The 63,200-nt window shown below is 45.3% G+C and overlaps 1 protein-coding gene across 1 annotated transcript; it reads right to left on the bottom strand.

Annotated features, from left to right (window-relative positions):
* Positions 1-26,902: 26,902 nt before the first annotated feature.
* LOC137433711 (uncharacterized) lies at positions 26,903-55,868 on the bottom strand. Its single transcript, XM_078768689.1, has 3 exons — positions 53,893-55,868; positions 29,576-31,123; positions 26,903-27,051 (listed from the first exon to the last, which is right to left on the bottom strand). Exons 2-3 carry the CDS (start codon positions 31,047-31,049, stop codon positions 26,903-26,905), a joined length of 1,623 nt encoding a protein of 540 aa, XP_078624815.1. The 5' UTR covers positions 31,050-31,123; positions 53,893-55,868.
* Positions 55,869-63,200: the final 7,332 nt, after the last annotated feature.

The following is a 63,200-nucleotide window of genomic DNA, read 5'->3' as shown; positions in this document are numbered from 1 at the left end:
ATAACCAAATCCAGAAGAGAAGATGCTCCGTTGACTGAGATCCGGGTCGGGAAATTGACAGATTGTGTCAGTCCCAGTGAGTCGCAGAAGTCCTTTGCTGAAGAGCCATGGCTGGTGAGAGAGGTACCCACACCCAGCCAACTGGCATGGTGACAATTGAAATCACCACATATGAGGAAGAGAGAGTTGGGATGGGTAGATAGAAGTTGGTCCATATTGTCAGACAGTGAGATGTAGATGGAGTCATCGCTGATTGGTGGACGGTACAACACACATATGAACAAAAGGTGGGAGCGAAGGGGAAGCCGTAGCCAAAGGTATTCCTGGGGGTGAGGTGGAGAGATGGCAGTGGAGGGCGAGTGAGGAAGAGAGTTTTTTTTTTTTTTTTTTTTTTTGTATACAATATCGAGGCTCGTGAAAGAGCGAACATTAATCACACAGAAAGACAAACCGACACATAAAACATATAACATAGGGAGCGGTAGACAAGATGGGGAGAGAGGGGGAAGGACACAAACACAACATTTGAGAGCAGGGACCGAGAGACATGGAGACATCGAGAGATCGAGAGATCTGAGAGAGGGCGAGGGCTTTGGGGGGGGGGGCGTGGGAAGGGGGCAGTGGGAGAGGTATAAAACATATGGACACTGCCAGGACTTCCAGGAAAGAAGTTGGAATTTCAAACAAGGTGGATCTGGGGTGAATTAGCGGGGGTAGAAAAGATCAAGGTTTTGGATGGGGGAAGATAAGAGATGGTGGTGAACAGCTGTTTTAAAGACCTGGAGGGAGGAGTGGGATTGAAGGGAGTGAGGGAGTTTGTTCCAGAGGCGGGAGAAAAGAGGAATGAAAGAGTGAAGGTGAGCGGAGAGCCGAGATTTCGGCAGTTTAACCATCAGAGGGTTGCTGGCAGATCTTGTGCGACCTGTAGGAATATTTGGGGGACAGAGCACAGAGAGAGCTGGGGGTGCAAGGCCGGAGAGGAGTCGGTAGAAGACAGAAAGACCACCTACCTGCCTGTGGTGAGTGAGTGAAAGGCCCTCAGAGATAGCTTCATCGCGGGAGATTCCAATAATTCTGAAAGCTTTGGTTTCAACAGCGTGAAGCCGAGCTAGGTGTGAGGCAGGAGCACCGGCCCATAGGGGAGAACAGTATTCCATTGAGCTGCGGATGAAAGCCTTGTATGTGGTGAGGAGCTCAGGTGTGCCGAGGAAGGACTTCGCACGACGGAGGATGCCCAGTCGGCGACTGGCTTTGGAGGCCAGCTTGGAAATGTGGTTTTCCCAAGAAAGATCATGGCAGATAGTGAGACCCAAAATCTTCAGCGACAGAACTTCTTGGAGAGGATTGTTGAGAAAGTAGATGGGAGGGTTGTCCAGTCGATCTTTTCGGAGAGACATAGTAAGAGTGTGAGATTTGTCAGGATTGAAAGACATGTTCAAGACATGTTCAAGGACACTGGAGGAGGGATGGAGTTTTTTATAAAGATAGCAACCCCACCTCCAGGACGAGGCTCAGGTCTATCATACCGGAGGAGGGAGTAACCTGGGAGAGATACCAAGGCATCAGAGACATCATGAAGGAGGAAAGTTTCTGTTAAGCAGATCACATCTGGTTTGTCAGAAGCAACCTGTATGGAGAGGTCAGTCAAGTTTGAGCGAAGGCCCTGGATGTTTGAGGTCCATACCGTTAATGAAGAGGAAGGGGGAGCATCGGGTCCAGAACAGGGGGGGGGGGGGAGGGGTAGGGTAAGATGTGGAAGAGGAGGAAGAGGTAGGGAGAGCTGTTGAAGGTGTGTCAGAGATTTCAGAATAGCTTGGAGAAAGGGAAGAATGGGGCAGACAAAAGGTTTGATGGAGATTGGGTGAGGCACAGTGAGGTGTTATTTGAGGAGGGGGAAGAGCAAGGCAGGAGGTTTGGGGAGATGAAGGTGAAAGTTGGAAGGAGGAAGAAGCAGGGAGGATGCTTTGAGGAGGAGGGGTGAGAGGGGAGTCTAGGAGGGGAGGAGCGAGGGAGAGTCTCAGAGGGGAGGGGTGTGGGGGGAGTTTAGGAGGGAGGGGAGGGAAGGGGCAAGGGGGGAGATTTGAAAGGGATGGGTGATGGGGAGGATTTGGAGGGGAGGGGTGAGATTGGATTTTGAAAAGTGTACGATTCATGGGAAACGAACATTTTTTGCAAAATGAGTTTGAGACCTTCGAGTCAAAAATACGTTTGAGGACACTGGAGGAGGGATGGAGTTCTGGATAGTTTATGGAATGTAGAAAGGAGGAACTGTAAGAGATGGTATTGTTGCGAATATGGAATTTGGCCTCCATATCCGCTTGTAAATATTCCCCTATTTCCCCAATACTCCCCAACTATCCCCAATCCCCCATTCCCGAGTCCCATTGTCTGTAAACAACACTCTGTAGAACCGACCTTCCCCTTTTTCCCCCATTAAATGTCGTGCCCAGGTCCACCGCATCTCACGTAGACAACTTTCGGACATCTTGCTAGTTATTCTTAGTCTATGTCAGTTAAGGACTCTTTTCCATTAATTCTGACTCTTCGTTGCACCAGAATGTGATTATATGGCACCAGTAGTGAGTTTAGGACCTTCCCATACCTCCTCCCATCTTCTTCCCCAAACAACAACAACTACAACAACAGAGGGGCGCGGCGCGGCGTGCGGGGAGTGTGCGTCCTCACACCGGCTCGGTTAGCCGCCATGACCATGCGCTCCACGGGGTTACCACGAAGGGGCTCCTTGTCAGCCCCTCGTCAAGGGCGGAGCCGGTAACCCCCCCCCCCCCCCGCACGCACCCAATGAGAAGCGACGTGCCGATTCCATCTGGGGCGGAGCTAACGAGCCGAGGGCGTGTCACTCCCCGCCGGATATACGCGGCGACTTACCGGATGTGAGGTCAGATGCGCCTGAACTACGGAGAGCAGAGGACGCCACCCCCAGCGCGACGATACCTCCCCGCATCTTTGGACCGGACCGGACCGGACCGGGTCGATTCTGCCCTGAGCCCATGTGCACCTGGAGCCATCGATTCTGCCTTTCCTTGCCATCAATCCCCGTGTGAGTCAGCCTTTTGTCCCGTTTATCTGTCGTCTGTTGGGGTTAATATAAGAGTGTGTCTAAGTGCCTATCTTACTATGCTGTACCTCTCGTCTCTGTAGTCTAACCTTCCACCATAATATAACCTCCTCCGGGGGTCTTGAGAACCGTATCCCTGGTGTCGTGTCCTTTGAATCCCAGCCGTTGTGTCCTTTTCCTTCATTGACCTAGCGTAGCGCGACTCGGCAACGTTCGAGTATAATCGGGTAACTTGTGCAGGCGCGGTCATACCAAACCGCTCGGTGAACCAACATCCACCACCGCGTCTGTAACAATTGGTGTCGAGGAGTGGAATTCGGACCCGGGACTAAATTTATTAGGCCCAAATTTTGGAACACCAATTCCTGGGTAACAATACTAGGGTAACAATTGGTGTTGGGGAGGTAGAATCGATCCGGAGCGCGTTTCCCGCGCTCGACGAAATTATGACGGCGAAATTTGATTTTGTTATACGGAAATAAAAACCCGAATTTTGAAAGTCGCGCTATGGCAGACCAAGTCGGCTGGGGTCCGGTAGTGGAGAGTGAGGCAGGGTCGGTCCAGGACCAAATTGAGGGACATGAGGGACAGGAGGAGAGCGAAGCAGTGAGGGCGGCAGGGTCGCAAAATAGCGTTGTCGTGCACGAGGTGGCCACGGCGTCCACGCCCGTGACCGTAGTGGCGCCGCAGGTGGATTTGAACCTTTTTTTAATACAAATAAAGGCCCTTATGGCCCAGAATAGTGAGCAAATGAGGGCTAATAGTGAGCGATTGGATGAGCAATTGGGGGTAATAGGGAACCGGATGGATGCTCAGGGTGAGCAATTGGGGGTAATGGGGAACCGGATAGAGGCTCAGAGTGAGCAAATGGGGGTAATGAGGGACGAAGCGAGGGGTACCGGTGAGGGGTTAGACAACGGGATAAAAGAGGTGAAAAATGGGTTAATGGGGGTAGAAAACAGAATGGCCGCTCAAGAGAATGAAATGGAAGGGATGCAAAAGGGGTTAGAGGGGGTAGAAAATAGAATGGCTGCCCAGGAGAATCAGATAGAGGGAGTGAAAAATGGGTTAGAGGGGTTAGAAAACAGGATGGAAGGCAAATTGAGGGACATGAGGGACCAAGCGGAAAGGGAAGTTAACCAAATGGGGCAGCAGATAGAGGGGGTCAGAATGGGGGTAGAAACCAAACTGGATGCTCACAGGGAGGAAATGGAGCAGATGAGGGTGGCATCTGGGCAGGAGATGCAAGTGATGGGAGAGGAGATCAGAAGAGGAGTGAGTGAGGAGGTCGGAGGAGTGCGCGAAGAGGTGAGGCACTGTAAGGAGCGCATGGAGAAGGAGGTGAGAAAGGGGACTGTAAAATTGCAAGGGGGTATAGAGGAGTTGACGCTGGGAGTAGAACAACTGACAGTGGGACAAAAGGAGTTGGGGGACCAGGTAAAGAAGAACACAGCGGTAATAGAGGGATTAAAATCGACACAGAAGGAGATGAAAAAGGACGTAGGGGTAATTAAAAAAGAGTGTCAGACGGTACATGAGGACCTGACGAGGAAAATGGACAAGGTGATAGAGGTAATGGAGACGAAGGACCGGCAGGTGAGGACGCACATGGAAACGGTCAAGGTAGCCTTAGAGGACGAGCTTGAGGAGACGTACCGGGGAATAAAAGAGGTGAAGCAGAAATTAGAAGAAGTGGAAGAAGGGGTGAGCGAAATTAAGAAGCGACGGAGAGAGGATAAGAAAGAGATAAAAGAGGAAGTAAAATAATTGGTCCAAAATCTGTGTTCGGATCGTGATGATGTGCTCATTAACCGGATGAGGGATTCGCAGGTGATGGAGGAGAAGCGAAGAGAAAGAGGACCCGGTGTAAGTGGTGACCAATATGGTCGGGCGTATGATGCGCCAGGGGATTTAAGGAGCTTGGGGGTCGAGATAGACCCAGGTGTTCGTGAGAGGCCGTGGGTGAAGTGTGCGACAGGTCTGGTGTGCGAAAAAGGAGGTGTGCAAGAAAGTCCGACTCTGGGGTGTGTGAGGAAAAAGTGCGTGCCAAGGAGTGAGGGTGCTGGCGAGAGTGAGTCGGTCGTAGCGCGTGTGCGAGGGGGCACATGGAAGCGCGGTGTGGTGAGTGTTACAGAGGGTGTAACGGGAGAGTGTGTGCGAGAAAGGTGTGTGACGGACAAGTGCATGGGGAAAGAGTGTGCTGTCAAGAGTAAGGGTGAGTGCGTGGTCAAGAGTGGTGGTGAGAGTAGTGAGAGTGACAAGGAGCGTGAGTTGGTTGTGACAGGTGAGCGAGGATGCACACCTGGAATGGTAGAGCGTGAGTGGGAATGCACGCTGGAGTTGGTGGTGAGGCACTTGGTTGGGTGTGCGAATGAGAGCACACCTGTGATTGTCACAGAGGAGGTGACCGAGGAGGGGGCGCGAAGAGGTGTGTTAGTGAGGTGTGCGACCAACGAATGTGTGCCAAAGTGTTCGGTGGTCAGGTGTGTGACCAAGGCTGTGAGTGGAATGAGGGTACCTGGATGTGTAAGGAAAGGTACGAGGAGCATGGGAACGGCTGGATGTGTGAGCAAGGAACGGGCTGCGGGGTGTAAGCGCCCAGGTGAAGCATCGACGGTAACCGGGTTAGAGGTTAGGTCGACTTTTAGCCGAATCGGGCCCTCGGTGCGTGCTGGGCCTCGCTTTGAGCGGCCACGTCCGTGCTCCACTAGGCGGAGCGGGCAGCCCGATAGAAAGGGTCGTCATGGCGACCACTTTTTGTTGAGGCATTCCGGCAGGTCGAGATCGGGACATTGGATGGCTCCACGCCGAGATGGTGCGTGGGATCTCGGCCCGGGTAAACCTCCTTCCCTGCACCGAATGCGGGACGTATCCAGCCGCCGGCACAAAACAACCAGCATCCATTGCTTGGCTTTACGAAGCCGGGCTTTGGACAGGAATTGGCGCACCGAGAGGCATTATTGAGTAGACTGGGTGATGAGGTTAGTGTTTTGGACCCAAAATTAGAGAAAAACAAAATTTGATGATTGGCAAGGGATTGGCAGTAGTGATTGGCAGATGAGTAGGATTGGCAAATTTTTAATTTGTTGAAATTTGATGTGCAAAATTGGTAGTGAGCGATGGGCCCGGTGGGTAAGGGGGGCATCCCTGCCACCCTTCCCATGTGTGGGGCAAAGGAGCAATAGCTTATGGGGTGTATGGCAGTGAAAACTAGCCCGGGTGGGTTAGGTTATATTGATAGGGCCCTAGAAGATGACATTAGGTGACGTTAAGGTTAGTTAGTGACTGCTACCTGTAGTGGGGACGCAGGTAGATTAGTGTGGATGATAATGACGAGGGAGCGCAATAGTTTAAAGGAACGACTGGGAAGCGCAAGTTTCAGAAGGGAGTAGTTAGCTGAGATGATGCCGTGTGTGTGTGAGGATGGAACAGGTGTGATTGCACAGGTGTGCAACTGGACAGGTGTGTGGAGCAGTGTGTGAGTAGTGAGTGTGTGGATCAGCGCGAATGCGCTTGGGGAGAGAAGGGTGCAGGTGGCACCAGGTGTGAGAGCACAGGTGTGCAAGTACAGGTGTGTGGAGAGAGTTGGAGTAAGTGGTACGGAGTGGTGTGCATGGTGCGAAGGTGTGGATGGGGGAAGAGTGGACCCCTTTCACGAGTACCCGGGGCGGGTAGTGTAAGTGTTAGGTAGAGGGTATAGGTAAATTGTGGTTGGATATTGGCATCTGTGGTGCGGTTGCAGAATGGTGTTGTGAATGGGTGCATTAGTGTCGTGGAAATGGCTGGGCATGTAGCCTGTTAGTGTGTGTAGTTGGTTGGGCACTCCACCACTGTGAGGATGTCGGCCAGGTGAGGCCGCAGGTGGGCTCTGGGAGCCGGTAGTTGTGAGTGGGTGACTGAGGATCCCGGGTGTGGATCGGGTAGCCCAGTGCCAGAGAGGGCACCGAGTGGGGAGAGCGCCAGAGGGCCTTCCCCAGGTAGTTAGGTTAGGGTAAGGAGCAGGTAAGCTCGGAGGCAACTGCAGTGGTGGAGGTGTGCAGGTGGGTAGACCCGCTGGGAGAGGTACACGCCACAGCCCAGAAATTGTGCGAGGGCACCGGGAGATGAATCGGGGGAGTGAGACCCCAAATTGAAAAGCACCACAGTTTGGCCAATGGGAATTGGTTTTTAGAACCCATAGTGTAAGAGGGCCAATGGTTTGGCCGGAGAAAGACCCCGGGTAGTGTAAAGTTGTTAAAGTCATTTAGGAAATAGTTAGGATTGATGAACCTGTCGCACCAAACGCAGCCACTTACCCCTGGTGATGATGATGACTCCACACCTGTGTTTTCTTTGTTGTGTTGCAGGAAGTAAGGATTGCTGTTGGATTTGTGAGACGCTTCACGACGTGGATGAGACATTGGGGTGATTCCATCTCTCCCTCCTTAGGAGGGACTGATGATGAATTGGTGATAGCAAATTTTGATGTTGAGTTGGAGATGGCAAATTTGATTGGTTAGGAGGGAGAGAAGACGAATTTGGTTTATGGGAGGAACGGGGAAGACAGTAGGGACGTTTGTTGATTTGTAAAGTAGATGTTTATGGGTAGTGTTGTGTTTTGTGGATACAGTAAGGGGTAAGGGAGGGGCCATGTAGGTTACCTGGTGGGGGGGGGGGCGTACGGTAGGAACGTACCTGTCTCACCTGGTTCCCATGTGCCCCCAGTGTGCATTACCTTACATTGCGTGCACTTTTGCGCCCTTACCACCTTACTCACTTGTCTTCTTCTTTTGTCTCCCACCTCCGAGGATCTGGCTTTGGGGTAGAGAGAGAGGAGAGAGAGGTGCTGGCTACGCAGTTGTGGGCCTGCACTTTCGCTGCTTGCTGCCGGGATCGATACACCATATGGACCGCAATGTTTGTGGCCACCCACAATGGACCGCAGTTCTTTGCGGCCAAGCACCACCCGTGGAAGGACCTATGGGTCAACGTGGCACCTATGCCAAACAGGTGAACCACTCTTAGTTGGCCCCTGACGGCCACAATACAGAAATGGACGCGGTTGGCGCCTTTCTTTATTTTTGAAAGAAGTAAGAAGGCCAAGTGCACCACACGAAGGCAAGACCAGCGGCAGAACATCGGCCGGCTGCGACACCACACAATGATTTATAGACACTTTATTGGTGCACCGGATGGTGCTGACTGTACATGAGGGGGTGGTGCTTTTCGTGCTGGGAAAGGGTGCTCTGCACGTTATTAAAGGCCGTAGGCCACAGAGCACTCGTGGGTTGGTGTATCGATGCTGGCATGCGTGCTCTCTCTATGCATAACATCTGCATGTGTTCCTCCAAAAACAGGTCCTGGATCGTAGTGTAAATATCAGCGTAGTCTTGTAAATAATGCTCCCTACCGGCTGTATGTTTAGTTTGCGAATTCTTTCCGCAATTTGGTTATCCTGTGGGTGTGTTTCTGAGAGGAGAAGGGTGCAACGTCGCAGGGGGACATATTTACTCATTTGTGAATATCTGTAAAACTGTCGCACTCAGGGTAGAGTTAATAGTAGAGGGAACTACATCTGAGTGCCACACTAAAATAGGTAAAAATTTATCGGATCGGGACGCCCCGAGGGTAGAGAAGGGTGCAATGTTGCGAATATGGAATTTGGCCTCCATATCCGCTTGTAAATATTCCCCTATTTCCCCAATACTCCCCAACTATCCCCAATCCCCCATTCCCTAGTCCCATTGTCTGTAAACAACACTCTGTAGAACCGACCTTCCCCTTTTTCCCCCATTAAATGTCGTGCCCAGGTCCACCGCATCTCACGTAGACAACTTTCGGACATCTTGCTAGTTATTCTTAGTCTATGTCAGTTAAGGACTCGTTTCCATTAATTCTGACTCTTCGTTGCACCAGAATGTGATTATATGGCACCAGTAGTGAGTTTAGGACCTTCCCATACCTCCTCCCATCTTCTTCCCCAAACAACAACAACTACAACAACAGAGGGGCGCGGCGCGGCGTGCGGGGAGTGTGCGTCCTCACACCGGCTCGGTTAGCCGCCATGACCATGCGCTCCACGGGGTTACCACGAAGGGGCTCCTTGTCAGCCCCTCGTCAAGGGCGGAGCCGGTAACCCCCCCGCACGCACCCAATGAGAAGCGACGTGCCGATTCCATCTGGGGCGGAGCTAACGAGCCGAGGGCGTGTCACTCCCCGCCAGATATACGCGGCGACTTACCGGATGTGAGGTCAGATGCGCCTGAACTACGGAGAGCAGAGGACGCCACCCCCAGCGCGACGATACCTCCCCGCATCTTTGGACCGGACCGGACCGGGTCGATTCTGCCCTGAGCCCAGGTGCACCTGGAGCCATCGATTCTGCCTTTCCTTGCCATCAATCCCCGTGTGAGTCAGCCTTTTGTCCCGTTTATCTGTCGTCTGTTGGGGTTAATATAAGAGTGTGTCTAAGTGCCTATCTTACTATGCTGTACCTCTCGTCTCTGTAGTCTAACCTTCCGCCATAATATAACCTCCTCCGGGGGTCTTGAGAACCGTATCCCTGGTGTCGTGTCCTTTGAATCCCAGCCGTTGTGTCCTTTTCCTTCATTGACCTAGCGTAGCGCGACTCGGCAACGTTCGAGTATAATCGGGTAACTTGTGCAGGCACGGTCATACCAAACCGCTCGGTGAACCAACATCCACCACCGCGTCTGTAACAGTATTATATATATTTTTTGGAATGAATAGATTTGGTGAGCAAGACGAAAGCATCCTTTTGTAGGAAAAGAAGAAAAGGGTGTTATAATATATGAGAGAAAATAGTTGTTCAAGGGAGAGATTATACATTTCTAACCGCGTGATTGCGAACGAAGAACGAACGAACAAAAAGAACAACAAATAAACGAATAAGACCTGGGAAGGAAATATTTTTTTGGGTTTTTTTTTGTTTGTTTTTGTGAGTACAGATATTAAACAAGGAGGTACAGGGTGAACGACTGGTACGAAACAGAGAACGAAAATAATTTCAGCGCATTCGACGAATCGCTGAGAGAAAAACAAACCACAAGGTCTGAGACGGTATTGTAGTCTAAGCCTACGAGTACTAGGCCACATCTTTCAATTCAACCAATTATGGCTGGAATACCACTTCTCTGATGACCTCGTCGTTATCACCCTATATATCACCCTATATACCAATGTACAAAAGAGCACGCACAGCTGTAAGGATGAAGGACGGGAACAGTGGTGAGTTTGAGGTGAAGGTGGGAGTGCATCAGGGGTCGGTACTAAGTCCACTACTATTTGTAGCTGTGATGGAGGTGCTGGCTCAGACCGTAAAGGAGGGTTTACCGTGGGAGTTGTTGTATGCAGATAATCTGGTGTTGATTGTGGAAAGTATGGATGGACTGAAGGAAAAGATGAACAAGTGGAAGGAATGTATGGAGACAAAAGGTCTGAAGGTGAATATCGGAAAGACAAAGGTGATGGCAAGTGGTAAAGCATGTGGCGACGTGGAAAGAACTGGGAAGTGGCCGTGTGCTGCGTGTAGGAAGGGTGTCGGAGTGAACTCCATTCAATGTACAATGTGTGCTGAGTGGGTTCATCAAAAATGTAGTGGTCTGAGAGGGTCATTAACCAGTGTGGCAGCTACTTTCAAATGTAAGGTGTGCACAGAGGGAGCTGCAGATGGAGGAAATGTTGAGTTGGATCTTGGAGACGGCATGAAGCTGGAAGGTGTGAAAACATTTTGCTACCTCGGAGACATGCTGAATGGAGAAGGTGGATCAGACTCGGCAACGGTTGCTCGAGTGAGATGTGCATGGAAGAAGTTTCGGGAACTGAGTGGCGTGCTGATGAGGAGGAGAGTGTCGCTGAAGCTGAAGGGAAATGTGTATGCTGCATGTGTGAGAAGTGTTATGATTTATGGGAGCGAGACATGGGTAATGAACGTAGAGCAGCAACGAAGGCTGGAAAGGGTGGAAATGCGAATGGTTCAATGGATGTGCAGAGTATCGTTGAGAGAGAGGAAGACAAATGATGAATTGCGAAAGATGATGGGAATATTGCCTGTGATTGATGCTGTGAAGAGGAACAGGTTGAGATGGTTTGGTCATGTATTGAGGAAGGATGAAAGTGACTGGTTGAGAAGAGTGATGGAAGTTAATGTCGAAGGAAGTAGAGGACGGGGAAGACCGAGAAAGACTTGGCTAAAGATGGTGGAAGACGAAATGCGGGCAAGGGGGTTAACAAGGAGAGATGCAGAAAATAGGGCTCACTCCCTCAAATAGGGCTCATCGTCCGTCGTGCGAAGTCCTTCCTTGGCACACCTGAGCTCCTCACCACATACAAGGCTTTCATCCGCAGCTCAATAGAATACTGTTCCCCCCTCTGGGCTGGTGCTCCTGCCTCACACCTTGCTCGGCTTCACGCTGTTGAGGCCAAAGCTTTCAGAATCATTGGAATCTCCTGCGATGTAGTCAACACCGAGGGCCTTTCACTCACTCACCGCAGGCAGGTTGGTGGTCTTTCTGTCTTCTACCGACTCCTCTCCGGCTTTGCTCCCCCAGCTCTCTCTGTGCTCTGTCCCCCCAATATTCCTTCAGGTCGCACAAGATCTGCCTGCAGCCCTCTTATGGTTAAACTGCCAAAATCTAGGCTCTCTGCTCACCTTCACTCTTTCATTCCCCTTTTCTCCTGCCTCTGGAACAAACTCCCCCACTCCCTTCAATCCCACTCCTCCCTCCAGGTCTTTAAAACAGCTGTTCACCACCATCTCTTATCTTCCCCCATCGAAAACCTTGATCTTTTCTACCCCCGGTAATTCACCCCAGAGTCCTTGCAGTGTTCATATGTTTTATTCCTCTCCCACCTCCCCCCAAGTCCTCCCGATGTCCCTGCTCTCAAATGTTGTGTTTGTGTCCTTCCCGCTCTTCCCCCTCTCTTTTGTGTCCTTCCCCCTCTCTCCCCATCTTGTCTGCCGCTCCTTGTTTTTTGTGTTTTGTGTGTCGGTTTGTCTTTTTGTGTGATTAATGTTAGCTCTTTCATGGGCCTCGATCTTGTATACAAAAAAATTTTTAAAAAATTAAAAATAAATTGTGGTAAGAAATGTTTGGACCATGTGATCATGAAGGTTAGATTTCTCCCTGTAATAACTATTTCTCCATGGGTAAGTTGTATTGCAAATCGTGCACCGAGGAGGCAGTGAGTGTTAATCTTAAGACAGTATAGAGTAAGGTTGCACCTGCTTTTAGGTGAGGCCAGGTGAGGACTTGGGTACAAATATCAAAGGCACACTGGAAAGTGCATTGCACTACAGGAGAAGCGACACCATCACAGACTGTATGGCTAGTGCACCGCAAGCCATGGTGTCGAGGTTGGCTGCAGAGTTCTGGAGAGGAAAGGAAGTCTTCTTTATTGGAGCCACCCCGCAGGGTGGGATGGCCTGGAAGATGGCACACCCACAGAAGCGTCAGCCAATGACAGGACCCGCCACCCACAAAAGCAGTCCCAGAGTTGACGAGGGCCATGACCGCACTGAGCAGATCAGTTGGAGTCAAATCTGAAAGGGAGAGACATCCTTTCCTTTGCTTGTCTGCCATATTTTGTCACCATTTATTCTCCCCTCTTCCTCCCTGAGCTGTGCTTTTTCCGCCTTTTTGTATACAGGGTCAAGGCTCATCGAATAGTTATAAGAGAACGGATAAGGATGTAACAGGACAAAAGGAACAGCAAAAAGAGAAAGTGGAAATGTCAACAGCAGGGCCGAAGGACAAAATAGACACACGGACAAAAAGGGATGTGGGTAGGGATGAGGGGTAGGGAGAATGCAAGGAGTGGATACAGAAGCAAATTCCCAGGAAGGAAATCTGGGGGGGGAAAAAATATGGAAGGGGGGGGGGGCGTGAATGATAGAAAAGATCATGTTTTCGGACTGAGTGAGATGGTGGTGAACAGCTGTGTTGAAGACCTGGAGGAAAGGGTAACATTGAAGAAAATTAAGCGACTCAGCCGGAATTTACCAGTTATATCAATTTAACGCAAGGCATGTAATGGTTTGGCACAGAAAATTGGACAAAAACACGAATTGCAATACAGGAATGAAAATTAAACAGTAAAACACATGTATCTGGTCTGGGAAACTTAGCCTTGGTGAACTGGAGGGAGGAATTCACAAACCAGCAACACATGTGGAGCAACCGGGAACAAGAAACAAACGTCAGTGTGCATGACCACAGTGACCTTCACGCCACTAGTTTCATGCCTGCTCAAGACCTTGCCTGCCCCCTTTGTTGTGTGAATCCAGTATTTGGCGCTATAATGTGTCATGTCATTTATTGTGCAATAGTTGTTGTTGGTGTTGTTTTTCTTTGTATGCAGAGTCAATGGGACTCGTAATCTGTCACAAGCAGTCTTGGTAGACCAAATCTCCATAATATTCCCAAAGGGTGGGTAAAGCCCCGGCATTCTCCACACAACAAATTCCATTCTGAGCTGCTCAGAGCTCATTCTTGTGTACAACGGCTTCATCTCATGCATCAATTAATGCAAATCCCATCTCTGTACACCTGCAATTGCTCCCCCACCTTGCTTCCCGGGAAATTATAGCATCCACGGTTCCCTGGGTTACTGGCAATATCTTGTCAAGGCAGAATCCCAAAAGGTCTGCTGCTCACCCATTGCAAGTGGTTTAGTTAACTCACTTACACCTCATTTCAGGCCTCCCTCTTCCTGTCCACGTATGTGGAGAGGAGGGGGGGGGGGGGGATTTGGGGGGGAGGCATTAGAGATTACCTTGATGTAGTTAGAAATGTATAGGGAAGTAGGGTCCACCCCTTTTTTTGTTCGCTTACCCATCTGTGATTGAGTATTGAGTGAAGAACCACCTTTAGAGGCCATTTTTGGCCTTTTTTGAGCACCGTGGTCCCCTTTTTTGAAGCAATGTTTTAGGGCCGGATGCCCTTCCTGCCGCCAACCCTGTTAGTCGCCTTAAACGACAAACAGGAAATTACCAGTGAACTGGTACTCAATTTGCCGACCTCGGAAGGATGACAGGCTGAGTCAACCCCCCTGGCGTTAATTCAGCGATCGGCCGGGATTTGAACCCAGGATCCTGGGATCCTAAGCCGGCACCCTAGCCGCTAGCCCAACACCGCTAGCCGCTAGCCCAATAAAAGCAATGAAGAGTGGAAAAGCAGGAGGGCCGACGGGAGTTGTGGGAGATATGTTGAAGGCAGCAGGAAGTTGGGGTGTGAAGAGAATGACAGAGATCTGTAATCTGGTGGTGAAAGAAGGCCGCATTCCAGTGGATTGGGAACTGAGTACCCTCGTCCCTCTATACAAGGGGAAAGGTGACCCTCTGGAGTGTGGCTCGTACCGAGCGATAAAGTTATTGGAGCATGGAATGAAGGTATTGGAAAGGGTGTTGGAGAGGAGGATAAGGAAGAAAGTGAAGATCGACGAAATGCAGTTTGGATTTATGCCAGGAAGAGGAACGACAGATGCGACAGTACATTGTGAGGCAGTTGCAGGAGAAGTACATGGATAAGAGGAAGAAGTTGTTTTTTGGGTTTGTTGATCTGGAGAAAGCATTCGATAGGGTTCCACGCAAAGTATTGACATGGGCATTGTAGTGAAATTATACCAAGGTGAACCCAGGGGGTGCTCGCCACGAAAAGGGGCCGTCTATAAGACCCAGGACACGCGGGGCGTGCGGACACTTCGGCGGGACTCACTGTGACATTATCCAGTAGTTGAATGGTATGTACGCCCCAAGCGCTGCGCTGCGTCAACCATTGTTATATCGAAGCGACCTTTGCTGTGCTTGAATGCTCTGATTTAATGCCTATTGTTTGCATGTATTGTTACAGGAAATATTGCCGATCTAAATGATATTAAAGCCTACACAGAGGAAAGTCGTGTCTGCGCTTGATTTTCACGACATTTAATATCATTTATTTCGCCATGGCTGACCACAAGATGATCGTGGTTCCGATTCTCGGTGCCGACCCTCTGGCTGAAGGATCTGCATCGGAGTTTGCTCACTGGCTCAACACGCTGCAGAATTACTTCGCTGCTCACGAGACGGAGCCAACCGCTGAGATACGGCTGTCCGTCTTACAGTCCAAGGTCCATCACACTGTGTACAAGACCATTTCTCGATTTGAGACGTATGATACGGCCCTGGACGAGCTGAAGCGCCTTTACATAAAGAAACGGAGCGCTGTGCACGGCTGGCATCAACTCTCTCAGCGACGGCAGCAACCGTCTGAATCGATCGATCGCTATGCGCAGGAGTTGCGCTATTTATTGGCAGATTGCGTGCAGGACGTCCGGACTCATGAGCAAGTGCAGGACGATTTGCTCCGAGATGCATTCATATCCGGAATTAGTTCTGGAGTCTTGCGGCTGCGTCTCTTGGAGGTCGCGGAGCTGACATTTACAGAGGCACTACGGCTGGCGCGCGTTTATGCAGATGCTCGACAACAATTGACCGCCTATGATCACCCACGAGTCGTGGCGGGGACCTCGCAACTCGCGCGACCCGAGAGGGCCATCGCCGAGGATACGGAGGAGGACCCGACCACCACGACGGCCGAGTCCCTGGGTGCTCCGGAAGCGGACTCCGCATCCGGCCTCACTGCAGCTGCCGCTGCCCGGCCACGGCTTGCCCGGTATGCAAAATGTTATTTTTGTGGCAATCGGCAGCATCCCCGGACTGAATGCCCGGCCCGAGAGGCGACTTGTCACCTCTGCTCCACTAAAGGCCATTTTGCAAAAGTCTGCAGAAAGGCCGCCCGGGGCACGCATTCCCGAGCGACCTTGAATGTGCTCATCGCCGAACCAACGGATCGAGCACCGGACGGGGCGCCTTGCACAGCTTTGATGAGCCGCTCTCCTCCTCGCGGGCCTCTGGCTTCTCGCCCGACCTTGGTGAGATACGTCGGGCCGCCGAAACAAATGGCGCAAACGCGACCGGTCACAGAGCATCTAACCTTGACTGGCTTGCAAACGCCTCCTTCAAACAAGCGACATGCACCCACTTTGGAATTGCCTCTCGAGGTGCGGCAAACGCAGCACGTGACTCGAGCGCCATCTGATGACAGCTTTTGCGAATTACATGCTTCCCTTCTGGCATGTCCAGCTGCTGATGGCAGAATTCTTTCTCACGTGGCTCGAGCGCCATCTGGCGGTAGCTCTTGCGAATTACATGCACCCGCTTTGGCATATGACTCTGCAGATGGCAGAGAACTTTCTCCCGTGGCTCGAGCGCCGTCTGGAGGCTGCTCTCACGACTACTCCACACCCACTCTGGCAAATGAAACTACCGAAGAGCCAACTGACTTCAATGCTCCTGCTGAGGCCCGAAGGATTGCAGCCGGCGTGGGTTCCACCCGCGAGGTGCGATCTTCTCGCCCGGCCGGAACTATACCTGCCGGGTCTGCCGGCCTAGCGCAGGCCTTCATTCCGCTCACGGTCGCGGGCATTGTTGCGCAAGCTTTAATTGATACGGGATCCACGGATAGTTTTATTGATCAGCGTCTCGTGCGTCAACATGGGTGGCCGGTTCTCGGGACAACCCGCCGGATCTTCATGGCATCTCAGGGACTTCGGTTGAGCACAAAAGGGGCGTGTCGATTGAAACTTGTGATAAATGGACGCACGTTCCCGGACGTGTATCTCATGGTATTACCGGCCTTATGCGCTGACGTTCTGTTAGGACTTGATTTCCTTAAGCGGCATGGTCGTTTAGAGATGGACTTCGGAGGGCCGGACACGCTCGCTGTGTGTGCCCTCGCTCAAATGGACATGGAGCCACTCTCACTGTTCCCCAACCTGACCACTGATTGTACCCCTGTGGCCATCAAATCGCGGCGCTACTCTCGCGCGGACGCGCAATTCATTGCGGAAGAAACGGCCCTGCTCTTGAAGGACGGTATCATAGAACACAGTAGGTCTCCGTGGAGGGCCCAAGTCTTAGTGGTGCGGAGTGAGGCTCACCGCAGGCGAATGGTAATCGACTATTCGCAAACGATTAATCGCTTTACACAGCTGGATGCCTACCCATTACCGGGGATGGACGCCCTGGTACGCCAGGTGGCCCTGTATTCCGTTTATAGCACTCTCGATCTACGTAGTGCGTATCATCAAGTCCCCATCTCTAGGGCTGATCGCGTCTTTACAGCCTTTGAATCGGATCAGCGGTTGTACCAGTTCACGAGACTTCCTTTTGGGGTAACGAACGGCGTCGCTTGTTTTCAGAGAGCTATGGATGACCTCGTTGCGAAGGAGCATTTGACGGATGTCTTTGTCTATCTGGACAATCTTACGGTTTGTGGGTACGACCAGGCGCATCACGACGCTAATCTAAAATGCTTCCTCGAGGTTGCGCGGAAATATCGCTTAACCATGAATGAGGCGAAGTGTCAATACTCTCTACGCACGGTAGACCTTCTGGGGTACACCGTGACCCATGGCTCCGTCTCTCCAGATAAGGAGCGTCTGCGCCCTTTGCTCGATATGGCTCCGCCTAGCGATCGGGCTTCGCTGAAACGCGCTCTAGGGCTGTTCGCCCACTACTCGAAGTGGGTGCAAAATTTCTCTGCTAAGCTCCGCCCCCTCGTGGCCTGCGACACTTTCCCCATGGGCCCGGCCGCCCTGGCGGCCTTCGAGGGCCTTAAAGTCGACATTGCTGGCGCCGCTGTCGCAACGATTGACGAGAGTGCCTCTTTCGTTTTGGAGAGTGATGCCTCGGACCATGCGATAGCGGCGACCCTCTCCCAAGGGGGCCGCCCTGTGGCTTTCTTCTCGCGGACTCTCACCTCCGCCGAGCGGAGGCATTCGTCCGTCGAAAAGGAAGCGTACGCGATCGTCGAATCTATTCGGCGATGGCGGCCGTATCTGCTTGGGCGGAGTTTCCAAATTATCATGGACCAACAGAGTGTTGCGTTTATGTACGACACCTTACATGCTCAGCGCATTAAGAATGAGAAAATCACCCGCTGGCGTATCGAACTCGCCGACTTCTGCTACACCATCAAATACCGCCCGGGGAAGGATAACCTGGTCGCTGACGCCTTATCGAGGCCGGCCACTTGCGCGGGGGTCGTAACTTTGGAGGGGCTGCACACTTTGCACAGCACTATGTGTCATCCCGGGGTAACGCGCTTCGCGCATTTTGTGCGCGCGGGCAATCTGCCGTACTCGATGGAGGACATCCGCCGCATCTGCCGTGATTGCGCGGTCTGTGCGGAACTCAAACCGCATTTTTATAGCCCTCCCCTGGGGACACTCGTTAGGGCTACTAGACCGTGGGAGCGCTTGGCGATGGACTTCAAAGGGCCGCTGCCAATGTCGAGCAACTCTCGCTATCTGCTCACTATCGTCGATGAGTATTCCCGATTCCCCTTTGCTTACACGTGCGGGGATATGTCGGCTGCCACGGTTATTCGGTGCCTTCAGAATTTGTTTTCTATGTTCGGGTATCCGGCCTACGTGCATACCGATCGGGGTGCGGTGTTCCTGTCCCAGGAAGTGAAGGGCTACTTGCTCCAAAATAATGTCGCTTCGAGCTACACCACCCCGTACCGGCCCCAAGCTAACGGACAGATCGAACGTTTTAATGGGATTATATGGCGGGCCGTCATGCTAAGCCTTCGGACCCTCGGCCGAGGCCTCGATAAATGGGCGTGGTCGCTGCCTGCCGCTCTAAACTCGATCCGGGCTCTCCTATGTACTGCCACCAACCAGACTCCTCACGAACGACTGTTCCACCACCCTAGAAGCTCCGGCAGTATCCAGTCTTTACCCAGCTGGCTCGCTGAACCGGGGCCCGCCTATCTCAAACGAGCGGTTCGCACTAGCAAGTACGACCCCCTTGTTGACAAGGTGCAGGTCCTCCAGGCTAATCCCGAGCATGCCCGCGTGTTAACGGCGGATGGCCGCGAGTCTACTGTCTCCGTTCGCCATCTCGCCCCATGTGGGGACGACGACAGGGATATCGACGAACCCGTCTACGAGTCTATGGACTCTATCGAAGCTTCCCCTATGGAACTACCACTGTTACTCCCGTCGTCCCCCGCTCCCGTGCCCGAAGGCGCAGGGGCGCCCCCTCCAACTCCGACCTCCGGCGGCTATTCCGATGCGGGGGACTCCGGGCTTGGGGACGCCGTGCCCGGTAGATTCCGAACACGAACTGGCAGGGAGGTTCGCCGCCCCGACCGCTACGGGTGGTCCGACTGACGTGGATTGACGTGACCCTTTCATTTATTGCTGATGCTTGCCTGCGAACTGCCGAGCGGTAGTCTTGTTTTAACGACGGGGAGAATGTAGTGAAATTATACCAAGGTGAACCCAGGGGGTGCTCGCCACGAAAAGGGGCCGTCTATAAGACCCAGGACACGCGGGGCGTGCGGACACTTCGGCGGGACTCACTGTGACATTATCCAGTAGTTGAATGGTATGTACGCCCCAAGCACTGCGCTGCGTCAACCATTGTTATATCGAAGCTACCTTTGCTGTGCTTGAATGCTCTGATTTAATGCCTATTGTTTGCATGTATTGTTACAGGAAATATTGCCGATCTAAATGATATTAAAGCCTACACAGAGGAAAGTCGTGTCTGCGCTTGATTTTCACGACAGGCATTGAGGAAGTTAGGAGTGGAGGAATGGTTGATCAGAGTAGTGATGGCAATGTACAAAAGAGCGCACACAGCTGTAAGGACGAAGGACGGGAACAGTGGTGAGTTTGAGGTGAAGGTGGGAGTGCATCAGTGGTCGGTACTAAGTCCACTACTATTTGTAGCTGTGATGGAGGTGCTGGCTCAGAACGTAAAGGAGGGTTTACCGTGGGAGTTGTTGTATGCAGATGATCTGGTGTTGATTGCGGAAAGTATGGATGGACTGAAGGAAAAGATGAACAAGTGGAAGGAATGTATGGAGACAAAAGGTCTGAAGGTGAATATCGGAAAGACGAAGGTGATGGCAAGTGGTAAAGCATGTGGTGAGGTGGAAAGAACTGGGAAGTGGCCGTGTGCTGTGTGCAGGAAGGGTGTCGGAGTGAACTCCATTCAATGTACAATGTGCGCTGAGTGGGTTCATCAAAAATGTAGTGGTCTGAGAGGGTCATTTACCAGTGTGGCAGCTACATTCAAATGTAAGGTGTGCACAGAGGGAGCTGCAGATGGAGGAAATGTTGAGTTGGATCTTGGAGACGGCGTGAAGCTGGAAGGTGTGAAAACATTTTGCTACCTCGGAGACATGCTGAATGGAGAAGGTGGATCAGACTCGGCAATGGTTGCTCGAGTGAGATGTGCATGGAAGAAGTTTCGGGAACTGAGTGGCGCGCTGATGAGGAGGAGAGTGTCGCTGAAGCTGAAGGGAAAGGTGTATGCTGCATGTGTGAGAAATGTTATGATTTATGGCAGCGAGCAGCGAGACATGGCTGGAAAGGGTGGAAATGCGAATGGTTCGATGGATGTGCGGAGTATCGTTGAGAGAGAGGAAGACAAATGATGAATTGCGAAAGATGATGGGAATATTGCCTGTGATTGATGCTGTGAAGAGGAACAGGTTGAGATTGTTTGGTCATGTGTTGAGGAAGGATGAAAGTGACTGGTTGAGAAGAGTGATGGAAGTTAATGTAGAAGGAAGTAGAGGACGGGGAAGACCGAGAAAGACTTGACTAAAGATGGTGGAAGAAGAAATGCGGGCAAGGGCGTTAACAAGAAGAGATGCAGAAAATAGGGCAAAATGGAGAAGATTGTCATGGGGACCGCAAGGCTAACCCCCACTCTAGCAGGGAAAATGGCCTTAAAATGCATGTTGTTGTTGTTGTTGTTGTTGTTGTTGTGTTGTTCGTCATCATTGGACTGGCAGGATAGCCTGGAGGTACGCACACTCATGTCTCAGCTGTCCAACGTGGGTTTGAATCTCGGCACAGCTTCTATCTGTCATCTGGTGCTTCACAAACAGGAGGATTCATCAATGTGTGCGTCGGCCCTTGGATTGACGTTAAACCGGACGTCCCATCTGCTGGTATTGGGTGGTGGACATGAAAGGTCCAACGGTGTTCTTCGTGTGGAGTAGAAAAGCGAACGGCAGCACTCTGAACAAATTCTAAATTCCTGTCCTGACTAACACGGGAAAGACAATGACAAAACACCTGGTGTAATCCTGACTGAGAGGCTGCTTTTGGCAGCACTGAATCTGCTTTTGGGCAGAAAACCGGTTAGTTAATCATACTACAAACTAACACCTTGTTACATTTGCTGTCAATAATTCTTCAAATATCTTCAGAAGTATCTAATCAAATTTCAATTTGGACATCATGAAACATTATTTCCTCCAATAGAGTCGTGAAAATCCACTTTTTTGCTCTTTTCACACAACTAAAAGTTGAACTTCATGTCAACAGGCAACAAACTTTTCTTTTCACATGAAAATTAATTCAAATTGCTCCTTTTTGTTCAGCAAGAGCAATTCTAACAAAGGAAAATTTGGTGTGGGACTTTCGAAATGACGTCTTCATGCTGAGGCCTTTTTTAGTGACCAGTTTCTGCTCGTCCCGGCACTTCCACCTTGCCATTGCAAGCACAATATCTAAATGAGATTGTATTTTTAACATAACTTCATATATTTATATATGTATAAAACACACACACACACTTTTTACCAGTAGACACACACACACACATACACACACTTTTTACCAATGGACGCACACACACACACACACTTTTTACCAGTGGACACACACACACACACACACACACACACACACACACACACACACACACTATGTTTTAAAACTAATTAAAACTAATTTGCGATTCTTTCGCTTTGCGATGCGATTTGCGATTGCGTTAAACTCGCTCGGGCGTTAAACTATGTTTTTAAACTAATTTGCGATTCATTCGCTTTCCTGCGCATTTGTGCACGCGATGGCGATTTCTTTACCAAACTCCGCAAGCCGTTAGCTTTGGACCAAACCATTTCATGTAAATAGAGGGGGGGGGGGGGGGGATTGTCACCGTACTCGCAAGCCGTTCGCTTTGGACCAAACCATTTCATGTAAATAGAGGGGGGGGGATTGTCACCGTACTCGCAAGCCGTTCGCTTTGGACCAAACCATTTCATGTAAATAGAGGGGGGGGGGATTGTCACCGTACTCGCAAGCCGTTCGCTTTGGACCAAACCATTGCATGTAAATAGAGGGGGGGGGTATACTTTTAGATATATATATAGTACGGGCATGCCCTAGTTTGTACAATTTCAATCCTGACACATATGCAAAAGCAGCCGAAGCTGTCATGACAGAAAGTGATGAACCAGTTGATGAGGATGAAGAAGATGATGATGACTACGATACCGGTAGCAAGCCATCAGGTAACAGCCTCTCCACACAGCGTTGCAGAAAGATACAATCTGTCTTCCAAGTCATGCACTATATCCATCACTGCGGTAGAAAGAGAACTCCAATGCATATTATGAATGCGGAATCAGTTCTTGGTCTTGGGCGTGGTGGCAAAATTGTAACTACAGTTCTAAACCACGGAGGACTAGCAATCAGCTACCCGGAGCTGCGTAGGTACCAACATGACCTTGCCACGTTTACAGCACAGCACAACAACGATCGCGTTTCACTGCCGTCACACTTTGATCCTGGGCAATTCACCTCCGGTGCAATTGACAACTGGGACCATGAGGGGGCAAATGTATCTGAACATGACACTGTGACTGTTCTCTACCAAGACAAACCCCCGTCGTCGACCAGAAAACCAAAGATTTCTGACACGCAGGTCACACATGGTCCACAGTCATTCAGTTTAATATTAAAATGCCAGGTACTGTCCGACTTTCACAAGCCTGCACGCCGTGCTGACATCCCAGCAACTTACAAAGTGGCCGAACTGCCTTACACTTCCTCGGAAGCCGATGCAGCAAAACTGAAGGATATTTCTTGGTCCCTCGCACGCTTGAACGTCATGCATGATGAAGTGTCCATCTACCCCGAGTCACAAACAATGCCATCTTGGAGTGCTAGCAACTCTGTTTGGACGGAGGAGGCCATCCCATTAAAGAATCTTGCATTTGTGCCTGTTCTGCCGCATCCAGTTACAGAGTACGCGACAGTTTATACGGCTATGAAGAACTTTATGGACATTGGTTCTCAGCTGACTCAAAATGAGATACCAATGTATTGTGATGAAGGTGTTTATTGCATCGTCCGTGATATACAACTGCTGAGACCAGAGGAATTCAGGACCCTGGTTCCATGCCTGGGAACGTTTCACTTAGTGAAAACTGTTTTGAAATGTATTGGCAAACTCCTGGATGGAAGTGGCGCGGACATCACATGGTTGCAGGCTGGTGTTTTTGGTCCAACTGTCATCGAGAATTCTGTTCTACATGGAGGTCACTACAGCCGCTGTCTTGAGGGTATGCAGCTCCTTGCTGAAGCCTTTGAACGCCTCCAGTACAAAGAATTCTTCTCCGAGAAAGGCATCGACCAATATACACATGAGCTTGCCATCCTGACGAACCTCCAGTCTAGTGTCAAGGAGAAATGCATCACAGATAGTCAGAAGTATATGGTTCAGTTTGCTGATGCATCAAAAACGTTGGTCGAAGATTTGAACAGATTCATCCAAACACGGTCTGATACCAATGAAAACTTCAAGTTCTGGACTCAGTTCTTGCAAATGATGGATATTGTCCGTGATCTGTTGAGAGCTGATCGTGAAGGGATTTGGGAACTGCATCTTGACGCTGTCCAGCGTGCATTGAACCTGTTTGCGGCATTCGATTCGACCAACTACTTGCGATGGTGTTCTCTCTACCTTGAAGACATGCGACGTCTACCTGAGACTGCACCATCAGTTCATGAACAATTTGCCAAAGGCAATTTTTCAATCAGAGAGATACCTGGCCGATTCACCGCTGTTGGAGGAGACCAGAAATTAGAGCAAAGCATTAACCTTTCATCTAAGTGCAGCGATAGAGTCATTGGACATGCAATGCAAAAACAGTATGTCGCCCAGTGGGACCTAATATACCATGAAATGATGGCAGTGAAGAACCTACATCGGCAATACAGTGATGTGATTGACAGGACACATGAGACTTACAGCCACCACGAATCATCTCAAGCCACAACGAACCGCAAAGAAGGACATATTCAGGAGATGATGAGATTCATTGAAGAGAAGGGGTCCCCTCTGTCTCTAGACGCTTCCAAAACACTACAAAACTTTGTGACAAAAGAGGTTATGTCCGATGATATAAAAACTGACATGCTCAATGCCTTTTCAAAAGGAAAAGAGAAGTACCTGAAATTCAGAAAGGAAAGGTTTGTCACCAAGACTGAACGAATAAGCAGTACCATTCACCACACAAACTTGAAGACGATGAAAACTCTTCGAAAGAAGCCACAGAAGACTACCAAGACGACAGTGAAGGAGATGAACATCGCTGAGAGAAACATAGAAATAGCTCGGGAGCGTGGCCTCACCACTGATGATCTCTTAAAGTACGATGTTGTTCCCTCCCCAGTGTTGTTTGATGATGCAGGAATGATGACTAAACCAGCAAAGAGCCAGCTACTGAAGGAGTTGGAGACGCACCTAAAACCGGAAGAATTTACATATAGTCATAGACGCATCATTACATATAGATATAGACGCATCATTTGTAGTTGACATCATGGCCACAATCCGAAAGGTTAATGTTACGAAACTCTCCAAATTCAATGACCTTCTATCAAATTTCATGTCATTTTCGGCCATATATCATCGGTTTGGGCAGACTGACTATGTCTTTGACATGTATTCTGATGATCCATCAATGAAGGACAGCGAGAGGAAAAGGCGAAGTGACACTCTACCCATCGAATATACTTCAATAGAGCCATCAACACCACTACCTAAGGATATGAACACATTCTGGCCTTCCATCAACAACAAACTTCTCCTTGAAAAACTGATCTGCAGCCATGTTCGTTCAAATATTGCAAATACCGGTCAGTACCCAACTGTACTCGGACAGGTGACCAGAGAGAACGAGGATTGGAAATGTATGAAAATGCACAACGGCGATGAGAGCGCACTGGTACACCTTCAATCCACATTTGAAGAGGCGGATCTTCGCATACTCCTTCGTGTTTTGGACGCGCTCAAAGAAGGACACAAAATATGTGTTGTCATCTCCAATGATACTGATGTAGTTGTTGCCTTGCTCCACCACATGCCTGTCTTTCTCCAACATGACCTAGAGGAGCTGTGGGTACGAGCTGGAGTTGGAGATAGCACTCGGTATGTGCCCCTTCATACCTTGTTCGAGCGCATCGGATGTCAACTCTGTGCTGTTCTTCCTGCCGTACACAGTCTTACAGGATGTGATATCACTAGCAAAGTTGGGACCAAGAAAGCCACCTTGAATGCCGAGCCAGAAAGGTTATTGAAGCACTTTGGAGGGTTGCCGACCCTTTCTCAGCCTTTGATCAAGAATGCAGAATCCTACTTGGTCAAAGTACTGAAACCAAAAAGCGATGCGAATAAATTTTCGAACTTGCGTGCGGAGATCTTCCATCATGTCAAAGGGAGTTCTCATCACAACCTGCCACCAACCAGCCAAGGTCTCCTGCCACACATGAAGCGTAGCTTTTTCAATGCCTACAATATCATGCATGCTTTGGAGCTTCATCAAGATTCTGAAAATGTGATCGCACTTAAGCCAGAGGATTGTGGTTATACGCATGACAAGGAACAGCTGATACCTGAGACAACGTGGAAAACTCTAGAATCACATTGGACAGTTGTCTGTTCATGCACTAAGTGTGCCAGGTCAACATGCCCCTGTAGGACCGCCATAATCAAATGTGTAAATTTTTGTCATTGCAAAAAGGCTTCCCCTGATGCCTGCAAGAATCCTGTCGCTTGATAAAGAGTACATGTATTGAAGTTGCACGGCTGGTAAATGGTGGTAATTGACAGCACGCGCTTCCTTGTTATGACAGTTATATTGGGTTTGTGGACATGTTATGATTTTAATTCATGAATCCATCCTTAAGCTATGTAAGTGTAATAGTTTTGCTTAAGCTGAATTTTGAGCGAAATTTAGTCAACATCATTGCCAGGAGGTGTTTGGCGGCCATTTTGAAATTATGCAAATTAGGTGTATTCAAAAGGGGTTGATTATGGTTCCAATGAATAGCTTGCTATCAAAAACCCATACATAGACACCAAAATCAGCCGAATATCACACTTACTTCTAAAGTTAGACCAATTTAACCAATTTTGGTTTATACCGCTTTTTGGGGTAGGGGTAACCTTTGTTAACATTTGACCCCACTGTCACTATACAATATAATGAATCATAAATATGATGCATGGAATTATTAAAGGGCTTCATAAGGAAGCTTCTGACAAATTTTGGTTGCTTTATCGACATAATTGGGTGTATGAGAGGTGATCGGATTTTGAGCGCCTTTCAAACTGAAAGTGATTTTTGGAGAAAAAGAAGCTAAATGACGTGTTTTTTTTTCCTAAAAAAGACAGTTTATAGTATTGAACCATGCTAAAAATGTGTTAGTTATGTCTAAACATGATAAATAAATGTTACATTTGAATCTAAAGCTGCCTACTCTTGAATTATTCCATGAAAACTGAATTTTGCTATTTCGGCTAATTGGCCTCAAGTCATAATCACGTATTGGGGTGTGCAGAAAAAACGTACTTGATCTGGGAGTGTTACCCAGATTTTTTCCAAGGGTCTCAACATATAGAACAGGAAAATCAAAAGTTTTGCCGTAGAAGAGAGATGTACACAAGCATCCCCCCAGAGCCTATACAATGCTGTTCACCCCAGAAGATGAAGCGACGCTTGCTGCTCGAATCCTCTTCACATCCTCCTCTATCTGCTTCACTTCATCCGAATAAGCCTGAATGTTCACGTTCACCTGCTTTTGATCACGTCCTTCCTGTTCTCCTGAATCTAGGGAAATAATCATACAATGTTAAACCACCTTTAGGTTCATAAAGGGTTCAAGGTTCATACATCTTGCTTTTTTTGTTGATTAACATTGTATGAAATAATCATACAATGTTAATCAACAAAAAGCAAGATGTATGAACCTTGCACCTTATTGTACTCTCAAATGTCATCTACCTGGCGAATAACACAACATCTAGGTAGACAATGAACATCTTGCTCTACAAAGTGTGCACAACTTAAATTTAAATGGTCACATGACACATGTGATGCAACACACCACTCCTTTTAAGCTGTCTTTTGTCATCTGTTCTGAGGATGTCGGCAGAGCTGCCCTCATCAGTAGTGGTTTCAACCTCGTGCACCATTGGCTTCTGGACATGAAAAATCAACCAGAAGCGTGCACTGGCATTAAATATTGACAAGAGAAAGCAGGGCGGGCAGAATACCCACTTCCTGGCTGCCATTAGTAATATGGCCGAGCATTTATGGATTGTTCATTTGCCATGGCCATTCTCCTGGGATTATGTTCATTTACAGAACATTACAGATCAACTCCTGAATAGTGTGTTGGACTCGAGTCCACAGTCTCTGGGATGAAAAGCCAGTGGGAACAATACGGCACCATAACCCATCAAACGTTACATCAATAACGCAGACAAGCTCACCAAGCAAGAAGACTTCAGAAAGAGGATAAAAACGTTGTTTTCAGTAAAATCTTCTCAAAATAAAACAACTTTTCATTTTGAGTATTTAAAAATAAGCCACAAGAACTACCAATCCATATTAACCACGAAACAACAATTTTTTATGCAATTTGCAATCAGAATAACAATCAATCTCAGATGTTGAAAATTTTTCCACAAAAATAATATTCCATTACACACACACACACACACACACACACACACACACACACACACACACACACACACACACCGGAACTTAAGATGGATTAAATTGAGATTTGTTTTGTTGTTGATCTGCACATAATACCCCATAATGTCAAAGTCGATTTTTTTTTTTGACAATTTTTTGCAAAATAATTAAAAATGAAAAGCAGAAATGTCTCGAGTCAATAAGTATTCATCCCCTTTGCTATGACATTCCAAATTGAGCTCAGGTGCATCTAATTTCCTTTGATCATCCTTCAGACATCTCTACAACTTCAAATTGGAGTCCGCACAATTAAATTGATTTTACATGATTTAGAAAGAAACACCTGTCCATATAAGGTCTCACAGTTGACAGTGAATGTCAGAGCATAAACTCTACCAGGAAGTCCAAGGAACTGTTCGTATAACTCAGATATAGAATTGTGAGGAGGCAGAGATCTGGGGAAGGGGATAAAACAATTTATATTGTTGAAAGTTTCCAAGAGCACAGTGAGCTCCATCGTTAGGAAATGGAAAGAATATCGAACTACGCAGACACTTCCTAGAGCTGGCCGTCCGACCAAACTGAGCAACCGGGCAAGAAGGACTTTGATCAGGGAGGCGACCAACAACCCAATGGCCACACTGACAGAACTACAGAGTTCCTTGGCTGAGATGGGAGAACTTGCTGGAAGGACAACAGTCTCTGCAGAACTTCACAAATCTAGGCTTTATTGGAGAGTGGCAAGATGCAAGTCACTCCTGAGAAAAGGCACATGAAAGGACGCCTGGAGCTTACAAAAAGGCAAGTGAAAAACTCAGACCATCAGGCAAAATATTCCGTTGCCTGACGAGAAGAAAATTGAGCTCTTTGGCCTGAATGCAAAGCGCTATGTCTGGCAGAAAACGAGCAGAACGCATCTAACACCATCCCTACTGTGAAGCATCATACTATGGAGATGCTTTTCAGTGATGAGGATTGGGAGACTCGTAAGTATATAAGGATTGATGTACGGAGCCAAATACAGACATATATTTGAGAAGAACCTGCTTCGGAGTGCAAAATAACCTGGACTGCGGTGAAGATTTTATGTTCCAACAGGACGATGACCCCCAGCATTCAGCCAAAGCAACACTGGAATGGTTTCTGAACAAGAATGTGAAAGTCCTTGAGTGGCCCAGACAAAGCCCAGACATGAATCCCATTGAGAATCTGTGGAAAAGACTTGAAGATTGCTGTTCACTGATGCTCTCTTTTAGACTCGACAGAGCTTGAGCAAATCTGCAAGGAAGAATGAGAGAAACTCCATATATCCAGATGTGCAAAGCTGATATAGACAAACCCAGGAAGACTTGGAGCTGTAATCGCTGCCAAAGGCGCTTCTACGAAGTATTGACTCAGGGGCTGAATACTTATATAAATTAGATATTTCTGTATTTCATTTTCAATTGCTCTGTAAGAAATTCTAAAAAAGGGAAATGCCACTGACATTATGAGGTATTTTGTTAGTGACAAAAAAAAATCTATTTTTAATTCAGGCTGTTACACAACAAAATGTGAAAAAAAAAAATCAAGGGTAAAACACTTTTTGAAGGCAATGTGTATTTAAAAACAAAACAAGTAAAATAAAATGCAACTCAGTAAAACAAACCTGCATTCCCAAACTGCAGCCATTTTGCGACAACTTTTGTCCCAGTGCCACCAATTTGTTCAGAGCAATCCATTCCACTCTTGGATGTGGGCAACTCGACGGTAGCGGCCATGTCCTTATCGTCACTCACTTCCAGACGACACGTGGCCCAACTACTTTCATCGGCATCAAGCAAAACCTCATCAGGGCAGGACTCAAGCTTTACCAGAGAAGAGGGAACAGATGTTAACTTTGTGTATTTCTCTTGTCCTTGAGGCAAAACGATGGCGTTCCAAATGAGAATGTCTCTCTCAGCCCCACCTTCTGGTTTTCCATTTTCTCCATGCACAAAATCTTCCATCAATGCGCTGTCAGTGCTACGGGAGGATCCTGGACTCTCGGGTATTGAAGGTAGTGCATCGACGGAGCCCTGCATGTCACAGTCGCTTTGTTGTAGTGCCAAGCTTGGGAAACCAATGTCTTTTTCAATATCTGAAAAACTGACCGTCTCCAAATCAACTTCAGGGGTCTCAGTCACGGTGTCAACATCCTCAACACTGAACATCTCTTGCACTGCTGCATGTTCAACAATGTCTGCAACCTTGTGCTTGCACGGTTGGTTTGATTCATTGCCGTTAGCCACCAAATGCAGCCGATTGGTTTTGGAAGCTATGCCCGCCATAGTATCGAGTTCCTCTACTACGTTGGTGCCATCATTCTGTATGAGTGGTTCATTTTCATCCTGATGATGTGTTTGTGGAACTGTGACGACGTTCTCATAGTTTCCACTACTCCTGCTTTTTAGGCTCCATACCTCACAAACGTTCTCCATTGAAGCTTTGCAATTTAAAATTTTGGTCACGGGACCTAGTCTGCCTTTGCTTGATACATTGCAACTCGAGGTCTCGCAGCTCCCATCACTGACATTGTGGGCAATTTGTGTCTCAGTGACTTTGAAATTCGGAAGACTTTTCAGAACATCATCATCATTATTATCTTCTGATCGTGACTGCTGCAAGCAACCCCAAAATGGTCCTAAAGCAAGAAGAGAGTCTCGTTTTAAGGAGGAACCCCTTGTAGACCCACTGACTATTCTGTGCTGCTTCTGAGGGGTCTTACTATTCCAGGTCTTATTACCGTCATAGGAATGTGTACCGTTAGATGGGAAGCCCTTACTGGACTCCGAAGAATCGTGCAAAGACCGACGTTCATTGTGATTTCCAGAATCACGGCTCCATTGTCCGAAGCTATAACGCCGTCGATGCAATGTAAAAGAAAAAGCACGAAATATTCCACGTTTCTTGGTCCCCGTTTGCTTTTCCTCAATACAAGGGGCTGAAACAGGGTGAGAAGGACGAATCAGACATTGTGCAGGAGGACTGAGGCCTTCGGGGTCTGCGCAGAATGGATCCCGTTGATTGGAGCCAATGTAAGATAACTTGGGCAGGTGAGATGCAATTGAGGCCTTATGGGTCGCCTTGTCTTTGTCACCCATGGCAACTCAAATTTCCAGAGTCCACAGAGCAGAGAGCATGTTCGTCTTGTGTTTTCCTCAAACATGTATGCTTCCTGCATTGCAGACACAAAACATGAAAAAAAAATTAGAGAGTGCAGACCCTCGCCAGGATGTGTTTGTGTGGCGTTTTTTGTGTGGTATATAATAGCTGCTGCGTTTGCGTGGTTTATTGACAGATTTGTGTTCAATCCAATATGGCTGCCAAACACGTGGCCGATGATTTAATTCTCCCATACAATTTTTGTGTATATCACGCTCAAGAAACTTCAAACTGATCGAATCAAGCGTTCTACTTGTCTAATATCACAATAATGAAGGCACTGATGACATCATCACAAATATATGTTATTCTTCATTGGGAGTACTTAACAATAAGCCACGTTTCAATTTATTCCATACGTCGGTTTTGTGAATATAGATGTGCAAAGTTTTAGATTTTTCCAAGATGGCACCCATACCACGTGACCTATGACGTCATAATCATTATAAAACTCTATTGGATGGTGAACATTTCTTGGCAACCGGACCAACGGTTGCAGAGAAAAGCATGCTCACGTTCTGTGAGGACAAACAGACAGATAGACAAACAAAATGGTAAACAGGCAAAGAAACAGATAAACAGACAAACAAACAGGTAACCAAACAAACAGGTAAACAAACAAACAAACAAGTAAAGATACAGTCAAAGTGCACCGCCCCCATGCCAAATAATGATATATCCTACAGTGCGGCATTGCCGGGTCGCCTCGGGCGCCCAGCAATACGGCGGTGCAGCTCTCAGAGAGTGCATTGGGAGGGAGAGGTGTACAATAATTGATTGATTAATTGCACAATTAAAATCAATAAAAGATTATCATAAAATATTTTCTCAATCAATTGGCTAATAGCATAACTAAACCACTAGTGCTTCATCCGAAGATGTATCTTTTAGAAATTTAATTAAATAATTCATTAATAAAAAAATAAATAATTAATTGATTAATCAATAAATTATTAATCGATTAAATTATTAATCAATAAATCAAAAATATCCTTTATAGCCACATCACCTGGTCACTGTCATGTCCAACTATTAGCTTCCTAGCTCAAAAGGTGCCTGAGATATTGCCCAGATGAGAAAGAAAATAAATAAATGATTATAATGAAAAGAAATAAATAATAATCATAAAAAAATTAAATAGTGAATCAATTGGCTCATAGAATACATAAACCACCACCATTTCATTGGAATCTAACTTAATTTTTTTTAATTAATTAAATCATTCATTGAATAATTAAATAATTAATCGATTAATTAATTAATCAATAAATAAAAAATACCTTTTACAGCCAAATCACTTGGTCATTGGCATGCCCAAATATCAGCTTCCGAACTCAAAAGATGCCTGAGATAATGGTCAGAAGAGAAAGGAAATTTAATTAATTACATAAGTACTTAATTAATCGCTAATAATTAAATAACTCCTCAATTAATTGATTAATCAAAAAACAAAAAATACCGTTTTTGATAAAGGACTTGCTCACTATTGTGCCGAAATTTCAGCTTCCTAGCTCAAAGGATGGCTGAGATATTGCACGGACAAACAAACAAACAAACAAGAAAGAAAACAAGTACACATACATTCAAAGTACACCGCCCCATGCCAAATAATTAAATATGCTGCAGCGCGGCATTGCCGGGGCGCCTCCGGCGCCCGGCAATACCGCAGTGCAGCTCATTGAGGCTGCATTGGGAGGGAGAGGTGTACACTAATTGATTGATTAATTGTATAATTAAAATCAATAAAAGATTATCACAAAATATTTTCATAATCAATTGGCTAATCGCATAACTAAACCACTAGTGCTTCATCCGAAGATGTATCTTATAGAAATTTAATTAAATAAGTCATTTATAAAAAATTAAATAATTAATTGATTACTCAATAAATAATTAATCGATTAATCAATAAATAATTAATAGATGAAATGATTTATCAATATATCAAAAATATCCTTGATAGCCACATCACTTGGTCACTCATGTCCAAATATTAGCTTCCCAGCTCAAAAGGTGCCTGAGATATTGGCCAAATGAGAACCAAAAAAAAAAAAATGATTAATAATGAAAATAAATAAATAATAATCATAAAAAAATTAAATTAGTAATCAATTTGGTCAGAGAACACATAAACTACCACTATTTCATCAGAATCTGTAACTTTAAAAAAAAAAATTTTTTGGTCATTAATCGAATAATTAAATAATTAATCGATTAATTGATTAATTAATAAATCAAAAATATCCTTTGCAGCGAAATCACCTGGTCATTGGCATGTCCAAATATCAGCTTCCTAACGCAAAAGGTGCCTGAGTTAATAATGGTCAGAAGAGAAATGAAATTTAATTAATTAAATAAGTACTTAATTAAACGCTAATAATTAAATAACTCCTCAATTAATTGATTATTCAAAAAACAAAAAATACCGTATTTGACAAAGGACTTGCTCACTACTGTGCCGAAATTTCAGCTTCCTAGCTCAAAGGATGGCTGAGATATCGCCCGGACAAACAAACAAACAAACAAACAAGAAAGAAACCAGAGTGAAAACTGAGTACTCTCTTTCAGCGTGCGTCACTGCCGAGCCCCCTTTGGTGCCCGGCAATGACGATTTGCAATGCCTGGAGATGGCATAGGAAAGGAGCGGTGTACAACAAGTACACATACATTCAAAGTACACCGCCCCATGCCAAATAATTAAATATGCTGCAGCGCGGCATTGCCGGGGCGCCTCCGGCGCCCGGCAATGCCGCAGTGCAGCTCATTGAGGCTGCATTGGGAGGGAGAGGTGTACATTAATTGATTGATTAATTGTATAATTAAAATCAATAAAAGATTATCACAAAATATTTTCATAATCAATTGGCTAATCGCATATCTAAACCACTAGTGCTTCATCAGAAGATGTATCGTTTAGAAATTTAATTAAATAAGTCATTTATAAAAAATTAAATAATTAATTGATTGCTCAAAAAATAATTAATCGATTAATCAATAAATAATTAATAGATGAAATGATTAATCAATAAATCAAAAATATCCTTCATAGCCACATCACTTGGTCACTCATGTCCAAATATTAGCTTCCCAGCTCAAAAGGTGCCTGAGATATTGGCCAAATGAGAAAGAAAATAAATAAATGATTAATAATGAAAATAAATAAATAATAATCATAAAAAAATTAAATTATTAATCAATTTGGTCAGAGAACACATAAACTACCACTATTTCATCAAAATCTGTAACTTTAAAAAAAAAAATTTTTTGGTCATTAATCGAATAATTAAATAATTAATCGATTAATTGATTAATTAATAAATCAAAAATATCCTTTGCAGCCAAATCACCTGGTCATTGGCATGTCCAAATATCAGCTTCCTAACTCAAAAGGTGCCTGAGTTAATGGTCAGAAGAGAAAGGAAATTTGATTAATTAAATAAGTACTTAATTAATCGCTAATAATTAAATAACTCCTCAATTTATTGATTAATTAAAAAAAAAAATACCGTTTTTGACAAAAGACTTGCTCACTATTGTGCCGAAATTTCAGCTTCCTCGCTCAAAGGATGGCTGAGATATCGTCCAGACAACCAAGAAAGAAAACAAGAAAGAAAACAAGAAAGAAAACAAACAAGAAAACAAATAAGAAAACAAACAAGAAACCAGAGTGAAAACTGAGTACTCTCTTTCAGCATGCGTCACTGCCGAGCCCCCTTTGGTGCCCGGCAATGACGATTTGCAATGCCTGGAGATGGCATAGGAAAGGAGCGGTGTACAACAAGAAAACAAGAAACCAGAGTGAAAACTGAGTACTCTCTTTCAGTGTGCGTCACTGCCGAGCCCCCTTTGGTGCCCGGCAATGACGATTTGCAATGCCTGGAGATGGCATAGGAAAGGAGCGGTGTACAACAAGAAACCAGAGTGAAAACTGAGTACTCTCTTTCAGCGTGCGTCACTGCCGAGCCCCCTTTGGTGCCCGGCAATGACGATTTGCAATGCCTGGAGATGGCAGAGGAAGGGAGCGGTGTACAACAAGTACAAATACATTCAAAGTGCACCGCCCCATGCCCAATAATTAAATATGCTGCAGCGCGGCATTGCCGGGGCGCCTCGGGCGCCCAGCAATACTGCAGTGCAGCTCATTGAGGCTGCATTGGGAGGGAGAGGTGTACACTAATTGATTGATTAATTGTATAATTAAAATCAATAAAAGCTTATCACAAAATATTTTCATAATCAATTGGCTAATCGCATAACTAAACCACTAGTGCTTCATCCGAAGATGTATCTTTTAGAAATTTAATTAAATAAGTCATTTATAAAAAATTAAATAATTAATTGATTACTCAATAAATAATTAATCGATTAATCAATAAATAATTAATAGATGAAATGATTAATCAATAAATCAAAAATATCCTTTATAGCCACATCACCTGGTCACTGTCATGTCCAAATATTCGTTTCCCAGCTCAAAAGGTGCCTGAGATATTGGCCAAATGAGAAAGAAAATAAATAAATGATTAATAATTAAAATAAATAAATAATAATCATAAAAACATTAAATTATTAATCAATTTGGTCAGAGAACACATAAACTACAACTATTTCATCAGAATCTGTAACTTAAAAAAAAAAATTTTTGGTCATTAATCGAATAATTAAATAATTAATCGATTAATCGATTCATTAATAAATCAAAAATATCCTTTGCAGCCAAATCACCTGGTCATTGGCATGTCCAAATATCAGCTTCCTAACTCAAAAGGTGCCTGAGTTAATGGTCAGAAGAGAAAGGAAATTTAATTAATTAAATAAGTACTTAATTAATCGCTAATAATTAAATAACTCTAAATCAAAAAAAAAAATACCGTTTTTGACAAAGGACTTGCTCACTATTGTGCCGAAATTTCAGCTTCCTAGCTCAAAGGATGGCTGAGATATCACCCGGACAACCAAGAAAGAAAACAAGAAAACAAGAAAACAAGAACACAAGAAACCAGAGTGAAAACTGAGTACTTTCTTTCAGCGTGCGTCACTGCTGAGCCCCCTTTGGTGCCCGGCAATGACGATTTGCAATGCCTGGAGATGGCATAGGAAAGGAGCGGTGTACAACAAGAAAGAAAGCAAGAAAACAAACAACCAGAGTGAAAACTGAGTACTCTCTTTCAGCGTGCGTCACTGCCGAGCCCCCTTCGGTGCCCAGCAATGACGATTTGCAATGCCTGGAGATGGCATAGGAAAGGAGTGGTGTACAACAACCAGAGTGAAAACTGAGTACTCTCTTTCAGCGCGTGTCACTGCCGAGCCCCCTTCGGTGCCCAGCAATGACGATTTGCAATGCCTGGAGATGGCATAGGAAAGGAGCGGTGTACAAAAAGAGGGAGCGGAAGACAAGATGGGGAGAAAAGAGGAAGCACACAAACACAACATCCGAGAGCAGGGAGATGTGTGGAAGGGAGAGGGCCCGGGGGGAGGAGGCATGGGAAGGGGGTGGGGGGGAGGGAGAAGTATAAAGCACAAGGACACCAAGGACTTCCAGGACAGAAGTTGGTATTTCAAAAAGTGGATTTGGGGTGAAATTAGCGGGGGTAGAAAAGATAAAGGTTTTGGATGGGGGAAGATAAGAGATGGTGGTGAACAGCTGTTTTAAAGACTTGGAGGGTGGAGTGGGATTGAAGAGAGTGAGGGAGTTTGTTCCAGAGGCGGGAGAAAAGAGGAATGAAGGAGTGAAGGTGAGCAGAGAGTCTTGATTTTGGCAGTTTAACCAAAAGAGGGTTGCAGGCAGATCTTGTGCGACCTGTAGGAATATTTGCGGGACAGAGCCCAGAGAGAGCTGGGGGGGCAAGGCCAGAGAGGAGTCGGTAGAAGACGGAAAGACCACCAACCTGCCTGCGGTGAGTGAGCGAGAGGCCCTTGGAGTTAGCTTCGTCGTGGGAGATTCCAATGATTCTGAATGCTTTGGTTTCAACAGCGCGAAGGCGAGCTAGGTGTGAGGCAGGAGCACCAGCCCAGAGGGGAGAGCAGTATTCCATTGAGCTGCAGATGAAAGCCTTGTATGTGGTGAGGAGCTCAGGTGTGCCAAGGAAGGACTTCGCACGACGGAGGATGCCCAGTCTGCGACTGGCTTTGGAGGCCAGATTTGAAATGTGTTTTTTCCAGGAAAGATCATGGCAGATAGTGAGACCCAAAAGCTTGAGTGACAGAACTTCTTGGAGAGGATTATTCAGAAAGTGGATGGGAGGGTTGTCCAGTCGGTCTTTTCGGAGAGACATCGTAAGAGTGTGAGATTTGTCAGGATTGAAAGACATGGTCCACTTGTTTGCCCAGTCTGTGATTTTGTCAAGGTCTGCAGAGAGTTAGGAGGCTGCAGACTGCCGATCTGAGGGATGAAGAATGGAGCGACAGAGAGTAGAGTCGTCAGCAAAGAGATAGAGAGGATTTTCAAGAGAGTCAGAGAGATCATTGATGAAGACCAGAAAAAGCACAGGGCCCAGAACACTGCCTTGGGGAACTCCAGCCTGAACAGGAAGAGGAGATGAGAGAAACCCATTCAGGGCCACACGTTGACTACGACTAGAGAGGAAGTCCGCCAGCCATGCATATCGGTGCACGATAACAATACCTCGTCTGGAATTCCAATGCCAGACAAGATATATATATATATATATACACGTACATACATACACACACCATGAAACTTGCGAAATTCAAATAAATAATAGTTGCAATGGGACCGGCAATTTGGGAATTTGGAAAATTTGCTAATTTTTTGAAAAATCCGTAATTTGAGGGGGGGGGGGGGGGAACTTAATTTTTGCAATTTTTATTAATGTAAATCGCCCCAAACAAGGCATAAAGCCACTCTAGGTAAGGGGCTAAGGAAAGGTTATAAAAAGACAAGGATAAAGCAAAAAAAAAAAGAAAAGAAATAAGAAAACATTAAAGACAGAAAATAGCAGAAGTGAGGTAAAACCTGATTAAACCTCAAAGATGTAGGAAGTAGGAATCGATATTCCTCTTGAAGCCAAGTAAATCGTCGGATAATAGGAAGCACATTAAAGGTAGTGAATTTCAGAGCGAGACAGCACGAGGGATAAAACTATCTGCATAGCCTTTTGTTCTGCACTTTGGATCAGCTATAGCGTATGGGTGAGCGGAGATGGCAAACCGAGTCTTGCGTCCAAACACTCGTACAGGAGGAACCAAGTTAGAAAAATCCAGCAGAATATTGGCCATTAAATTAAATAACTGTTGAAGAAACCAAGAGCGGAAACTGACCTATGGCGAGAGCGGTTGAAGAGTTGAACCCATCTCCGCACCAAACAAGTTGACTATGCATTTCTGGAACCAATCAAGTGACGACTTTTATATCAAGTTGATGAGCAAGGTGCTCCAGCCCAAAAGGAAAAAAATAAAATAAATAAATTTTAAAAAACAAAAATATTCCATTTGAATATAATGGAGTGCAATTGTTGTGACGGATACCATTTTCCCGATGCCACGAGGGACCTTTCCCACTAACCAAGATGAGCAGAACCTGAAAAAAAGGACAGAAAACTAATTAACTAATTATATTTTTCACCGATTAGGCTTGGTACTGAAGCGTTTTAACAATGGGGTGGGGGGGGGGGCTTTTGATTATGGCAAGTGACCCTCAATTGTTACTGCAGAAGGTCCTTGGACAGAAGGTCTCAGGGGTTTAAGTGTTCTAGAGGATCTACAGGGTCCATTAGGGCCTTAAAGGGTATTATGCTTAAAAAGGGTCAAAAGGTTATTGGGGGTCTAGAGGGCCTTCGGGGTCAAAAGGGTCTTGAGGTTATAAAGGGTCGAGGAGGTAGTAGGGGTCAAAGAGCAGGGGTTCCAAACCCCAGTGCCACAATCCGAACATGAAAACCCCCTAAAAAACCAGGGTTTTGCTTCAAAAGCGTTTTCTCCGACAATTTTTATTGTAAGTACCGGTATAATTTGGGTCTCCATGCGAATAAGATTTCAAATTTAGGGTCGTTGACAAAAAGTTTGGGAACCACTGGGGTAAAGGGTCTTGTGGTTATACAGCGTTTAAAGTCTTAGTGTGATAAAGGCTCTTAGGTGTCGTGGGGGTCTAAAGGGTCTTAAGGCTCTAAATGGTCTTAAGGTATTAAGGGGTTGTGGAATAAATATTCTTATTGACAATATTGCTAAAATATATCTTAATGTGATCTTGTGTAAAATGGAATATGTTGAACTGTTAACTGAGTAAGAGTCTTGGGACTAGAGCCAATATCATTAAAGACAGCATCTGTGTCTGTCAAAATAGCCTTTGTTCCATTTATGGAGCCAGAACAGAAATGTGCTATCTCTGGAATAGTTTTTGTCATCTCTGACAACCCCAGGCCTGGGCAAATTCCCCCTCAGGCAGGTCATAACAAAGTGACCTCTTGGAGGGAGTATGTAGTGTTTTTTAGTTCCCAATATAAACAGTTAACCCAAAAGAGCCAAATAAGGCTTTTGGATGAGAAGCAGATAAGAGACGCTTGCAAGCTCTCATGTCCCAGGGGTATTCTCCCCTGGGTTGACCCCTGCATGCTCGTAAGATCAAAGGAGTTTTTGCTTTATAACGGAGAGAGAGCAACTGGAAATAGAGTGAAACTGGGAGAGCGACTGGACAGGAGTGAAAAACTGAAGACCAGTTGAACTGATCAAGCAACTGGAGAGACTGGTCAACGAGGAGCTCCAGCTACGACCGGCAGAACGACGTCATTAAGATCTAGAATTAGTACGTTTATTTATACAGCAAAAACTCTCAAAAGTCAATAAAACATTGATTTTGTTAAAACGAGTTTCTTGAAGTTTTAGTGGTAGAATAAAGAAATTCGACTACAAATTGGTGGCCAAGTACGAGGATCGACTGCCCAGGTGTGCAAGGTCAGCATCCCATCTTTTGTCGTCTGTGCAGTACGATGTTAATCTGCAAAAATTGTCCAGTTTTGTGCAACTGTTTTGTTTTATTCTGTGTATGTATTATGTGGAAGGTGGGGAAACCACGACGCATACCTCTTTGTGGGAGGACCGCTGGTCCTCCTCGGGGTCTTTAAGGTGTGTAAAAACCCTGGAACATTTCAGAAATCATGACGATTTTTTTTCCAAATTTTTCAAAAAAAAAAAATTCCTTTTTTTTCTCGTTTGTTTTTTTTGGTACATTCTACACCCTGGGGCGTTAGAGAAAGGGTGCTGCATTCGTCCAGTCATGCAAAAACTGAAAAATGGATTTTGTGTATTTCGTATGCTTTTGTGTATTTCTGTTCATTTCACGTGAATTTTGTATATATTTTATAAGTGATCTCAGTTTAATGGTTTGCGTCCTATATCTGCTCAGTTTGGTGGTTAACAACTCATAAGTGTGTTGATTTCCTGTTTAAAATAATGGTTGAGATCCCGATTGGTTGGTACCATAAAAACAAGCAGATTGACGGATGGACATCATTGATTGATGATCATTGACATGGGGGGGGGGGGGGGGGGGAAACAAAGCGATTTTTTAACGATTATCCGAGGGATTTCTTGATAACTAGCGATTTTTTGTAAAAAGCGATTTTTATACAGTGTCTGTGCAGTGCTAAGGGGAAATCGGCTGGTTCGATTTTAAAACATAAATTCCCATTGTGGCACGAATATGGTTTAGCACCTTCATAAGAGTTAATCCGAAACGTGGTAACGCGCGCCAGGCAAATGCACGGACCAATGCTGTATGCACGCTTTCCCAGCTTGGACGTTGGCATGCATGCAGGCAGGTCCCCATAGCAACCACTTGATGTGTGGGAATGCCTCCAGGTCCCGTTGTCCACATATTACATATGGGATCAGAAGCAATTTTTTTTTCTCTTTCAATGTAACCTCTTTCTCATCCCCATCCACATCCACATCATTCATCCTCTTCCGCCCCACCCCCCCAACCTTCCCCCGCCCTCCCCCTCCCTCCTTTCATTTCCTGCCCCCCTCCTTCCCAACTCCTCACCCTCACCCCATCCAAACATTATCCAACTCCCTCCCTGCCCCCCCCCCTTTTCTTCCCTTCTGCGTCCCTTTCCCCTTCCTTTTTTTTTTTCCAAACCTACTTTTTACCTGTATATTTGCACCCTGATTATGATATTCTACTTTTTAGGATTTTTTTTTAATGACGGCGGCCATCTTGGATGACAGCTAAAAATCGTACAATCAGGATACAAATTAATGAGGCAATCCCATGCCACTGGGATACGGAATCTCTAAAAATTAGAATCATGGGATGTACATTTGATAATTTCATATTTTCACCTGTCTTTTCAAAATTTTCAATAAAATAAATTTTTTTCTTCTTTTTTTCATAATTTTCAGTCCTTTTACTTTTTAACACCCACCCGTGATGTGTGGTGAGGTGTTACCTTCCACATTTTAAACTACCCTCTTCTTCGTTTCCCCTACCCCTTCTTTGGTAGAGATCTTATATGGAGGGGTACTTGTTTGGTAGATAAAAGGTACTGCATGTTGGCAGCCAATTTTGTGGCTATTTAGGCCAAACAAATTTGGGAGACAATTGTAATTACATACGTGAGTTACAGATGAGTATTGGGGAGGTCATAAGGGAATTTATTGAAATAACATACTATGACATTTGGCAAGGCAATTAATAGAGGACAAAACAAAAATTCTACCTGTTATGATGAAACAAAAACTTAGATCTGTTTATACATGAATGAATTTTTGTACATGAATTTGTTGACCCTTTAAAGTGTCCTCTCCCCCCCCCCCCCTTCCATTTCCTGCCCCCTCCACCCCAACCTTAACCCTAACCCCATCCTACCATCATCCACCCCCACCAAGTCATGTCATATAACTGATTGTATGCGGCACGTTGCGCTGTGTTTTTGTTTTCTGTTTCTCGGGATCCTATAGGATTGTTGATCCCATATCCCATGTTGATTTAGCATATCACCTTATTATGTGGTCTCTTTGTGTTTTTTGTGTGTGTGGGTATGTACCCTTTATCCTCACCTCTCTTTCTCCCCCCCCCCCCCCCCCCCAAACCATGGCCCCATAGTGCTAAAGAAATGAGTGCGATGATACGACACAGTTGAAGTGCTTAAATGTCACTCGATGAGTGTAATGGTTCGCACAGAAGTTCAAGGCAGGGGACAGGATTAACACAATCTCTGAAAGCCTTGTAAGGAAAACAAGATATAAAACCAAGTTATGAGTGCGACCAATAATACACAGTTATCTTTAGGATAATACAATGAGTGTCGTATTTCGCATAGTATTCACATCCCTAAGGGAGCCCTGCCCCATCCTCCCCCCAGCCTCACTCTTCCCTTGTTTGCTTTCTCCTCCTTCGTTGCATCCTGCCACTCCTCCTACTCTCTTGCCCCACCCTTTTTCCTCCCCTCTTTCCTCCTCTTTTCCCTCGCTCTTTTACCTGTCTTTTACCTGTTTTCACCTTCCATAGTTATTATTGTTTTCTCTCATTGATGAGATTGATCATTGTCATCATGATTGTCATCATTGTTGATCATTGTTGATGTTCATTCTCAAATTTTGTTGATGATGCTGTTTCATTGCTGATTATACCACGTGGATGTGATGATACAGGAAATGTTTGCCTTCTGAAATGGATCATTATGGTATGACTGATTATTATAATGGTTTTACAACCATGACGATTGTTATGATCGTCAGGCATGTGATCATTAGGTTTTCGGTGTGTCATTCATTGGTAGAACATTTCAGGAGTTTTATAACATTTTAATTGTCAAGAACTTTGGGTATCATTCAAAGTGAGACATGTTGTTTTTTCTCTCTCTATTCCCCAATGAACTGGTTCATATCTGTCTGATCAATTTGGCTGATTGTCTCACAAATGAAGGGTTGAGTTGCCTTCAGTGGTTGTTAAACTTGAATTTGTGATCAGACAGGATTGAAAAATATGTCAGATATGATCCAGAGGCAGAACGGTGATTTGTCAATTGACGGCAGATATGGGTCAAAGGTGACGACCGATGATCATATGTCTCCGTCAGTGGATGGAACTGTTTTGGCAACATTGAGAAAAGGCTTAGGTATATAGTTATCTGATTGATTAATGTGATTTATTGATGAATATTGATAAATTGATTGCAATTGAATAATTGAATTGATTTAATCAAATAAGTTGATTGATGGATAAAAAAGTGCGGTCTCAAGAAAGAAGCTTTGAGATATTTGTGAAACATCAATGTGAAGACAACCTTGGAAAACGAGCAAGGTGGTGAGTCTATAGTTATATAGCTATATTATATGTGGTTATTTTCTGTTTGATTCCCCCTCAACAGAACGACTTACTGATCCAGACTCATCTGCAACACCGATCAGTGAGATTGGGGTGTGGAAAAGCCACAGGACAGTGAGACTCTCTGGAAATCACCTGAAGTCATCGATTGAAAAGGTAGAGAGATACTTCCTGGGAGACCACAGAGTGGAGCTTATAGGAATAAGCTAGAAAACAACACATTCAACGCTACTCTGTATAAGGTGGAACAAACTTCAGAGATTTTTGCAGTACACACAGTTGATAGTGGGTACAGGTGTAGTCCGATGTGTAGTCCTAGTAGTTATTTGGTACATTAAGTGAGTACAGAGTGTTACTCACATACAGGCAAAATGGGAAGTGGCCTCTGCAAGGATAAACAAGGTCAATTAGACTCGAGTCAAAGAGGTGCTTGTATCAACTCCATGTATCAGAAATATGGTGCAGGATCACTTAAAGATGTGGAATCCTGGCATGAGTGGACAAAAGGACGAAAAAGGGAATTCCCACAGGATGGCACCTTTGACAGGAACATATTGGAAACACTCAGAGAAGAATTGAAAGCCAGGAAGAGACAGAAGTTCAAGGTAGACTGGCTAGCATTCTATTATTGGGATGTTGAATCCAGGAAATGGGAACAGCAAGAACGGATAATGGACCGAGAACTTAAAATAAAAAGAATACAGGATACATTGGAGGAGATAAATGCACAACTGCCCTCGAAAATAGGAATAAAAGTGAGTTGTCCCATCTGATTCCCATTTGTCTCCCCAAAAAGAACAGTACAGATAATTTTTTTATGGTTCAGGAGATAACCGAAGATCGCAGTGGCAACCCAGGGATCCAGAGATGCAGCCCAATACAAGTGAGCAGGTGAGCAGATCAGGCAATGACAGAAACCAATGTTACAAGTGTGGAAATATGGGACACTGGAAACGACGGTGTCCATATTCAAATAGGAAGACTAGTTCATGGGACAAACCAAGATCAAGGGTACAATGGCTTACCGGTACCTCAGATAACGATTAGGCCTTCATTGCTGCAGATCCCAAATGATGAATGGCCTCAACAGATTCAACAGATTAAAATCATTAGACCAATATGAATAACTGTTGACGCTTCTTGTGTCTGAAAAGTCTGAAAAGTTTTCGGAGCAGGAATGACTTTTACTTTTTGCTTGTTAGCAAATTAATAATTAATTGATCAGATGCCAAAACTGGATATTTTTGGAACATTAACTAAAAGATCCAGAATTAGAGTTCATTCTGGAAGCCTCATATTTGCCAATTATAAATGTGGTTTTAGGGAGCATTTTGGGCAAAACAATTTTTTTTTTTTTTTTTAATGTGTAGCATTGCTTTGCAAATTTTTTGGAAACCAAGTGACAAGCGTCACATGATCATCAGGTAGGAATTTTTGACTATTGTTTTGCATGATTGATAGGTCAGTGGACAACTGACATGTAAATGGATGTATTGTCAAATTTGGATAAATTATTGTGGGAATCGAAAGGGTAATTTCAGTGTGACATTATAGGGGTTTTCTAAAAATAAACTTTTTGTCTTTGTGTATTAGTGTTTCTCAAATTAAAGGATAAATTTTACGAAATTGAAATAAAATTGACACCCATCTTGATCTGTTAATAATGGTTCCAACGCAAACAAATATACATAATGCTTGGGTTTGTGTATGTTTGTGTGTCAATGTTTGTGTTTTTGTTTTTTGTGTGTCAATCTTACAAGATTGTTGAAACCGACAATGTGCTTGTCTGGAAATAGATAGTTTCATGTGGATGGGATCGAATGTCCAGAGAATTCGTAAAATAAAATAGAAATATAATTTGATTATGAACATTATCTCTTTTGTCAAGGGAGATGGAATATAAAGATTTGATGTACTGAGTTATGAGCAGCCATTAATTAATAGTAAAATTGTGAGTAATCTTGGGATTCCATTTTTGATAGAATTTATATGAGAATAAAAGCTATTTATGGATATGAGCTTCATTTAAAAAATGAGGGAGTACAAAATTAGCCAAATTTGGAAGAGGTCTTACACTGACTTCCCAGAGTACTCTGCTCATGGATTTTTGACATATATAAACTTGACTTTTATCAGCATATAAATTGTGCTGTATGTATGGATGTGTCTTAGGCATAGATGATATGGGCAGATAGTAAAGAAAATTTTGCTGAATTGAACTATTGTGAGTTTTAAAACGGAATGCATTGTGAATCTTAAAACCAAGGGGCAGACATGAACGCGCTGTTACGTTTTTTTACACTCAGAACGCGATGTTACGTGTACCTGCAACATATTTTGTTAATCTGCCACACCTATACTGGCATACAGGTGTTAGTAGTATTCACTGGGTGCATGAAATGGATGAGCAACAGTTAGGGGGCGTAAAACCACTTATTTGGATATTTTCTACAAAAGTAGGGGTTTCAATAAGTGGTAGCTGTACACATGGGATTTATCACATTAAGTTATGGAGTTTAAACAAAGTTACTGGTAAACAGAAGGGGAAGGGATAGTAAATAAATTCTTCAATGCTGGGTAAATTAAGTGAGGGATTACAAAGACTTATAAGAGCTATTGTTCTTCCTTATAGCAATAGAAATAAAATTAGATCTGTTTAAAAAATGAATTTGCTGACCCTTTGAAGTTAATTCTTTGAATTGATTGTTTTACTAGTATTTGGAGTTCAAATTGGGAATTGTCTGGTAGAGCTTTGGTTAAAACCTTTGGTTGCGGTATTTTGGAATGAATTCACAGATCATAGGAAGTTGATAAGAATAGAAACGCTTCTATTCGAAAATATCTTCTTCTATTCAGCTTCGAAAAGAGGTCACGTTTTTTCGAAGCTGTTCCATGCGCTCACGCTTTCGAAGCTAAGTGATCTTTCACAATTGTGTTTTTGTCGAGACTGTATCTATATTTCGGTGTGTGTACCTATAGCGTATCTTTAGGAAAATTTTTGGTGCTAATTTTTCGTACATGTATACACAATCGTCGGTTAATGCGTATCGAGTATTCTGAGGCCTAGTAATCGTAGGCTTAGGCTACTGTACCGTCTCCGACCTTGTGGTTTTGTTTTTCTCTCAGCGGTTCGTCGAATGCGCTGCAATTATTTTCGTTCTCTGTTTCGTCCCAGTCGTTCACCCCACACCTCCTTGTTTAATATCTCTACTCAAAAAAAAAAATAAAAAAAATTTCCTTCTCAGATCTTATTCGTTTATTTGTTGTTCTTATTTGTTCGTTCGTTCTTCATTCACGTTGTTCGTGATCATGTGGTTAGAAATGTATAATCTCTCCCCTGAACAACTATTTTCTAATATATTATAACACCTTTTTCTTCTTCTCCTACAAAAGGATGCTTTCGTCTTGCTCACCAAATCTATTCATTCCAAAAAAAAATAAAAATACCATCTCCAACAGTTCCTCTTTTCTACATTCCCCAAACTCTCCAGAACTCCACCCCTCCTCAGCGTCGACGAGTCTGGCATTTCACTCAGGCCAACTGGCACGGTCTTCAAGCAGCCATCAATCATCTGGACTGGTCTCCCATCTCTACCGCCTCTGACATCAACTCATCCTGGGAATTCTTCCAAAGTAAATTGCTCTCTCTCATGCACAGATTTATCCCATCTCGTCTTCAGTTGTCATACCCTTCCTCCCGTCCATGGTACACGGAATCTTGTGGTGAGGCTGTTGCCCTGAAACAACTTGCTTTAGTCTCCTGGAAAGCAAATCCAACGGAAGGAAATCTCATTTCCTTTCACAAAGCCCGAAACAAGTGTGTGTCCACCCTCAGGAGAGCCAAGAAACAATATCTCACCGTTCTCAAGACCGAACTCTATCTGTCCCCCTCTTGCAAATCCTGGTGGCGTCTGGTCAAATCTGTTTCTGGTGTTTGTTCCCCCTCCATCCCCTCCCTCACCTCAAACGGCTTAACGGCTGACTCCGCACGTGAAAAAGCTGAATGCCTCAACTCTGTGTTTGCCTCTAAATCTTGTGTCCCAAACCCATCCCTCTCTGTACCCACCGTACCCAGTCGTACCCAGCTGCTCCTGGACTCTGTGTCCTTTCCTCCTGACAAGGTGGAAGAGTTTCTGTCAACCCTCGACTCTGATTCTGCAACTGGTCCTGACGGCATCAGCCCACGTGTCCTAAAATCATGTTCTTCCGCTCTTTCACTCCCTCTCTCTGTTCTCTTCACCCTCTCTTTTGCTCAAGGTCATCTGTCATCTGCTTGGAAATCAGCCAACATCACCGCTTTGCACAAAAAAGGTGCAAAAACAGATCCTAGCAATGACAGACCAATCAGCCTTCTCCCAATTATCAGCAAAGTCATGGTATCCATCATTGCTTCAGATATGAAATCTTTCCTCTTCTCCAATGGCTTGATCTCTGATCATCAATTTGGTTTCAGACCTGGTCACTCTACTCTGGACATGCTGCTTCTGCTTTCTCAACAATGGATGGAGGTCCTCAACACCAAACAGGAAATTAGAGCTGTCTCCCTTGACATTTCACATGCCTTTGATGCGGTCTGGCACCCTGCTCTGCTCACCAAACTCTCCTCCTTTGGTATCCATGGAAATTTCCACGCATGGCTGGCGGACTTCCTCTCTGGTCGTAGTCAACGTGTGGCCCTGAATGGGTTTCTCTCATCTCCTCTTCCTGTTCAGGCTGGAGTTCCCCAAGGTATTGTTCTGGGCCCTGTGCTTTTTCTGGTCTTCATCAATGATCTCTCTGACTCTCTTGAAAATCCTCTCCATCCCTTTGCTGACGACTCTACTCTCTGTCGCTCCATTCCTCATCCCTCAGATCAGCAGTCTGCAGCCTCCTCACTCTCTGCAGACCTGGACAAAATCACAGACTGGGCAAACAAATGGAACATGTCTTTCCATCCTGATAAATCTCACACTCTTACGATGTCTCTCCAAAAAGACCGACTGGACAACCCTCCCATCCACTTTCTGAATAATCCTCTCAAAGAAGTTCTGTCACTCAAGCTTTTGGGTCTCACTATTTGCCATGATCTTTCCTGGGAAAACCACATTTCAAATCTGGCCTCCAAAGCCAGTCGCCGACTGGGCATCGTCCGTCGTGCGAAGTCCTTCCTTGGCACACCTGAGCTCCTCACCACATACAAGGCTTTCATCCGCAGCTCTATGGAATACTGATCTCCCCTCTGGTCTGGTGCTCCTGCCTCACACCTAGCTCGTCTTCACGCTGTTGAAATGAAAGCGTTCAGAATCATTGGAATCTCCCGCGATGAAGCTAACTCCAAGGGCCTTTCACTCACTCACCTCAGGCAGGTTGGTGGTCTTTCCGTCTTCTACTGACTCCTCTCTGGCCTTGCCCCCCCAGCTCTCTCTGGGCTCTGTCCCCCAAATATTCCTACAGGTCGCACAAGATCTGCCTGCAACCCTCTTATGGTCTAACTGCCAAAATCAAGACTCTCTCCTCACCTTCGCTCCTTCATTCCTCTTTTCTCCCGCCTCTGGAACAAACTCCCTCACTCTCTTCAATCCCACTCCACCCTCCAGGTCTTTAAAACAGCTGTTCACCACCATCTCTTATCCTCCCCCATCCAAAACCTTGATCTTTTCTACCCCCACTAATTTCGGTCCCCTTGTGTTTTATACCTCTCCCCCCCCCCCCCCTTCCCATGCCTCCTCCCCCCAAGCCCTCTCCCTCCCACACTTCTCCCTGCTCTCAAATGTTGTGGTTGTGTGCTTCCCCTTGTCTCCCCATCTTGTCTTCCGCTCCCTCTTTTTGTATATTTTGTTTGTCTGGTTGTTTTGTTTGTGAAATAAATGTTAGCTCTTTCACGAGCCTCGATTCAGTATACAAAAAAAAAAAAAAAAAAAAAAAAAAAAAAAAGGACCCCGGGAGATAGGGGGATCAGGATAAGACAAATAATCAGATTTATGTTACATATTAAGGGATGTTTCTTTATTTACCTTTTAGGAAGTTTGTTAGTTTGGTATATAATGTTGAATGTCATTGACATATAATTATGTTATAGGTATGAACATATACAAGGGGTAGCTCACATGTTTTACAGATGGATACAGGTGGGACAAAGGGAAAGACCTTATCAAGACAAGCCGACAAATCAGGGGAAAACAGAGACTTCTACTTCGGATACTCCTTGAAAATGGTGATATTCATCCTAGGAATGAGTTCTCTAGTAGTGGGGACTCTGTGTTGCATGCATTACTTCGGGGTAATGAGAGAACAACAAGCAACATTGGTGGCCGACATGCAGATATATGATTATGCGGTATGACATAAACAAAGGAGAAGTTTGATGGAAGATAGGGACACACCTTTAAAACCCGATGGATTACACGGGATTAATACTTTTTTACATTTAGCCCACACAAGGGCTGATATAGCAAATGAAAGTAATTGTTAGATATGCACACAAATGCCACATTCTAGTGAGAACGGAGTACCATTGGAGGCAGTTCCTTTTGGTTGGGAGGAATTATGTAGTCGCTTCCCAAAGAGGTTGGTAGCAACAAAACCTCATTTACCAATGGCGATGATGCTAGGGGATGTTGGTTGGGAAAAAGGGGGATATCAATGTGAGGAATTTGCAGACAGTTATAGGCCTACCCTGGTTTTGGGCTAGCGGCTAGGGTGCCAGCTTAGGATCCTAGGATCCTGGGTTTGGAATCCCGGTCGATCGCTGAATTAACACCAGGGGGGTTGACTCAGCCTGTCATCCTTCCGAGGTCGGCTAATTGAGTACCAGTTCACTGGTAATTCCCTGCTTGTCGTAAAAGGCGACAAAAAGGGTTGGCGTCAGGAAGGGCATCCGGCCGTAACACATTGCTTCAAAAAGGGGACCAAAAAACAACAACAACCATGGTTCCCGAAAAAGGCCAACCCCCGCTTTGCAGGGAAAAATGGCCTCTAAAGGTGTTTTATTTATTTATTTATAGGCCTAAATATGACAATGAAGTTATGCCCCCCTCCGTAACTATTCAACAACAAATAAAAGGGCTCCTATGTTTCAGCCGACATCGAACCAAAGAGAATGATAAGTTTATGGGAAACTCCACCTGCCACCATTATAGTTACGAGTTGGACTATATGAGATTGCTTGTCCCAGTAAGGGACACTAGCTTAAAGATGATATCTTTGTTTTGGGAAGGAACTTGGACAACAGATACTACATGGACCTATAATAATACATATTTTATATGTGGACACAAGGCGTATGCGTATCTCCCACTGACATGGTCAGGATCATGTTTTCTTGGTTTTGTACTTCCACACATGCGCTTGTTAACAACGTCACCAATGCGTATCCTGCATTCTAGGCAGAAAAGAACTGTTAGTTTGGGAGAATGGGTTGGAATGGTAGTATTTCCATTTTATGGAACCTGGAAGGCAGGAAATGAACTACGGCAAATGGCATTGGCTATAGAAACATTGGCAAATAAAACAGCTAGTGGATTGACACAACTTACAAGTGAGCTGGTAGCGACAAGAACCATGGCATTACAAAATCGTATGGCATTAGATATGCTGTTAGCAGAAAAAGGAGGTACATGCGCAGTGATTGGTACAGATTGTTGTACATACATACCTGATAATTCGGGAGACGTTTATAACATAGCCAATACAATAAGATGAGAGGGAGCAAAATATCACGATTATGTGAAAGGGGGTGCCTTTGCATGGCTGGAAAACACATTGGGAGGAGTAGCAGCTGAGATACTCCAATACTTGTTCATTGGATTAGTAGTTATATTGGCAATAGTTTTAATGGTGGCTTGCTTGAAAACCTTCGTGACGGTGGGTTTGAATAAGATAACAAACAACACTATGATAGTGCAAGCAGCCACAAAAGAGGAAATAAAAGACGCAACAAATGAGGAAATAAATGTGGAACCACAAGAGGAAGACTTCTATGGCGACATGAATACTGAGATTCAAAGATTGAATCAAGTGATGTTGCAAATGAATACAGGAGAGTTAAAATAAGGGCATAACACAATGTTGTGAATTGTGTCCGTTTTACAAGATCGATGAACTCATATCACCACAAGTTACACTGTTAAAGAAAAACAAAAAGTGGGGAGGACTATGATAATAATACATTATGCATAGTTTGCTTGTTTGCAAGACTTGTTGGGAATTAGATATTCCTGTTTGTGATTTCAATCATATATACTCATTATTAATGCATTTATTTTCTTTGAGTTGTGTTACAATACCTGCATGAGTTTAATTTGTGAATTATATTAACCTGAAAGCAATTGTGGATGCTATTCTTAGTTTAGTAGTATAAAACACATACCTGATTTGAATATTATTCGTGTGAAGTTGTTATAAGATATACATGATGAGTTAAAAAAATATATATATAGTGATTTCATGTTATGATGTACCCCATCTGATTCAATCTGTGTGGAGAGCAGATATAAATGTGGCTGAGTAAAGGAAAGACAAGTTCACATCCCAAATGGAGTGATAACGACATGTGGGAAGAAGTTTGAGAAAGGAAAATTTGTGAAGAAATGAAGTTAATCTTGGCATACACCCTCCTTCTCAAAGAATGATGAAGACATACTCCTTTGTAAGATGGATGTTTACCTTCACCAAGGGAAAATTATGTGACCATTTGTCTGGATCACACTGCAACATATGAAAAAGGGCGATCACTTACTTTTGTTCGAATACCTCGAACATTCATCACATCAGCAATTGCAGGACGATGACATTTTACCTGCAACTTCTACGGGATGCGGTGACGTGTGTCATTACTTCAGCAACTTCCGGGGAGCCAGCATGGAGCTGCAAGCGAACGGCTGCGCCTTTTCCTTCACAACAGCTGTGCACGATTCTGCTGGTTGCTCCTGGTATGGACCATGGACGACTTGAACACCATGGTCCCAACATCATTGTGGATGCATCTGGCGTCCCTGCTCCACATCTTGCTGGCCAATCAACATCACATCAACACTTGCTCCATACTCACGATGAGTGGGGAGGCAAGTCGACTACAACTGGATGGAGGCCTTGTTCAAATCTACTATGGCTCACAGCAAGAGTGGCAAGGATGATGCGTGGAAAGCAGGGTCAGTTTATGACTCTGCCCAGCTATCACAACAGCAGAAAATCCTACGCAAATAGTGTAGGTGCTATGAAGACATCAGAAGAAAAATGTTTCATGCTTGAATTTCAAACACAAGTGATCAGCCCCTTTTTTTCAAACAAAGAAAGTCAATATTTGATTGAGGGCAAACGTTTTGCCAAATGTTGCAGACGCTTTATTATTTTAATGATGAACTGAAATTATTGTGTTTTGGTAAAGGTGAAATGTTTTGTGATCTTTATGCAAATGAGTTGAATTGAATTATCAGCATGAAAAGAGACAATGAACAAGGAAATGTTTTGTGATCACAATTCTTCCAGAATGACGGTGTATGCCTTAGGAAATTGAATTACCAAATTGGTGGTTTGAATATTTAATGTGGTAATGTTTAGATTAATGGTTAATATAAACAAAAAGAAAAAATCAGGGACTGTGGAATAAATATTCTTATTGACAATATTGCTAAAATATATCTTAATGTGATCTTGTGTAAAATGGAATATGTTGAACTGTTAACTGAGTAAGAGTCTTGGGACTAGAGCCAATATAATTAAAGACAGCATCTGTGTCTGTCAAAATAGCCTTTGTTCCATTTATGGAGCCAGAACAGAAATGTGCTATCTCTGGAATAGTTTTTGTCATCTCCGACAACCCCAGGCCTGGGCAAATTCCCCCTCAGGCAGGTCATAAGAAAGTGACCTCTTGGAGGGAGTATGTAGTTTTTTAGTTCCCAATATAGACAGTTAACCCAAAAGAGCCAAGTAAGGCTTTTGGATGAGAAGCAGAGACGCTTGCAAGCTCTCATGTCCCAGGGGTATTCACCCCTGGGTTGACCCCTGCATGCTCGTAAAATCAAAGGAGTTTTTGCTTTATAATGGAGAGAGAGCAACTGGAAATAGAGTGAAACTGGGAGAGCGACTGGAGAGGAGTGAAAAACTGAAGACCAGTTAAACTGGTCAAGCAACTGGAGAGACTGGTCAACAACGAGAAGGAGCTCCAGCTACGACCGGCAGAACGACGTCATTAAGATCTGGAATTAGTACGTTTATTTATACAGCAAAAACTCTCAAAAGTCAATAAAACATTGATTTTGTTAAAACGAGTTTCTTGAAGTTTTAGTGGTAGAATAAAGAAATTCGACTACAGAGCCTTCATGGTGTCAAAAGGTATAAAGGGGTCTGGAACTCTTTTTGTAGTATAGAAGTACGGTAAAACAGCAAACTTGTCTTCCTATCAATGTTCCGACTAGTGTTCAAAATATAACATTCAATTGAGATAAAGTTGTTCCTCCATCATAAACTGACGTTTGTGGACAGAAAGACAGACAGAGAGACAAAGTGTACCACTTGCTTACCCCCACTTTTCGCTTCGCTCATTCCAGGTAATTGAGGTGCGTGTCCAGTGCCCGTTTAGGTTCCAGGTTGAAAGAACCGCCTTCAGAGAACATTTTTCTTCGCAGAGCAGGGGTTGGTCTTTTTCGGGCACCGTGCCCCTTTTTGAAGCAATGTTTTATGGCCTGATGCCCTTCCTGCGGCCAACCCTGTTAGTCGCCTCTTACGACACGCAGGGAATTACCAGTGAGCTGGTACTCGATTTGCCGACCTCGGAAGGATGACAGGCTGAGTCAACCACCTGGTGTTAATTCAGCGATCAACCGGGATTCGAACCCAAGGATCCCAAGCGGGCACCCTAACCGCTAAGCCCACACCAGGCTAGGTTCCAGGTTGGCACAACACAATAAACCTAACCCAATCCAGAGTAACAGAGAAATCCAATTCACCTCAAAAGGAAACATGACGTACGAAGGAAGCAAAAAACGAGAAAGATTTATGCTTTTATTTCACAAAGCAGCCGATTAAAATTCGGGCAGAAATGAAAGAAAAACGTATAAAAGTTTAAAACGACGATGAATGTGCCATGCGCTACAGACCTGTTGAACAGTCGATGGAGGATGGCACATACAGACACACCCCATCTCTCTTGTAAAGACAAAAATCCTCTCGTTAAGAGTATTTTTAAATTTCAAAGATAAAATGCTGGTTTACCACACTCTACCAAAAATCGACCACTCGTTCTGGATCAAGTGGCTGGCCTTCTTGTGTGTGCAGGTGGACATAAATGGGTATGCGTTCCGAAACACACAAGACATTGAACTGTAAGTTTCGAACCCAATTAGAGCAAAGTGAAAGAGGTTCCACTGCACTGCTTATTACTGTAAACTCCTGCATTTTCGCAGCAAAGCTCATTTAAGTCGGTAAAAATAAAATAAACGAGAACTGCCACTTTAAAACTGCTGGCAGTGATGACCGATTTACTCGCACCCACTTTTGAGACAACCCCACTTTTGATACAACCCCACTTTTGAGACAACCCCACTTTTGATACAACCCCACTTTTGATACAACCCCACTTTTGATACAACCCCACTTTTGATACAACCCCACTTTTGATACAACACCACTTTCATTGGACATGCTGTGACACAACCCCCTTGGATACAACCCCGACACACACACACACACACATCCCCCCCACACACACCCCTCCCCCACATGCACACCCCTACACACACACACACACACACACACACACACACACACACACACACACACACACACACACACACACACACACACACACACACACCAATTTGACCAAATCTGTTTCATTCGTTTGTTAATATTCCTCACCTATTGACAAATCTTCAATTGGAATTTCATTTAGGGTTGAAATGACTGCGGGAGATCGTGTGATAGTGATCACATTCTGGAAGGACAAAACGGTGCGTTTCTTCTTCTTTCAACAATAAAGACTTATAGCTTCGAGACCGTACATCCAATCATCTTGACAAAAAATTTTGTTTGACGAATTCTAACCTCTTAACGTTAGCATTTTTAATATACTCGATACACATGTCTTTTGTTCCCATTGCAGAGTTCTTTGGAATGAGCCATTCATCAAATTTTTCCATTGAGCCGTTTCGGAGATACAGCGGGGCAAAGTTGAATGTGTTTTACAAGATGGCGCCCATACCACGTGACCTATGACGTCATAATTAGCATTAAAAAATTATACCAGCAGAGACGATCATTTGATGAAATTTCCTGTCAATCTGACCAAGGGTTGCTGAGAACATTAATTATGAAGTTTTCAGAGGTGCAAAATACGGTGGAAGAATAATAATAACTAGAACTGCCACTTAAAAACTGCTGGCAGTGATGACCGGTTTACTCGCACCCACTTTTCATACAACCCCACTTTTCATACAACCCCACTTTCATTGGACATGCTTTGACACAAACCCCTTGGATGCAACCCAGACACACACACACACACACATCCCCCCTACCCCAACCCACACCCCTCCCCCCAAACGCACACCCCTCCAAACACACACACACCAACGCCAACCCCCACCCCCCCGCCTATACAGACACATCTCTCCACCCCCACACACACACCCCACCCCTAACACACACACACACACACACACACACACACACACACACACACACACACACCTCGTTTTTTCATTTCTGTTCCTCAGAATTCTATCCCTCTCTTTCATTCACAAACACACACACACAGAGACACACACACACACACACACACACACACACACACACACACACACATACACACACACACACACAGAGACACACAGACAACCCCCCCTCCTCCACACACAAATCCAACCCCCCCCCTCCTCCACACACACACCCCAACACCCCCCCACCCCCCAACATACACACATATCCACCCCCCCCCCCACACACACACGCACATCCCCACACCCACACACACGCATATCCACATATACACACACACACAGAAACACACACCCCCACCCCCAACACACACACAAACACACACACACACAACCCCTCCACCCACACACACATCCAACCCCCCCTCCTCCACACACACACCCCAACACCCCCCCACCCCCCAACATACACACATATCCACCCCCCCCCCCCCACACACACACACACATTCCCTCTATCCCCCACCCACATACACACACATAAACACACATCCACCGCCCCCCCCCCACCACACACACACACCAGCCCCCCCCCCACACACACACACACCAGCCCCCCCCCCCACACACACACACACACATCCCTCCCCCCCCCCACACCCACATACACATCCACACATGTCAATCCATGCATTGATTGCAGAAAAAGCTATTTTAAAAAGAAAATTAGCCAGAAATTGCAGAGACAGAATTATTTATTTTATCTAAGAAGCCAAAGGATTCTTCTTCTTCTTTAGTTTCTCACTTTGTGTGAAATGCGATAAAGTTTAAAAAAGTCAGAATTTGACCAAATCTGTTTCATTCGGTTATTAATATGCTTCTTCTATTGACAAATCTGCAATTGGAATTTCATTTGAGGTTGAAATGACCGCGGGAGATCGTGTGATAGTGATCAAGTCCTGGAAGGACATCTTCTTCTTCAGTTGCTCAAAAATTTGTGTTGAATGCGATCAAGTTTTAAAAAGTCAGAATTTGACCAAATCTGTTTCATTCGTTTGTTAATATGCCTCTTCTATTGACAAATCTGCAATTGGAATTTCATTTGAGGTTGAAATGACCGCGGGAGATCTTGTGATAGTGATCACGTCCTCGAAGGACATCTTCTTCTTTAGTAGCTCAAAACTTTGTGTCGAATGCGATCAAGTGAAAAAAAGTCAGAATTTGACCAAATCTGTTTCATTCGTTTGTTAATATGCCTCATCTGGGCAGGGATTTTCGAAGCTCCACACGGTCTCCACGTTTTTCGAAGTTAAGTCTGTTCACAATTGTATTTTGTCGAAACTGTATTTATCTTTCGGTGTGTGAAGTTATTGTGTGCAACTTTGGTTGTTTCTCGGTGTTTATCTTTCATAAATTGATCGTCTGTTTGCCGCGTCGCGAGCAAGGCCTTTGCCGCGTCACGAACGATATGAAATCGAAGTTAAGTGTTTGTTCCCATTTGTATTTTCGTTAAAACTGTATTTATTTATGGTGTTGTACGTATATTGTGTCCCGACGAAGATTTTTCGGTGCAAATCCTTCATGCCTGTATTGAAAATCGTGTTAATTTGTGTCGTGTCTTGAGGTCTTGTACAGTGTACACTGTACAACCTTGAGGCTTTGTTTTTTTCTCGCAGCGGTCCGTCGTTTGTGATCCAATAACTTTCGTTCTCTGTATTCGCAGTCTTTTCACTCATAGCCTACTTCCTTGTGTAAATCTCAACTCAAAAAAAAAAACAAAAAACATTTCCTTCTCTGTTCTCATTCGTTTATTCATTCTTATTCGTTCGTTCGTTCTTCGACCCGTGTTTCTCCCCCATTTCCCCAGATAGTTTTCACTGTTATTAACCTTCAATGTTTACACTTTCCCCTCAAGTTATGTATTCCGTAATATATTATAACACCTTTTTCTTCTTCTTTAAAAGGCTGCTTTCGACTTGCTCACCAAATCAATTCATCCCCAAAAAAATATCCATCTCCTATAGTGCCCTTTTTCTACATTCCCTAAACTCTCCTGCACTCCATCCTCCATCCAGCGTCCTTAAACGTATTTTTAACTCGAAGGTCACAAGAAACTCATTTTGCAATAAATGTTCGTTTCCCATAAATCGTACACTTTCTAAAATCCAATCTCACCCCTCCCCTCCAAATCTTCCCCATAACCCCTCCCCTCCAAATCTTCCCCATCACCCCTCCCCTCCAAATCTTCCCCATCACCCATCCCTTTCAAATCTCCCCCCTTGCCCCCTCCCTCCTAAACTACCCCCTCACCCCTCCCCGCCAAGATGCCTCCTCGCCCCTCCCCTCCTAGACTCCTCCCTCACCCCTCCCCTCCAAATCTCCCCCATATCCCATCCCTTTCAAATCCCTCCCCTTGTCACTTCCCTCCCAAACTCCCCCCTTGCCCCTCCCCTTCAAATCTCCCCACCCTCATTGCTTCTCAATTTCCCCCCTCTCACTCCCACTCCTCAAAGCGTCCTCCCCGCTTCTTCCCCCTTCCAACTCTCACCTCCATCTCCCCCAACCTTCTGCCTCGCTCTTCCCCCTCCTCAAATAACACCTCATTGTGCCTCACCCAATCACCATCAAACCTTTTGTCCGCCCCATCCTTCCCTTTCTCCGAGCTATTCTGCAATCTCTGACACACCTTCAACAGCTCTCCCTACCTCTTCCACCTCTTCCACATCTTACCCTACCCCTCCTACCCCCTGTTCTGTATCTGATGCTCCCCCTTCCTCTTCATTAACGGTATGGACCTCAAACATCCGGGGCCTTCGTTCAAACTTAACTGATCTCTCCATACAGGTTGCTTCTGTCAAACCAGACGTGATCTGCTTAACAGAAACTTTCCTCCTTTATGATGTCTCTGATTCCTTAGTATCTCTCCCGGGCTACTCCCTCCTCCGGTATGATAGACCTGAGCCTCGTCCTGGAGGTGGGGGTGCTATCTTTATCAAAAACTCTCTTCCTCACTCGCCCTGCACTGCACTCTCTCCACCTCACCCCCAGGAATACCTCTGGCTACGGCTTCCCCTTCGCTCCCACCTCTTGTTCATATGTGTGTTGTACCGTCCACCAAACAGTGATGACTCCATCTACATCTCGCTGTCTGATAATATGGACCAACTTCTATCTACTCATCCCAACTCTCTCTTCCTCATATGTGGTGATTTCAACTGTCATCATGCCAGTTGGCTGGGTGTGGGTACCTCTCTCACCAGCCATGGCTCATCAGCAAAGGACTTCTGCGACTCACTGGGACTGACACAATCTGTCAATTTCCCGACCCGGATCTCAGTCAACGGAACATCTTCTCTTCTGGACTTGGTTATGACTAACTTCCCTGAAAATGTCTGCTGCTCTTCTTCTGCTCCAATCGGATCATCTGATCATGTCCTTGTTAAAGTGGACATCTCTCTGACCATCCTCAGGGAGCCTGCTCAGTGTCGACGAGTCTGGCATTTCACTCAGGCCAACTGGCACGGTCTTCAAGCAGCCATCAATCATCTGGACTGGTCTCCCATCTCTACCACCTCTGACATCAACTCATCCTGGGAATTCTTCCAAAGTAAATTGCTCTCTCTCATGCACAGATTTATCCCATCTCGTCTTCAGTTGTCATACCCTTCCTCCCATCCATGGTACACGGAATCTTGTGGTGAGGCTGTTGCCCAGAAACAACTTGCCTTAGTCTCCTGGAAAGCAAATCCAACGGAAGGAAATCTCATTTCCTTTCACAAAGCCCGAAACAAGTGTGTGTCCACCCTCAGGAGAGCCAGGAAACAATATCTCTCCGTTCTCAAGACCGAACTCTCTCATCTGTCTCCCTCTTCCAAATCCTGGTGGCATCTGGTCAAATCTGTTTCTGGTGTTTGTTCCCCCTCCATCCCATCCCTTACCTCAAACGGCTACACAGCTGACTCCGCACGTGAAAAAGCTGAATGCCTCAACTCTGTCTTTGCCTCTAAATCTTGTGTCCCAAACCCATCCCTCTCTGTACCCACCATACCCAGTCGTACCCTGCTGCTCCTGGACTCCGTGTCCTTTCCTCCTGACAAGGTGGAAAAGTTTCTGTCAACCCTCGACTCTGATTCTGCAACTGGACCCGACGGCATCAGCCCACGGGTCCTAAAATCCTGCTCTGCCACTCTATCTCACCCTCTCTCTGTTCTCTTCACCCTCTCTTTTGCTCAAGGTCAACTGCCATCTGCTTGGAAATCAGCCAACATCACCGCTTTGCACAAAAAAGGTGCAAAAACAGATCCTAGCAACTACAGACCAATCAGGCTTCTCCCAATTATCAGCAAAATCATGGAATCCATCATTGCTTCGGATATGAAATCTTTCCTCTTCTCCAATGGCTTGATCTCTGATCATCAATTTGGTTTCAGACCAGGTCACTCTACTCTGGACATGCTGCTTCTGCTGTCTCAACCATGGATGGAGGTCCTCAATGCCAAACAGGAAATTAGAGCTGTCTCCCTCGACATATCACGTGCCTTCGACACGGTCTGGCACCCCGCTCTGCTCACCAAACTCTCCTCCTTTGGTATCCATGGAAATCTCCACGCATGGCTGGCGGACTTCCTCTCTAGTCGTCGTCAACGTGTGGCCCTGAATGGGTTTCTCTCATCTCCTCTTCCTGTTCAGGCTGGAGTTCCCCAAGGCAGTCAGTGTTCTGGGCCCCATGCTTTTTCTGGTCTTCATCAATGATCTCTCTGACTCTCTTGAAAATCCTCTCTATCTCTTTGCTGATGACTCCACTCTCTGCCGCTCCATTCCTCTTCCCTCAGATCGGCAGTCTGCAGCCTCCTCACTCTCTGAAGACTTGGACAAAATCAGAGACTGGTCAAACAAGTGGAACATGTCTTTCAATCCTGACAAATCTCACACTCTTACTATGTCTCTCCGAAAAGATCGACTGGACAACCCTCCCATCTACTTTCTCAACAATCCTCTCCAAGAAGTTCTGTCGCTCAAGCTTTTGGGTCTCACTATCTGCCATGATCTTTCTTGGGAAAACCACATTTCCAAGCTGGCCTCCAAAGCCAGTCGCCGACTGGGCATCCTCCGTCGTGCGAAGTCCTTCCTCGGCACACCTGAGCTCCTCACCACATACAAGGCTTTCATCCGCAGCTCAATGGAATACTGTTCTCCCCTATGGGCCGGTGCTCCTGCCTCACACCTAGCTCGGCTTCACGCTGTTGAAACCAAAGCTTTCAGAATTATTGGAATCTCCCGCGATGAAGCTATCTCTGAGGGCCTTTCACTCCCTCACCGCAGGCAGGTAGGTGGTCTTTCTGTCTTCTACCGACTCCTCTCTGGCCTTGCACCCCCAGCTCTCTCTGTGCTCTGTCCCCCAAATATTCCTACAGGTCGCACAAGATCTGCCAGCAACCCTCTGATGGTTAAACTGCCGAAATCTCGGCTCTCTGCTCACCTTCACTCTTTCATTCCTCTTTTCTCCCGCCTCTGGAACAAACTCCGTCACTCCCTTCAATCCCACCCCACTCCTCCCTCCAGGTCTTTAAAACAGCTGTTCACCACCATCTCTTATCTTCCCCCATCCAAAACCTTGATCTTTTCTACCCCCGCTAATTCACCCCAGATCCACCTTGTTTGAAATTCCAACTTCTTTCCTGGAAGTCCTGGCAGTGTCCATATGTTTTATACCTCTCCCACCGCACCCTTCCCATGCCCCCCTCACCCCCAAAGCCCTCGCCCTCTCTCAGATCTCAGATGTCTCCATGTCTCTCGGTCCCTGCTCTCAAATGTTGTGTTTGTGTCCTTCCCCCTCTCTCCCCATCTTGTCTACCGCTCCCGATGTTATATGTTTTATGTGTCGGTTTGTCTTTCTGTGTGATTAATTTTCGCTCTTTCACGAGCCTCGACCTTGTATACCAAAAAAAAAAATACAAAAAAAAAATATATATATATATTGACAAATCTGCAATTGGAATTTCATTTGAGGTTGAAATGACCGCGAGAGATCGCGTTATCGTGATCACGTTCTGGAAGGACAAAACGGTGTGTTTCTTCTTCTTTCAACAATAAAGACTTACTCGCCGAAACCCGTGGAACATCCACGGAAGGGAGGATGTGGTGTATGGATAGAGTGTACCATTACGGATGGCATAGGGGATTTGCTTGTCCGAGTAAGAGTTAGGAAGAAAGATGAGAATGAAGAGTGCATATATGAACAACGATCGCCGACACCGGCACAAATGCATGTTCTGGATTGTCCACTCAGTGGACGGCTTGCTTTCGCCTTCGCCTGTCCAATCAGCGGACGGCTTGCTTCGCCTTCGCCCAGCAGACGCCAATACGATGGCGTCGTAAGATGGCGTCGTATTGGCAGTTAATCGGATGCTTTTGGGCCACACCGTCGGCTAATTCAGATTTTTCGAGTATGGCTGTACGTGATAAACAAAGAGCGCGGTTCGTAGATCGTAAATCCATTAGTGCCGTGGGCATCGGGTCACTGGGTGCGGCGTAAAAGGGATAACAAAGTCGAGTCCTTACGCTATTATTATATAGATAGCTTCGAGACCGTACATCCAATCATTTTGAAATTTTGCACACTTCTTCCGCTTTATGAGAGCTACATTGCATTAAAAATTCAAGTCGATCCATGCAGTGGTTCAAGAGTTACAAGCTTTTTAAAATTTAACTTCAATTATTTATTGCGGCCAAACCATGTGACTTATCAAAACGTCTCAAGTAACATTGAAACATCCCCCCATGAGGAACATTTGTGTAAAGTTTCCACTCGATATCCACAAATTATAGAGGTGATACCATTTCTAGTTTGAGCTTTAAAACGTTATAACTCTGAAACCATGTGTCGGATGACGTCGTGCTGATTGACTTTTTTGTTCGTCATGGGTATGCGAATACGCATGCCAAGTTTGGGCTCGATCCGTTCAGCCGTTGCGGAGAAAAAGGGTTTTTTGTGTTTTTTCACGAAAAACAAGATGGCGGCCGAACCATTTGACGTATGACTTCGAAATTTTTTGCAATCTGAGTTTTTTTTAACTGAGCATCTGGGGAAAAAATCCCATTTCATGGATTTCATGGAGAGTAAACCTAATAAGAAAAACTCTAGCAGTAATTAATAGGTTTCCTCTCAATTTCAT

The sequence above is a fragment of the Myxine glutinosa genome, unplaced genomic scaffold (assembly GCF_964187855.1).
Source record: "Myxine glutinosa unplaced genomic scaffold, kmMyxGlut1.1 SCAFFOLD_153, whole genome shotgun sequence".
Taxonomy (NCBI): Eukaryota; Metazoa; Chordata; class Myxini; order Myxiniformes; family Myxinidae; genus Myxine; species Myxine glutinosa.
Note: the sequence above shows the minus strand (reverse complement) of the source record. Positions and strands in the feature narration are given on the sequence as shown.

Bases quoted from the DNA above. Each gene is read 5' to 3' on its own strand.
- LOC137433711 (XM_078768689.1), bottom strand. From the start codon at position 31,049: ATGGGTGACAAAGACAAGGCGACCCATAAGGCCTCAATTGCATCTCAC. The intron at 27,052-29,575 runs GTTTGTTTTACT...TTATTTCCCTAG, and splicing joins GCTGCAGTTTGGGAATGCAG to ATTCAGGAGAACAGGAAGGA.